The sequence below is a fragment of the Elephas maximus genome, chromosome 2 (assembly GCF_024166365.1).
Source record: "Elephas maximus indicus isolate mEleMax1 chromosome 2, mEleMax1 primary haplotype, whole genome shotgun sequence".
Lineage (NCBI taxonomy): Eukaryota > Metazoa > Chordata > Mammalia > Proboscidea > Elephantidae > Elephas > Elephas maximus.
Genome location: NC_064820.1, coordinates 189,553,992 through 189,622,589, shown reverse-complemented (window position 1 = coordinate 189,622,589; position 68,598 = coordinate 189,553,992). Strand labels below are relative to the sequence as shown.

The window sequence follows — 68,598 nt, the reverse complement described above, 5'->3', positions numbered from 1 at the left end:
ACATGCATAAACCTTGAAAACACTATGCTGAGTGAAATAAGTCAGACACAAAAAGACAAACATTGTATGACCCCACTTACATGAAGTATCTAGAACATGCAAGTACATAGAGTCCAAAGTTTATTAGTGGCTACCAGGGTTGGGAGTGAGGGAGGGGGAAAGGGAGACACAATGCTTAAAGGACACTGAGCTTCAGTTAAGGGTGATGGAAAATTTCAAGAGTAGTTAATGGGGATGGTTGAGCAACATGATGATAATTAAAGTCACTGAACTGTACCTGTGAAGATGGTAGAAATGGTAAATGTTTTCCTACCTATATATTTAAAAACTAGTGCCATTTACCACCATATAAAAAGGAAAAACATTAATTAGGAACTACTTAGGTTGCACATTTCCAATATACTTTTACGTTTATAATCTCAATTTTAAAATTACCACAACCCTGTGAGATAGGAAGGGCAAATGTTTGTGTTCCATTTGACATATTCGGAAATTTAGGCAAATAGAGATTAAGTTGATGGCAGAGCCCAAATCTCTTGACTCTCATTCCTGGGTTCCTGTATGAAATTAAACTGGATTAGTCTTTTGGGATAAGTGTAAAAAGATATGCAACTGGATTCTCTATATAAAAGATAGCTCGATAACTTATGTTAAAATAGTACAGGAGTAGATAAAACAAAGTTCTAATTCCCTTGTTGAGAATTTCCCTTCTAACTGCTTTGTGAGATGGATTAGAATGTTTTGTCAGGATTTAACGAATATGCAAACCCAGAAAAGGTACATTCTGATATTCTTTTAAATGGATACTTTCTCCTAGGACTACTTTACATTCTGAAAATGTACTTTATTATTACAGTCTAAGGTTTGTGGCTTTAAATGCCACGGAATCAGAGTCTAACTTTTATTGGTGAGATTTCTGGTTATAACTTTCCACTGTCATTCTCTCTCATTTGTTTTGTTCTGTAGATACGATTTGATTTATGAATGAGGGTTTTTTGATTCTTCAAGATACATTTTGGCAAATTGGTTCAATAACTTGTTATTGAAAAGCAAAATCCATCAGGGACATATTTGCCTACTTCCTCTAAAAAAACAAACAAACAAAAAACACCTCTCTAGAGACCGGCTGGTTATTCATCAGTCCTGCCACCTTTCTGTATGTTTTAAGGCAATGTCTACATTGGTTTTTTTTTTTTTTTTTTTTGTTTAATATGTCTATAAAAGCATTAAACCTAAAAATCCAGCTTCGATACTTCTAAAATTCAGAAATTAGTGTTTTAACCCAAAAGGTAATATGTATAATTTATTTTATTTTTTCTATTTTTTTAAATTGAACTTTAGATGAAGGTTTACAGAACAAACTAGTTTCTCATCAAACAGTATACACATTGTTGTATGACACTGGTTAACAACCTCACGACACGTCAACACTCTCCCTTCTCAAACCTGGGTTCCCTATTACCAGCTGTCTTCTTCCCTCCTACCTTCCAGTCCCTGCCCAAGGGCTGGTGTGCCCCTTTAGTCTTGTTTTGTTCCATGGGACTGTTCAATCTTTGGCTGAAGGGTGAACCTCAGGAGTGGCCTCATTACTGAGCTGAAAGGGTGTCCAGGGGCCATACTCTCAGGGTTTCTCCAATCTCTCTCAGGCCAGCAAGTCTGGTCTTTCTTTTTGAGTTAGAATTTTGTTCTACATTTTTCTCTAGCTCTGTCTGGGACCCTCTATTGTGATTCCTGTCAGAGCTGTCAGTGGTGGCAGCCGGGCACCATCTCATTTTACTGGACTCAGTCTGGTGAGGCTGTGGTAGATGTGGTCCATTAGTCCTTTGGACTAATCTTTCTCTTGTATGTTTTGTTTTCTTCATTATTCCTTGCTCCTGAAGAGGTGAGACCAGTGGAGTATCCTAGATGGCCACTCACACACTTTTAAGATCCCAGACGCTACTCACCAAAGTAGAGTGTAGAACATATTCTTCACAAACTCTGTTGTGACAGCTGAGCTAGATGTTCCCTGAGACCAAGGTCCCCACAGCCCTCAGCCCAGCAATTCGGTCTTTCAGGGAGTTTGGATGTGTCTATGGAGCTACCATGGCCCTGCCCTGTACAGGTTGTGCTGGCTTCCCCAGTATTGTGTACTGTCTTACCCTTCACCAAATTTACCACTTATCTGTTAAGTGTTTTTCCATCCCCACCCCTCCCCTCCCTCTTGACCATCAAATACTGTGTGTTTTTTTGTATGTAAACCTTTTCATGAGTTTTTACAGTAGTGGTCTCATGCAATATTTGTCCTTTTGTGACCGACTTATTTCACTCAGAATAATGTCCTCCAGATGAATCCAAGTTATGAGATGCTTCACAGGTTCATCTTTGTTCTTTGTTGTTGTTGTTAGGCGCCATCGAGTTGATTCTGACTCATAGCGACCCTAAGCACAACAGAACGAAACACTGCCCGGTCCTGTGCCATCCTTACAATTGTTGTTATGCTTGAGCTCACTGTTGCAGCTACTGTGTCAATCCACCTCATTGAGGGTCTTCCTCTTTTCCGCTGACCCTGTACTCTGCCAAGCATGATGTCCTTCTCCAGGGACTGATTCCTCCTCACAACACGTCCAAAGTATGTAAGACGCAGTCTCGCCATCCTTGCCTCTAAGGAGCATTCTGGCCACACTTCTTCCAAGACAGATTTGTTCATTCTTTTGGCAGTCCATGGTATATTCAATATTCTTCGCCAACACCACATTTCAAAGGCGTCAACTCTTCTTCAGTCTCCCTTATTCATTGTCCAGCTTTCACATGCATATGATGTGATTGAAAATACCATGGCTTGGGTCAGGCACACCTCAGTCTTCAAGGTGTCATCTTTGCTCTTCAACACTTTGAAGAGGTCTTTTGCAGCACATTTGCCCAATGCAATGCGTCTTTTGATTTCTTGACTGCTGCTTCCATGGATGTTGATTGTGGATCCAAGTAAAATGAAATCCTTGACAACGTCAATCTTTTCTGCGTTTATCATGATGTTGCTCATTGGTCCAGTTGTGAGGATTTTTGTTTTCTTTATGTTGAGGTGCAATCCATACTGAAGGCTGTGGTCTTTGATCTTCGTTAGTAACTGCTTCAAGTCCTTTTCACTTTCAGCAAGTAAGATTGTGTCATCTGCATAACACAGGTTGTTAATGAGTCTTCTTCCAATCTTGATGCCCCGTTCTTCTTCATACGGTCCAGCTTCTCGTATTATTTGTTCAGCATACAGATTGAACAGATATGGTGAAAGGATACAACCCTGATGCACACATTTCCTGACTTTAAACCACTTAATATCCCCTTGTTCTGTCCGAACAACTGGCTCTTGATCTGTGTAAATGTTCTTATGAGCACAATTAAGTGTTCTGGAATTCCCACTCTTTGCAATGTTATCCACAGTTTGTTATGACCCACACAGTCGAATGCCTCTGTTATGATCCTTTTTATTTCACTTGGGTTTGTTGTAATGCCCCCCATTCCATTCCTTATTTGGGTTATTTGTCTTCCCTCCTGTTTTTCTTTTGTCAGTTTGGCCAGTGGTGTGTCAATTTTGTTGATCCTTTCAAAGAACCCACTTTTGGTTTAGTTGATTCTTTCTATTGTTTTTCTATTCCCTATTTCATTTATTTCTGCTCTGATCTTTATTATTTCCTGTCTTCTGGTGGCTGTGGGCTTCTTTTGCTGTTCTGTTTCTATGTTTTCAAGTTGTGTAACTAATGTTTTGATTTTGTCCCTTTCTTCTTTTTTGATGTGTGCATCTAGTGCTATAAACTGATCTCTGAGGACTGCCTTTGCTGTGTCCCAAAGGTTTTGGTATGATGTGTTTTCATTCTCATTTTATTCTAGGGACTTTTTGATATCACCTTTGATTTCTATTACTCAGTGGTTTTTAAGCAGGGTATTATTCAGCTTCCATGTAATTGATTTTTTTTTTTTCTTTGCTCTTCCTGTTGTTAATTTCTACTTTGATGGCATTGTGGTCAGAGAAGATACTTTGTATTATCTCAATGTTTTGGATTTTGTTGAGGGTTGCTCTGTGGCCTAAGATGTGGTCTATTCTAGAAAACGTTCCATGTGCATTGGAAAAGAATGTGTACTTTGCAGCTGTTTGGTGGAGTGTTCCATGTATGTCTGTGAGATCAAGTCGGCTAATTGTGCTCTTTAGCCCTTCTGTATCTTTGTTGAGTTTCTTTCTAGATGTTTTGACCTTTACTGAGAGTGGTGTGTTGAAGTCTCCTACTATTATTGTGGAACTGTCAATTTCTGTGTTCAGTGCTGTTAGAGTTTGTTTTATGTATTTTGGAGCCCTGTCATTGAGTGTGCAGATGTTTATTATGGTTAAGTCTTCATAAGGGATCGTCCCTGTAATCATTATATAGTGCCATTCTTTGCCTTTTATGGTCAATTTTGTTTTAAAGTCTATCTCATCTGAGATTAGTATTGCCACTTCTGCTATTTTTTGGTAGCTATTTGCTTGATATATTTTTTCCATCCTTTGACCTTTAATAAATTTATGTCTTTGTTTTTAAGGTGTGTCTTGTAGATAACATATTGATGGATTCGGCTTTTTTTTTAAATCCGTTCTGTCACTCCGTGTCTCTTTATGGGTGCATTTAGGTCATTTACATTCAGTGTAATTATTGATAGGTGTGAGTTTATTGCTGTCATTTTGTAATGTTTTTTCTGCGGTGCTAACATTTTCTTTGTTCCTCTTACTCTCCTGTGCTGAGTTCCTTTTGTTTGTGGATTTCTTCTTCATTTCTTTTTTTTTTTTGTAGATTTCGTTTTTATGTTTTTTTTTTATTTTATTTTGATGAGTAGATTTGTTACCTTCCTTTGCGCTTACCTTGAAATTTACCCTTATCTTCCTAGGTTTGAACCAGGCTATTATTACTTGATAACGCCTTGCCTTCCTCTCCATTAGAAAGTTCTATACCTAAACCATTTATTCCCTCTTTTATTGTTCTGACATTGTTAGTATTTACAGATTAACCTCTCTTGTTCTCTGTTGCAATGGTTTTGGTTTTGGATAGTCCTTGAGAGTTCATTTCCTAGGTTGATATCTGGCTGGTACAATCTTGCATCCTAGATTCAGGCTGTGGTCTGATGTTGTTTGTTCTTAGGTCGAAGGACTCCCTTTGATAATTCTCATTGGCTTGGTTTGGTTTTTACAAATTCCCTTGATTTCCGTTTATCTGGAAATGTCCTAATTTCACCATCATATTGGAATGAAAGTTTTGCAGAATATATCATTCTTCATTGGCAATTTTTTTCTTTCAAGGTTTTATGTATGTCATTCCATTGCCTTCTTGCCTGCGTGGTTTCTGCTGAATAATCAGGGCTTAGTCTTATTGTTTCCCCTCTGAATGTGACTTTCTGTTTTTATCTAGGTGCTCGCAAGATTTTTCCTTCGCCTTTCATTTCAGTGAGTGTGATTTTGTCCCTTCTTTTTTGATGTGTGCATCTAGTGCTATAAATTGAGCTCTGAGGACTGCCTTTGCTGTGTCCCAAAGGTTTTGGTATGATGTGTTTTCATTCTCCTTTTGTTCTAGGGACTTTTTGATTCCACCTTTGCTTTCTATTACCCAGTGGTTTTTAAGCAGGGTGTTATTCCGCTTCCATGTAAATGATTGCCTTGGTGTTTTTCTTTTGGGGTCTGTCCTATATGGAGTTCATTGAGCTTCTTGGATGGTCGGCTTTTCATCATTCATGATATTAGAGAAGTTTTCTGTCAGCAATTCTTCAATGGTCCTGTCTGTATTTTCCATTTTCTCTACCTGTTCTGGAACTCAGATCACTTGCAAATTTTTGCTTTTGACTGTATCCCACGTAATTCTCAGGGTTTCTTCATATTTTCCTTGTTCTTTTTTCTGATTTTTCCTTAAACAGAGTTGTATTCAAGTGTTTTCAGTTTCGCTGATTCTGTCTTCCATTTTTTTCAAACCTGCTCCTCAGCCCTCCTATGACACTGTCCATTTCTGAAATCTTGTTTTTTATCTTTTGGATTTCTGACTGTTGTTTTTGAATGATTTCTAGTTGTGAATTTATTTTGGCATTTTGTTACTGTATTATTTTCCTGAACTGTTCAATTTTTTTTGTCTGTATTTTCCATGAATTTGCCTTTTTCATAAATTTGTCTATTTTTTCCTCATTTTTGTCTGCTTTTTGCTTTAAGTCTTGGATTGCTCTGAATATCAGAGATTTGATTTCCCTATCAGGTATTTCTAGTGCCTTTTCTTCTACTGGAAAGTCATCTGGTATTTTATTTTGGACACCTACTGGAACCATCATGTCCTTTATTAAAACATGTTGTGATATTGTCTGCTGTCTTCGAGACATTCAGTAGTTATTGTCTTCATTTCTTGATAGTAGATTTGTTTGTTTCATCCTGCTTTTTTTGTTTTATTTGGTTATGTCTGAGCAGGAAGGCTGTTCATTCTTTGTTGTTTGCTCATCTGTAGTCACAGTACTTTTCACCTCCTTGTCCAATGGACAGGCCAGTCATTTACCTATGGTGCAGCAGGGCAGATCCAGTTGAAGGGGACAGGCTGGAATGGGTTGTTTGTGGCATGTACTAGGGCCAACAGGGTGACAGGAATCAGTGCTGAGCAGGTTCCAGTAGGCCATTCCTGTGCTGCTCGGGGCTGTGATGCTCAGTGCACGGTGCATGTAGGCACCAGGTATTCAGCAGACAGGAAAAAAAGGTAAGCGTAGAGAGATGAGACTTGAGAAATGGAGAAAGACAGAAAGGGGAAAAGAGAGAGAAAAGAAAAAAAAAAGGAAGAAAGAAAGAGGAGAAAAAAAAAAAAAAAAAAAGAAATGCCTGCAGGGATCCCACCTACGTGGCTGCACAGATTCGGGGAGTGGCTCCTAAGCCATGCAGTGCAGCCTGGCTAGAAGGGGCTCCCAAGCTGTGAAAAGAAAAAGAAAGCAAACAAAGCCAAACAAAACAGAACAAAGCAAAACAAGGAAAAAAAAAAAAAGCCCCAGGGATCCCACGAGCGAGCGTGGTGTCGGGGGCTGGGGGAATGATTTCCCAGCTGAGCATGGCTTCGCAGCCTTTCAGGAAGAAGCAAAGATGGCATATGGGGCCAGGTGTTCCAGAGAGAGGAGGGGGAGGTGGTAGGAGGCACAGAAGAAACCAAAAGAGATGGAAAGAACCAATGCCAGCTCAGGGGCCTGGCCAGTGTGGGCAGGGTGAATCCAAGCAGCCTGAGGTCAAAGCATTTGCCTCCCAGCCAAAAGACTGCAGCTGGCAGGAAGCAGAGGAGGCTAAGGGGGGAGGGGGAAGAAGGGAGGTGGGAAAGCGTGTATATCACTTGCTTGTTACCGGGGTGCTCTGTCTCCTGCTGGGAACTTCAGGAAGCTGCTTTCTCCTACTCCCTGTCTGCCAATCTCTGACGTTAGTGGGGCAAATCCACGCAGCATGGACATTGCACTTCCCGGCCAGCCGAGCCACTGCAGCCAGTCAGGAGGTAGCACAGCAGGGTGGGAAAGCTTGTATCGCTGGTTACTGGGTGCTCTGTCTCCTGCTGGGAATTCTGCAAAGCTGCTTTCCTGTGCTCCCTGTCTGCCGATCCCTGACAGGAGTCCAAGATGGTGGATCTGTGCTGCCTTAGCTGATGGAGTCTTCACCAGGTTATCTCTCCTCACTGTCCTCTGTCAGTTTCTTATTCCATTTCGTGCTTGGCTGAGTTCTTTATCTTTTCATTTGACACTTCAGATTGCAAGAATGACATTTGTCTCTGTTTTACTTAGTTTTTGAGGTCTTTGCTGAGGAGGGAAAGTGTGGTGCTTCTGTCTATGGTCAGAAGTCCAGTATAATGTAATTTAGACTCTCTACCACGTGTCTGTCAATTTGTCATTCTATGTTGTCTCATGTGTTGCTGCCATGCTGGAAGCAATGCCACTGGTATTTCAAATACCAACAAGCTCACCCGTGGTGGATGGTTTTCAGCAGAGCTACCAGGCTAAGACAGACCAGGAAGAAAGGCCTGGTGATCCACTGCCAAAAGGCATCCTAAGAAAACTCTATGGATCACAATAGAACATTCTCTGATTTAGTGCTAGAAGATGAGCCTCCCAGGTTGGAAGGAACTCAAAATACACAGTTACTGCAATAATGGACTCAAGCACACCAACAATTGTGAGGATGATGCAGGACAGGGCAATGTTTTGTTTTCTTGTATGTGGGATTGCCATGAGTCGGAGCTGACTTGATGCTAACAAAAATAACCACAACAATTCAGACTCTGGCTAAACTTGTAAGGCCTCAGCCTTCAGTGCGGATGTAGAATAAGTTGGCAGGCCAGGCAGAAAGAGGCTGTAAGAATGAGAAAGGTGTTGGAGTTGGGAGATGCCCTATGATGTTCTCATATTTCTCAGCTGAGCCCTCTCCCTTTGTTACTCTAATGAGAGTTCTTAATGAGACTTTGGGACCATACCCTGCACCTCCTTGAGAACTGCCTGTGAAGCATCATTCAAACCAGTGGACCCCTCTATCTATTGCAAAAGCCAAAATCTCTGGCTACATGCTGTATCCCCATACATCTCCCTGACTCTTCAACCACATGTTTATCAGTGGATGACTTTGTGTCACTTTTAGGCCCTATCAGAAATAGAATTTGTCCTGTTCCTTCTTTGCACCAAACTGTAAGATACAATGAGACAAAGAGAAAATTTTGCTTACTGTAGGCTCTATACATTATTTGTATTCAATAGTCATATTCACTTGGACTTTTGCCTTCCGTGTGGCAGACACACTATGTTATTATTCTTCTCAGAAAATGCAGTTTTCATGCAGCCGTTCTCTTTTCCACAAAGGCATTTGGCATCTGTCTTCCCATCTGGCCACACATCAAAAACATTTGGAGAGATTTGAGAAATACAGATCTTGAGTCCACAGGTCTGGGGTGAGGCCCATGGATCTTGTCTATAAAGCTCCAACAGTGAGTCATATGCTCAACCAGATATGGGAGTCACTGCTCCAAGACATGGATTCCAGGGGTCCCAAGACCACCCTCAGGTTTGATGATTTGCTAAGCGGACTCGCAGGACTAGGCATATAGTCATACTCATGGCTATGATATATTACAGTAAAAAGGGACGAATTATCCAATTAGCAATGTAAACATGGACCTGCTTGTGCTTACTTACTAATGTAGTGAACAATTTCACATCGTTTCACCACATCAAAGATCCTACTTCTTGGTATGGCTAGTATCTGTCTCTCTCCCAACCTCACAGCACCTTCCTATAGAATCAAAGCTTCTTTTCAAATTTACAGTCCCTGATAGAGGCAGATGACTTAGTAAGCAAGGTGTCTTAGGCTAGGTTCTCTAGAGAAGCAAAACCAGTAAAGCGTGTGTATATATAGAGAGATTTATATCAAGGAAATGGCCATCATGATCGTACAGGCTGAAAGGTCCCAAGTCTGTGTATCAGGACGGAGGCTCCTCTCAATTCACATAGCCACAGGGGCTGGCGAACCCAAGATTGGAAGGTCAGAGAGCAGGCTCCTGCTCTCAGGCTGTGAAGACTGACGAATTCCAAGATCTGCAGTTAAGTTGGTAGCTCAAGTCCCAAGAGCTGGAGGTCAGATGAACAGGAGGCAGTGCAGGATCCAGAATAAGCAAAGAAGCCAGAAAGTCTGCTTATATTTGGATGCAGGCCACATCCCCAAGGAAACTCTCTTTCAACTAATTGTCCACTCACAGCAGATTCAATCATGGGAATGATCACATATAAACACCGAGAACATGGCCCAGCCAAGGTGACACACAATCTTAACCATCACACAAGCTAAGCATGGGTTTACTTGTGCTCACTTATTAATCTTTAGTTAAACCCATGCTTACCTTGCTTATTGGATAATCCACCCCTGACAGCAAAAGAATGCAAAGCAAAATCAGCAAAGGGAAAAGGCTCATGGGGCAAGCTTGGAGGAAACCAGGTGTAAGCTTCCAAGAGTCCTCTCCCCATGGAGTCACATAGGATGTGCTTAATTCCTCCAACATGGCATTGTGACAACATGTGTGAAGTGTTGTCTACCAGGGAAGCAGATTAGAAACTCAGTGTACAGCATTTGTGTTGGGGAGCTGGTTATATAGGCACACTATGCCTAACATGTACCAAAATTCCACATTCCCAGGAGGAAAGCAAGTGTTCAGCATAAATCACATTGTTTGTGTGAATACTTTAGGCATAGTAAGCAACTCTTATTAGTCAGAAATCTAAGTTCCCAGGTGCCAGCCAAGGGACCAACCTTGCAAGCAGACCTTTCTAAGGGTAGTGGTCTCAGGCCTGCTGTTTTCTGCACAGCATGTTAACTGTGTTTCTCTTTTGGGCAGGAGGAGAAAATTCCAGATGAAAATGGAGATTCAGGTGATGAAGTATGAAATCCTGTTCCTTGAGGATTTTAGCAATATAATCACCTGCCCTGACTTGATGAGAAAGTGCATGGGCTACCTCAGTCTCCAAGACCTTTCTAGTCCTTGGCTCTAGTCTGCGTTTAGGGCACAATAGATAGCTGGCTTGTAGACGCAGATGTCCTCAGAGATCACAGAGACACTGAACCAAGATCCACTGCCCATTCACTTTTCATGTTTTGTTCTACCTTCCTGTTTTCCAAATGGGATTGCTTCTTCTCTAGCTTCTGGAAAGGCATAATTATATATAATGAGATAGGATGGTCAAGCCCTATTCCACATCCAAGTCATTGAAGGCTGCGAATCATACAACTTCCCTTCAAGTCTCTGAAAAGAAACCAAAATTTTGGAGTTCAACTGCATGAGCAACCAAGAATATTCCTCAGCATACATTTTATGCTAGCAATGCTTTTATGACACTTGAATTTTCTGCAGCGAGAGGCGGCTCCCTGAATCTACAGTGTCCCAAAATTACCTGGTACAATACAGCCATCTGCTTTCAGGCAGGTAGATGGCAGAACCAAAGGAGAGATGATTGTTTGCTGCCAAGGGAAATTTCCAGATGGAGACTAGAAGCTTACCTGAGCATTTGATTATTTAACTACATTTCGTTATGCAACATGTACATTTTCTTCCTTCTAAATAATTAGGCTTTCTCTTAAGTTCATTTATGTCTGCTTACTTTTATTCAGTTCATTTACTCAAGTGAATAGTGGACCTGCATGTTCCTTGTACAAAATCCTTCTCAAACTTAATAATGACAGTCATTATCACTTAGCCTTGATTTTCAAGGTGCAAAAGCTTCTTCTTATTGGTCCCGCTTTCCATTATTTTAATCACTTCTGTTATTTTTCTCAGACTCTTTTACTATGTCTGTATACTCTTCTTAAAAGTGTGGTACCCAAAATGGACTCAATGTTTTTCAGCTCAAATATACTGCAGTCTGACACATATATATATATTCACTCCAAAACCTACGAAAATCATGTGTATTTAATATATTCATTTTTAATTATCCAAAACACACATGAAGTGTGTACTTAATTGTTCTTTCACTCATTTTAAATATCATTGGTACAGAACATAAATTACGCTGACCATATATAGGAGTATAATTCCTTTATCTGTTAAGAGTCAATTTAAAGAATATATATGTCTTAAGGGAGCAAGGAGTTTTGGTGTAAACATATTATAGAGTGATAAGTCTTTACTACAAGGCCAGCTGCTGAGAAGAGCTGCTCTGTATATATAAGTGTACTGCACAGCATTGAAGAAAGACTGTGTCTCAAGCCTGGATGTCAAATTCCCCCTAATTACAGATCATCACTATACTTTCCTGGCACTGAAAACCCATACAGTACTTTTTCTCCTATTGGTACTCCATTGCCCACTCATTTGGAGCTTGTGGCCTACTATGATCTCACGCTCTTTTCTGCTATGCTCATTTCTCCATTTCTCTTTCATTTGAAATTAACCCTTTATCATGTTATTAAATATGTTCCTATATTGATAAGACTGCTTATTCTCAATATCAAAATAATTTAAAATTATATATCTATGACTTAGAATATTCCCAACCACACCTAGTTTCATGTCTTTGGGAAATTTGAAGAGGCTATTCTTGATATTTTCATCCAATAAATCAGTATGTTGAATAATCCTGGGATTGACTTAGGTAGGATACATGGGGCAGATCTAAAATATTAGGATGTATTTTACTGAGAACCTGCATAAAATGCAGAGTGATACAAAGCTAAAGAAGAAACTGTTTCCAAAGTGTATTCTCAGACTATAAAACTATCATGCAACAACAAAACAGAATTTCAGAATAATAAAGAAGACTTAGAAGGGGATGTGCGGTAGTTTCTTAGAATTGCATCTTTCAGCATCACCAGGCCCAGCTGTTTAATTGCAAGGGAAGTGCTGTGGGGTCAATTAAAAAATTGACTGTGTCACTAGTATTTATCTTCCTTGGTAGGAAATAGTGGGGCGGGGGCAGGGAGGGGAGGGAGAGTGTGTGTGCGCTGTCTGGGATGGCGGAACATGAAGGTGGCAGAGTATGAACCCATTGTGCACTATGATGTATCCTTTTTCCAGATAGACTCTTACAACATTCATTCTAGAGATGACCAATTGATTTGCTAATTTGGTGTATTTATTTCACAGTTTCACGTCTTTACAGTTTTGTTCACATAATGCTTGAACAGGATTTAAAAGCAAAAATATTTCCTTTTAAATTTTCTCTTTTTTAGGTCATAAATACAATTAAACTTACAGTCACATTCCACCTCTTTTAATTCCCCCATTCCCATTAAAAACATTTTATTGTTAAATACCCAGCTGATCAAATTCATAGAAACTGAATGATGAGAACTATCGTAATGGGAAAAAGAGTAAGAGCCTGTAGATATACGGGGTTACTAACACCTCTTCTGCATTGGACCTTACCATTTTCTTGGCCTGTTGAAAGAGAAATAATCTTCCAAAGCCATGGTTTACCTGAAAGGAGGGGTAAGGCATGCATTTATTAGAAAAGGAAGCTAAAGAATTAGAGATGGCAAGGTTCTTTAAAACGATTGAGGCTGAACCGGAAGCCTTTATCCTGGTGCAGTTGCAAAGCATCAGTTATACAACTGTTCGCTTAGCTTGGCCAATAAGCAGGGGAAGGTACACACTGGTGCTTCTTATGTTAAGATCAGGCTGGCTGAACTTGGAGAAGATGCCTTATTTGCAGTCTGAAAGTAGATTCTGTAACATGTCCCATTGTTACTCAGAAAGTTCAGAACTCAGGGCCAACATCCTCTTGCTCACGCAATGATGAGCCACTCAGAGGAGTCCAGCTAGAAGGCTGGCATCTGAGCAAAGCTGAATTTACTGAGCTAAGCCATTCGCTCCTGGGGAATGAAGCTGGTTATCTAACAAGCATCATTCCTGGTCATTACAGCACAGGAATTGAAGCTCCTCTTGGAAGGATGCAAGGGATCTGCTGTTGGGGAAAAGAGTTGCTCAGGGTCAGTGCAGTAGAATTGACAGGGAACTCTCTGAATCTCTGAATGTGTCAGCTTACTGTTTTTAGCACCTCACTAGTATGCAATGGCACTAGAAAAAAGTATGTGAATAAAGGCAGCTGGAAAATGGACTCAGTTCTGCAAGTCTTTATGTCAGGTTAGATTATATGATACTAACAAAAAATGGTTTTGTAAAGCCTTTCTACATTGAATTACCACATTATTAGTTACAACATCACTACTAACTAAGCAGAAGCCTTTTTTGATTTTTTCTTTTAATTACTACCTCCTTCTCAAAAAAGTTATTGCTATAGGTTCACAAATACTAATTACTACAATATTGTAGCTAAAACACCAGAACATTTGACAGAATCAGCAACTGTAAAACAACCAGCAACAACGAAAACAACGTTATTCGAAGAATCACTGAAATTGGGTAATAGTGACAGCTCTGACTGGAAGGCATTAGAAGGTTCGAAAGTAAATGAGCATAGAGTTGTAGCCTTGTAGTTATATCGGTACGTGTAAGCTGGGCTTATGAAAAATGTTTCTGCTGTCATAACTAACTACAAGGATATTTTTATAAAAACCAAATTTCTGCTAGAACACTGCACACAAATTTTATAGACAGTCAGTTTGGTGTCACTGCCTCTGACAGTGTCACCTGGTGTGGTTCACACCCGCACACCCCCGTAGTGATGCCACTGAGATTACTGATCCACTAAATTTTTCTTTGTTTACATTTGATTTCTTGGCGGCAGGACTTTTTGGAATTTGGGGACAATTCTGCTTTGGTATTAAATAATATATTGAAAAATCACCTTGGTGTTGAGTTATCAGTAACTGTGCAGTGAATTCCAGTAAACTGACATAGGCTCACATTTCATTTTAATAAAAAACAAAAACTAGAAGATGTTACTGTCTAAATAGGCAGCAGTGCATTTTATAAGCACTGAAGAAATTTAGTAAATACCATGTATTGTTAATTTAGAAACAACCCCTAACACTTGAGGGTTACCTAATGCATGTAATGGTCTTCTTCTCATTTTTTATATGAGAGGTAAATGCAGACCAAAATTCCTGTGTGGCACAAATGGTGAAGCACTCAATTACCAGCTGAAAAGCTGGCATTTCAAGCCCAGGCAGAGAAGCCTTGGAAGAAAGTCCTGGCCATCTGCTTCTAAAAGGTCACAACCTTGAAAACCCTATGGAGTGTAGTTCTACTCTGCACACACGGGGTCACTGTGTGTTGAAATCAACTCCACAGCAACTAACAACGACAAAAATGCAGACCAGGGAGCCATTGACCACATAGTCAACCCTGAGTGGGCTTATCGTCTTGGGATCTGCAGGGATGTCCTTCAAAAACTTAAAAGAGTAATGGGCTGATGTTTCTTTCTCAAAACCCTGTAATGGTAGGACTTCTACATAGCTTAGAATAATGGTTTGAGGTCAATTCTTTTCAGAGAAATAAATATTATTTTAGTGACTTGCAGCACCATTGAGTTAGGGTGCCTATTTGGATTAGGGTAACATTAACATCATTACCTTGTTCTGTTGAAGACCAGCAGCATGCAAAAAATTCAAGATTAGAGTCTCAAAAATACAGGTAGTATGCCCAATAAAATACATTGGCCAGCATAAAAATCAAAGGAAACAAAAGCTTGGAATACCGATCAACATTGCTGGGGTTTTGAATTGTGAAACAGTCGATAATCTTGCCCATTTTATCTCTGAAGACAAACTTGAACTTGTCACTGGTTTTCATTGTCAGGTCGCTATAGTTGACTTTATCACTGGAGATTTCAATGTTGGCAAAGCTGATCTTCCGTTTAAAGCTGGAGATGGAGCTGTTGATGACGTTAGTAATATTGACTTCTTCCACTTCCTTAGCTGTCCCCTAGTTTAAAGACAATGCAATTAGCTCCAAGGACTTAATTCGGCAAAATAAATCAGTGGATAATGAACTAATAAAAAGTTTAGAGACCTAAGTACTGAATAATTAGGTTTAATAGGGTGTGGCATTTAGTGTCTTGGAAACTGGCTGGTAAGCCAGGCTTGGCAGTCCTGTTATCCTGCCTGTAGGTACCCTTCTCTAGGTCCAAGGCAGTGGTGGTTCAGTGGTAGAATTCTTGCCTTCCATGCGGGAGACCCAGGTTCAATTTCTGGCCAATGTGCCTCATATACAGCCACAACCCATCTGTCAGTGAAGGCTTGCAAGTTGTTATGAAGGTTTCAGCAGGGCTTCTAGACTAAGAGCAGGAAGAAAGGCCTGGCGATCTACTTTCAAAAAACAAAACAAAACAAAACAAATCCATTGCCATGGAGTTGATTCTGACTCATAGTAACACTATAGGATAGAGTAGAACTTACCCCATAGGGTTTCTGAGGCAATAAATCTTTATGGAAGTAGACTGCCACATCTTTCTTCCATTGAGTCTCTGGTGGGTTTGAACTGCTGACCTTTCACTTAGCAGCTGAGCACTTAACCACTGTGTTACCAGGGCTCTTTTCAAAAAGCAACCAATGAAAAAACCCCATGGATCACAATGGTCCTAATCACCAACCAATCAAGAGGATGATGCAAGATCTGATGTTTTGTTCTGTTGTGTATGGGGTCACTGAGTTGGAGGCCGGCTGGCAATAACGACATCTCTAGGCCATCAACATGTAAACTGGAAAGAACAACCATTGCCCACTCTACACATGCAGAGCATATAATGGCCAAATGCTCAGACTCTGAAGTTAGCAGACCTGGCTCCAAATCCCATTCGGGCCTCTCACTATTGTAAAAGTTTAGACACATTAATCCTTTCAAGAATAGATTTCCTTGCCTGGAAAATGTTGATGATACTAATACCTACCTTATGAGGCTGATGGGCAGATTAAGTGTCATAAACTATGTAAAGCATTTAGTAGGTGTTTGATGAATTCTATTCTGTTCCAGGGAGAATGATAGGGTAATTGATGATGAGAGATAACAGAAATTAGGAGCGTTTTAAGATCTTGCCACACAAACCGAAACAGTGATGCCCCTTGTAATTCCAGGGCATCGTCATTCTCCAATATGGTGCTCTAACACAGCATGTGGGATGTTTAGAGAAGTCAGAGAGAGTGGGGTTTGCATCCTTGGACAGGCTATCAACTAGGTGTGGGGTATTGGATAAGCTTCCTCCTCTCTTTGAGTGGCATTCCTCAATAGTAAAACTGGGATAATAATGTTATCTATCTCAAAAAGAAGGAAACCCTGGTGGCGTAGTGGTTAAGTGCTACGGTTGCTAATCAAAGGGCTGGCAGTTCAAATCTGCCAGGCACTCCTTGTAAACTCTATGGGGCAGTTCTACCCTGTCCTATAGGGTTCCTATGAGTCAGAATCAACTCGACAGCACTGGGTCTGGGTTTTATCTCGAAAAGAAAGACCAGACTTGCTAGCCTGAGTGAGAATGGAGAAACGCTGAGAGTATGGCCCCTGGACACCCTTTCAGCTCAGTAATGAGGTCACTCCTGAGGTTCACCCTTCAGCCAAAGACTGAACAGTCCCATGGAACAAAACAAGACTAAAGGGGCGCACCAGCCCTGGGGCTGAGACTGAAAGGCAGGAGGGAACAGAAAAGCTGGTAATAGGGAACCCAGTGTTTAGAAGGGAGAGTGTTGACATGTCAGGGGGTTGTTAGCCAATGTCATAGAACAATGTGTGTACTGTTTGATGAGAAACTAGCTTGTTCCATAAAACTTCATCTAAAGTGAAATAAAAAAAAAAAAGAAAAGCTGAAAAAATTTTTTATCTATCTGTTAGGGATGCTGGTGGACTAAATAAGATGTTGATAAGGTGTTTAGGACACAACAAGTGCTCCATAATGCAGCTATTGTCACACACAAAGCTCTATAGGTTCTACAGAGCTCTATAGCACTATTAGGTTTTTCTGGGGGATATCAGGAATTCTCAAGCCCTTTTGGTCAATCTAGAAAATTCATATATATTTTTTGTAATCAACCATTGTTCCTTCAAAGCCCATAGGGAGTAAGATAAATGGAATTCATATTCTTCTTTGGTCAGTACATGATGATCAGTTACAGCTGACATGGCTATCAAAAGTTGTTCACAATAGTCAAGCATGAGGAAAAGGCCACTGGGTCTTTGGAATACTCCGGTTCCTCATTTTCTCTCTTTAGACTCTCTGGAGTTCTAGTACTTTGCTAAAAGTAGGTGCCTCTTCTGTGTCTTTTTTTTTTTTTTTCTTCTTCTTCTTCTGTGTTGGATCCCTACCATACTCTTGGCTTTTTAGCATGAGCTTTAGTTGCCTCTCAAATTGGGCTTCCAAAGAGTCCCACGGACCTTTGGACCTGTAAAGAGTAATGGTGAAGAGAGAGCATGGCCTGTTGCCCATTACCCACTGCAAGTGGAATAACAGGCTTTCGAATAAACCAGATTTAGCTCTACATCTTACTGTCTGCGTCCTCTGGGGTAAGTCACCCTCCTGCTCCTCAGATTCCAAAACTATGAAATAGAGATAACAATCTTACTGAGTTTTTATGACTATTTTAAATGATATAATATTTGCAAAGGGCTTGTTACTGTGTCCTGAGGGACACAGTAAATGCTCAAAAATAATATTTTTTAATGATTATTCTGATTTCTGGATCAGGGTGTTCCACTGATAAACCGTCTTTCCCAATTAGCAGAAAAATGTGCTAATCAAGAAATTTGTTGCAATCCAATTTTTTTAGAGTAGCTAAAGCAAATGGAAGAAATGATGAAATAAAAGAGCTGAACAGAAGATTTAAAACGGCAGCTCGAGAAGACAAAGTAAAGTATTATAATGAAATGTCCAAAGACCTGCAGTTAGAAAACCAAAAGGGAAGAACATGCTTGACATTTCTCAAGCTGAAAAAACTGAAGAAAAAATTCAAGCCTCAAGTTGCAATATTGAAGGATTCTATGGGCAAAATATTGAAGGACGCAGGGAGCATCAAAAGAAAGTGGACCCAGAGTAACTGTATCAAAAAGAATTTCAGGAGGTAGCATATGATCAAGAACTGATGGTATTGAAAGAAATCCAAGATGCACTGAAGGCGCTGGCAAAAAACAAGACTCCAGGAATTGATGGAATATCAGTTGAGATGTTTCAACAAACAGAGACAGTGCTCTCAACAAACAGAGACAGTGCTCACTTGTCTATGCCAAAAAATTTGGAAGACAACTACCTGTCCAACCAAGTGGAAGAGATCTGTATTTGTGCCCATTCCAAAGAAAGGTGATCCGACAGAATGCTGAAATTATCAAATGGTATCATCAATATCACACACAAGTAAAATTTTGATGAAGATCATTCAAAAACAGTTGCAGCAGTACATCAACAGGGAACTACCAGAAACTCAAGTTGGATTCAGAAGAGGACATGGAATGAATGGTATCATTGCTGATATCAGATGGATCTTGGTTAAAAACAAAGAACCCTAGAAAAATGTTTACCTGTGTTTTATTAACTATGCAAAGGCATTTGACTGTGTGGGTCATAAAAAATTATGAATGTCATTGCAAAGGATAGGAATTATAGAAACTTAATTGTGCTCTTGTGGCAACTGTACATAGACCAAGAGGAAGTCATTCGAACAGAACAAAGGGACACTTTATGGTTTAAAATCATGAATGGTGTGCATTAGGGTTGTATCCTTCCACCATACTTATTCAATTTGTATGCTGCGCAAATAATCTGAGAAGCTGGACTATATGAAGAAGAATGTGGCATCAGCATTGGAGGAAGGCTTATTAACAAGGTGCAATATACAGATGATACAACCTTGCTTGCTGAAAGTGAAGAGGACTCGAAGCACTTACTAATGAAGATCAAAGACTACAGCTTTCGGTACGGATTATACCTCAACATAAAGAAAACAAAAATTCTCACAACTGGACCAATTAAGCAACATCATGACAAATGGAGAAAATACTGAAGGTGTCAAGGATTTCATTTTACCTCAGTCCACAATCAACGTCCATGGAAGCAGCAGTCAAGAAATCAAATGACACATGTCACTGGGCAAATCTGCTGCAAAAGACTTCTTTAAAGTGTTAAAAAGCAAAGATGTCACTTTTGAGGACTAAGGTGCTTCTGCCCCAAGCCACAGTATTTTCAATTGCCTCATATGCATGTGAAAGACTGAAGAAGAATTGATGCATTTGAATTATGGTGTTGAAGAAAATTGAATACACCGTGGACTGCCAGAAGAATGAACAAATCTGTCTTGGTAGACATATAGCCGGAATGCTCCTTAGAAGTGAGGATGGGAGGACTTCATCTCACTTACTCTGGGCATGTTATCAGGACGGATCAGTCCCTGGAGAAGAATATCATGCTTGGTAGAGTAGGTCAGTGAAAAAGGGAAAAACCCTCAGTGAGGGGGACTGACACAGTGGCTGCAACAATGGGCTCAAACACAGCGACAATTGTGAGGCTGCAGCAGGACCACGCAGTGTTTCGTTCTGTTGTATGTAGGGTCACTATGAGTGAGAATCAACTCCACTGCACCTAATAAGAACAGCAACGATTTTTTTCAGATGTTTTTCAGTAAACCATTACCTGTAAGATTTAAAAATACAAGAATGCAAAAAGGATTCAATAGTAAATATATATTAATCTGAAACTTGTAAACAGCTGATCATATTTGGTTTGTTTTTGGGTTTTTCTTGGGTGCTTGTTTTTGTGGTTGTGATTTTATGTTGCATACTTGTAACAGTGATTTTCTGTTGGAAAATTAAACATATTAACATGTCATTGTATTTGGTGAAAAGAGCAGATGCTTTCTAGGGATGTCATGACTTCAGATATCCCCTCCATTCAAACAAGGTTGAGCATAACTGGAGCAAAGTAGATCATTGGAGGGCAGAACCAAGTCCAGCTCATCTTTATAGAACAGCACATGGGACAAGTGACTGACAAATTCCATAGGGCCCTCAAAATTCTTACCCTATCTTTGGCTGCCATCTGTTGTAAGGAGCTGTAGTGGGCAACTGCATATTCCAGTAGGGCCCCAAACACGAAGCTGAAGCAGATCCCCAGGTACACATCGATGGCCTTTATGAAGCAGTTGGTGTTGGGAAGAGAAGTGCGGGACCCGATCATCAGTGTGGTCATTGACAACACAGTGGTCACACCTGGGAAAACAAGCAGATGTTCCCACATTACTGGTCACTTAACCTTCCACTCACGAATTGGCAGGACAAGACTGAAAAACAGAACATATCTCATTTTGAGAGATCTGTGACCTTCTGGAACAGGGTTTATTTGCTCATTATTTACAATTATGAATTATGTGGTTTTCTAGATGTTTTGTCTTCTGTCTTCTCCTTGGAGAGGGGATGTTCAGTATACAAAATAACTGACAATAGGCCATCTAATCACATTTCTCCTTTTTGTGTCACTGTAAAACATAAGTTTAAAAATGCGCTACTCCTAAAATAGTCTCTCTCTCTCTCTCTTTGTCCTCTCTCTCCACTTCTGCATCTCTCTCTTTCTGTCTCTGTCTCTCTCTGTATCTTTCCCCCCGCTTCCTTTTCTCCTTTTTGCTTTCTCTCCCTCACTCCTCTCCCCCCACAAAGAATCTCTCAAGATACCAACTTCTGGAATTAACCTGTGAATATCAATGAGCAATAGTAGAAGAAATAAATAAATAAGGACCTGCTAACCCAGTTCTTAGCTACCTCCTGTTGGAGTGGCTTACCAATGCAGGTTCTTGCAGGAACTGAATCCAGGGAGATCCAAAACGAAACCCAGGATAACACCACCAGAAAAGTGGAGGGAACATAGGTTTCCAAAATGAAATACAGGACATTCCTTCGAAGCTCAAATTGCAAGACTAATCGTGTGTAATTTCCTGATAAGGTAAACAAGATATGCAAATCATGTCTGCTCACACAGCAGATGTTTAGCTTAGCTACAGCCGCATTATGCCCTCTGCAAAACCTAGGTAATCGGATATTCCAGTTAATCAAGAAGTGTCATTATGGTTTCAAGAAAAGGAATTGCTGTTGCTGAGAATGGATTTATAGGGGTTTTAATGCCCCCTCACTTATAATCTTCTTCTTATGCTTCTCTTTATTCTAGAACGCCTACAGCGTTATAACTGCTGGTTTCCTGGATGTCCACCTCTCTAGGCTGTGAGCTTCTTGGGGGCAGACCCTGAATCTTTCAGTTCTGCAGACACAAAGAAGTTGTTCAATAAATACCTGCTGAATGAAGATAGCTGTGGTTGTCCATTTTACAAGAATGCTATAAAATAGGTCTGATGTCAAAATGCTAGTGCATCTAATTTAATTTTTGATGATTTCAGATTGTACCTTAGAATCCTACGGGGTTATTCTTAGGAAATGATTCAATATATACTAGACACAAGGAATGTAAGTAATAGGGAATTATCATTAATGGAATTCTGTGTGGCAAATAGGCTACTACAGCACCAAACATATACCCATGGGTTAGAGTACCAAGCTGTGCCTCTATCAAAGGGAGGGGAGCAAAGGGCAGAGAGAACATTACTGGCCAGCGGTAGGCCAGATAGAAGGGTGTAGAGATAGTTCTCTGGCTCAGATTGGAGTTGGGGAAGATAGGGTAGTGGAAGGGAGCACCTCCCACCCCCAATTAAATCCTGAAATTTCGAATGATACTGTTAAATAGCTAAAACAACAGAAGCATTACTGGGGAGATAATAAAAAAAAAATAAGCTAGGCTAAAACAGAATCTAGGGGCCCCATTGTTGTGTGCTGTCAGTCAATTCACGCTTACAGCGACCCTATATGACAGAGTACAACTGCCACATAGGGTTTACTAGGATGTAATCTTTACAGGAGCAGGTCGTTACTCTCATGGAGGCGCTGGAGGCTTTGAACCGAAGGCTTTTTGGTTAGCAGCAGAGGGCTTAACAATTGCACCACCAGGACTCTTTAGGGGCCCATAGATATTTCTTTATCTATGGATACATGGTTTTTATGATGTGATGTGGTATTTATGATATCTATTTTTTTTTTATGATAGTACTTTATAGGTGCTGTAATTGAGGCACGAGGAGTTTAAGCAATTTGTGAAAGGACCCTTAGCTAATGGCAGAAGCAAGATTAAAAAACAGGCCTTTGGCCCTCTTGTCTGGGGACTATCCCCTTGATTTGAAAGTCTGTGTTTCAAAAAACACTTAGAATTAATATCTGACTAAATAATGACCCTGTTTTGTATCCGAAGTAGGTGTGTGCTACCTAGAATTAAATAATCCTGAAAACGGGAGCCATTTTTGCATGAACTAAAAATGGGAATCTAGGTAAAGTATGACAACTATAACCCCAGTTTATGAACATTTTTTAAAAAAATGTATTACATCATCCATTGTAAACATAATATATGCTATTTACTTAAGTTTTAGAAAATAGGAAAATCAGGAACAATCCTCTTTCTTTCCAGTCGTTTCTCTATGCATGGTGTTCAGTTCCTAATTTTTATGGAGTCATGATCTCGCTGTACAGATAACTTTGCCAGAATGCTCCTTTGGAGCGAGGATGGCGAGGTTTTATCTTGCTTACTTTGGACACATCATCAGGAAAGACCAATTGCTAGAAAAGGACATCATGTTTGGTAAAGAACAGGGTCAGCAAAAATGAGGGAAACCCTCCATGAGGCGGACTGATAGACACAACAGCCGCAGCAATGTGTTCAAACACGCCAGTGACTGTGAGGATGGCTCAGGACCGGACACTTTGTTCTGTTATACATAATGTCACCACGAGTTGGCGCCAACTCAGTGGCAACTAACAACAACCAAAACCAGAACCAAACCCCGTGCCATCGAGTAGATTCCGACTCATAGCGTCCCTATAGGACAGAGTGGAACTGCCCCATAGAGTTGCCGAAGAGCACTTGGCGAATTCAAACTGCCAACCCTTTGGTTAGCAGCCGTAGCACTTAACCACGACACCACCAGGATTTCAAACAACAACAGGCTCCATTAAAACAGTTTTTTTCAGGGTGCAAATATTTGTGAAAACAAGCGTTCTTAATATGATTATAAGGCATTGAGAAGAAAATGCCACTGCTGATTTATAAAATCACATGTTGTTTTTTTTTGACAACATCTATTTAAAAATTCCTAGACTATGAGATCCAGCCCTTTCAGTAAAGTGAATAAGTAATTCCTTCCTGCCAGCATAGAATAAATAGGTTGTTTGTGCTCTTGTTGGGTACAGCTGATGTCTTCACCTATGAACTTTGTTCTCTCTCTTTTTTTTTTTTTTTGTCAGTGGCAGAGAACCAGTTCTCCAGTTAGAAACATCAACAGATTTTATGCATCGGGGAGCTGCGGAATTTGAGCAATCATGACAACATATTTGGAGGTAATGGTGCACGGCTGCAGAGATGGCCCAGAGGTCTGCTCTTCAAAGAACTATTTCAATCCTGGCTGTGGAACAGGTCCAAGTGCTGAGCCCAAACGCGACTCGTCCATCCCCGCCCTGCTGAGCAGTCCCTGAACCCGCAAGGAATGAAGTGGAGAAGGGATGGTATTTACGACTCAGAGTGCTACCCTCCACTTTGGTTTGGTTATTTCCATTCTGTACAATTTGTCCTAAGTTACCTGTCTCCTGCTGTGACCAGGTGACTAAGGTGAAATACCGCTGTATGGTGTACTGAGCAAGCCGCAGGTTTTCCAGCCCACGCACAGAGTCATTCCCTCTCAGCCACCTGAACTCCACGTCGTTCCCATCGTACCCCCCTGCAAATAAAAGGGTGTCACGGTCAGTGCAAAGTCATCTCAGACTGAGTTGGTCTGGAAAAAGCTACGATCTGGGGACAGCGTGAGCTCTGTCTTGATGGGGATATGTCCAAAATGGGTATGCTTCTCAAGTATAATTGCAGTGTCTATTTAGAATGAGTCTCTGGGTGGTGCAAATGGTTAAGCGCTTGGCCGCTAACCGGAAGGTTGGTGGTTCAAGTCCACCCAGAGGCACCTTGGAAGAAAATCCTGGTGATCTACTTCAGAAAAAAATCAGTCATTGAAAACCCAGTGGAGCACAGTTCTATTCAGACACACATGGGGTTGCCCTGAGTCAGAGCCAACTCCAGGGCAACTGGTTTATTTAGAATGAAGCAAACTGCCAGGACTATTTGCCTGTGGCTAAAAACAGGTCTTATGTTAAGCACTGTATAGACCTGGTGGATGACAAGTCTCTATGAGTGGCCTTCCGCATTATTTAAATGATATTTATTGAACACATAAAGGCCTATGCTAGATACTACCCTGCAGGACCATCTAACAGCTCTGACAGTGCTCTTAGGGACTTCAGAACTGGTCTGTTCATATTTCCACACTGGCATAGATGCCAAAAAAGTTACTGCACCCACTTTATTAATGTCTGTGAAACATATGCTTTTTAATAAATTTCAATTCGATCTTGTATAGCTGATAATAATAACAACAAAAAACAAACCAAACCCATTGCCGTCAAGTTGATTCTGACTCATGGTGGCCCACGTAGGGCAGAGTAGAACTGCCACACAGGGTTTCCAAAGAGCAGTTGGTGGATTCGAACTGCCAGCCTTTTGGTTAGCAGCTGAGCTCTTAACCACTGTGCCCCAGCACTCCATATAAACATTCATGTTACGATGTTGACACATTCTGTTTGGGATGTTGTCACAAACTTGAAAGGTAGACATTTCTGTATTTTTTTCAGTTCTAAAATGGACTTTTTTTTTTTCACTTCTCTGAATGGGGATGGGCCTTACAAATGATTTACATGTTTGAAGTAGAGCTTACTTTTTTTTTTCCTAAGAAGTTATTAATCAATGATGTGCCCTAGAATTCAAGAATTACATGCTTAACCCATTTTATAGGTGAAAATGCTCAGATGCAAAGAAGTTAAGTAACTTGCTCAAGATAACAAGGAAAATATGTTACTGAGTATTATACCTCAGTAAAGTCTAGTCCCAGAGCCTAGGGGTGATCACGGTGGTAATTTCAACAGTATCTATCATTACTGAACAATTACATTTCTACGTGCTTTATAACAGTACCATCTCATTTAATCCTCAAAATATCTCTTTGGGAAGATATATGAATGGTTAATAAGCACAGAAATATATGCTCACTATCATTAGTCATTAGGGAAAAGCACCTTAAAACCACAGTGAGATACCCCTTCACCCCTGTTAAAATGGCTATGATAAAAAAAGACAGAGATTACCAAATGGTGAGCATGTGGAAAAACTGGAAGGGTCAGACATTGCTGGTGGGAATGCAAAATGGTACTACTACTTTGGAAAAGAGTTTGCAGTTTCTTAAAAACTTCAATATAAGTTTACCATGTAACCTGGCATTCTACTCCTACGAATCTGCCCAGGGAAAATAAAATCATATTCCACACAAAGACTTGTGCACAAATGTTCATTGCAACATTATACATAATAGCCAAAAGGTGGAAACAAGCCAAATGTCCATTAACTGGTGAATGGATAGATAAAATGTGATAGATAAATATTCACACAAAGGAATACTACTCAGCAATAAAAAGAATGAGGTATTGATACATGCTACAGAATGGATAAGCCTCAGAAACATTACGCTAAGTGAAAGAGGCCAGTCACCAAGGGCCACATATTGTATGATTTCATTGATGTGGAATGTCCAGAATAGGCAAATGTGTAGAGACAGAAAGTAGATTAGTGGTTGCCTGGGGCTGGTGGTTGGAATGGAGAGTGTTTGTCAATGTGCACGAGGGAATTTTTTGGTGGGTGATGGAAACGTTCTATCACTGGATTGTAGTAATGGTAATGGTGGCATAGCTCTGTAAATTTACTAAAATTTTACTGAAATTGTACACTTGAAATGAGTGAAATTTACAGTATATAAATTATACCCATTAAAACTGTTTTAAAAACCACTCTTTTTGTTAGTTACTATTATTTTTTCCACTTCACTGATGAGGAAACTGAGGTCTAGAGAAGTTAATTACTTACCCAAAGTCACAGTTTGTGATGGGAAAACCCCAGTGATTCCAGCACCCATGACCTTAGACATGGAACCATACAGCTTTCATTTTCAAAGGCAGCTAGGAAATGGGATTCCAGTGTTGGGACTAATGCTTTGTTAAGTCTTAGCTTCTGGAAGCCAGTATCTAGCAGGGTTGTCTCTCCTTCCATGGCATAGAGAAGTATACTTATGAGCCCTTAGGGGATTTCCAGGTAAGAGTGTCCATGGGCTTTTCCTTGGAAACACCCAACATGTACTGAAGCTAGGTGTCCAAATAGGTCTAGGATCCCAAAGAAATTAAAAAAAAAAAGTTATAAAAGTGAGTGGAATCCTTAGGTGGTGCAATGGTTAGTGTGCTTGACTGCCAATGGAGAGGTTAGAGATTTGAGTCTACCAGAGAGGTGTCTCAGAAGAAACACCTGGCAATCTCCTGAAAAATCAGCCACTGAAAACCCTTTGGAGCACAGTAAGGCTCAAGCAATTCTCTTTCAAGTACTCTGACATGCAATGGGTTGCCACAAGTCACAGTCGGCTCAACAGCAACTGGTTTTTATAACAGTGAGCAGGAAAGTCCCTGCTTGGGCACTTGGGTTTTATGACCAGTAAACAGTCACAACCATCGCATTATCACTGCTCTGTCCCTGGATGGATATGAACAAGTGTGCGAAGGTATCAAATCTTTTGTAGGGATGGGGCTAGAAAAACACCAAACCCCTTGGTGAGGTTTCTGTACCCAAATAACTGCTAATAAACGTTCGGCAAAAGCATCCTCTCTGCTCACAGGGGACGGGATTTGTGCAAGCAGAGCACTGAAGTTTCCAGGAGAATCTCCCTCCTGGGATTTGAAACGAGCACAGCCATGACACATGAAGGGCAATTACCTTTTCCATGTGGCACTGAAAATGAGTTCTCTTTTTGATAACCTCAAGTTTTATTCTGCTGCCCAATAGCCGTATTGCTTCATGAAGGTTTTGCACGCATTTAATCAATAAGATAATTAACCTGTCTCTCTGAGTCTCTAATTAAACATCTACCTCTGAAAAATGATTGCTGTCTCATAATGATTGTGGTTCTCGGATGTTGGAGCACTTGCGTCCTTATTATTGTAAGGAGGCCCCACTGGTCTCCAGCTCTTAACCGGTTTTTGTCCCCCTGTATGCCTGGTGCCTTAATAAATCCTGTCTGTAGCATTGTTTTCCCAGGACACCTATCGCAGGATGGCTTACTTAGGAACAATGGAGGCTACTCAACAACGCCCCGGAATTCATTTGACACACATCAATGGAAAATAAATCCTCATTCTTCATCATGAGCGAATCCCCAGATGACAAGATAAATGCTCATTTGCTGGCATTACTATATCAAGCTTTATATTTATCAGCCAACGTCTTCTAAAAGATGGAAGCAGCTGTGTGATAAATGTCCATGGCTGCTTTGTGTATTGGCAGTTTCTCACTTCTGCTGTGTTCTTTCTTGTTTCCATGCCATAGCAGATTCTGAGCCCCACCCCTTGGCTTCTTGGTCAACTCCTAGTAATCCCCCATGTCTCATTTAAGTGACACTTCCCCTAGAAAGCCTCTGACTCCCCCAGGCTCCCCTAGTAGCATTACTTTTAATTGTTATAATTTCTTCTATTATAATTACTTAAAGTTCTGTCCCCTCCATTAGACTGTAGACTGCTTGAGAACTGGAACGTTGTTTTTATCTTTGAATCCCAAACATCTACCACCATGTCTAACACATAATAGTCCTTTAATTGCTGAATGGATAAATGGAAGTATTGCAATGAGGATAGACAGTCGGGGGAACTCAATTAGTCATTCACACTAGCTGGCGACGATAGTGAGTGCAAATGGTTAACATGCTTGGCTGCTAGCAAAAGGTTGGAGGTTTGAGTCCACTCAAAGACACCTTGGAAGAATGGCTTGATGATCTACTTCTGCAAAATCAACCATTGAAAACCCTGTGGAGCACAGTTCTACTCTGATACACATGGGATTGCCATGAATTGACCCAAGGGCAACTGGTACTGGTATGTAGAACTGAGGTGTTGGGATAAGGCAAAAGACTTTCCTTGAAGAAATGATTTTTAAGACACAGAAAAGGAAATACACTGTTCTTGGCCCTACATAATGGAAAGTAACTGGTAGAAGAATATGTTTGGGACCGCTGATAATCACACCGTAATTCGATTTAACTTTCTAGCAGAGTGGAGGGAATCCCAAATAAGCATCATGTGGTTACTAAATTTGGGGAAAAATGATGATAATAAATGGACACTGGAAAAACTGGAAAGGAGTTATTAAAAGCTTTTTATTATCCCCATATTACTGTTTAAAAGCCCTGTATGGCCCACTCAGGAAAAATGTATAGTTCAGGTCACAAATCAGCCCAGGGGAACAAAATCCCTGTGTGACTCTCCAGCCCAGGGGAAGGGCTGTTAGAGGCAGGGCCCGAGACTTGGAACTCAACGCCCCTGTGTTCAAGTATCAGTGTTGCTGCTTACTGTGTCCCTTTGGGAAAGGTCGAAATCAAAGTGAATCCCAATTTCTTTATCTGTAAGGGGTCCCTGTGTAGTGCAAATGGTTAACACAGTCACTGCCAACTAAAAGATTTAAGATTCAAGTCCATAAGAGGCACCTTAGCAGAAAGGCCTAGTGATCTACTTCTGGAAGGTCACAGCCTTGAAAACCCTACGGAGCACAACTCTACTCTGACACACTTGGGGTTGCTGTGAGTCAGAATCGACTCAATGGCAATGGGTTTACAATGGAAAAAACAATATCTAGCTCATAGGACTGTTTGATAGGCACCTAGTACAGTGCCTGGCTTGTAGTAAGCAACGGATAAATGGAGGATATAGTATTAGAAAAAGAATATCTTTTATTACTGTGTATTAATGTTATATTATTATTTTTAATGAAAACTCGTTTGGTCAAGGAGACCAAAGAAAGAGTAGATTCAGGTCCTATAATACATTTTGTCATCTCTTCCTAGAAGTCTTTCCCTACTAGTGTCTCTACTTCTGCAATGGATAGTGAAGCTTTTCTAGTAAACACAGAGCATTCTCTTTGAGCTGAAAGGGTAGCCCTAGAGCTAAAGGGGTAGCCCTGAGTGTATTTGCTGACAAATGAAAAGGGGTATTGATAATAGGTCCATGACCTCTTCATCAACTTCTACAGCCACCTATGGCTGATTTGATCCATGGTAGGGTGAGGGTGGAGCCCTTGTGGCGCAGCGGTTAAGAGCTTGGCTGCAAAACCAAAAAGTGGGCGGTTTGAATCCACAAGCCGCTCCTTAGACACCCAATGGGGGAGTTCTACTCTGTCCTATAGGGTCACTATGAGTCAGAATTGACAGCAGCAGTGTTTCTTTTGGGGGGGGGGGTGCTGATTGTAGTCATACAGTGATTCATGAGGAACTCACCTGAAATCATAGACCCTCTGACGATTAATAGCCATGGCATAAATAAAATGTTAAAAGTTTAGGTATTAGGTGCTAGTCTAGACCAGTTTCCACCAAAACGTTTTCTATAAAACAGTCGTCTGCAAAATATTCAGTGAAACAAAACTTCATGGTTAAATAAGTTTGGGAAATGTTACCACTCCCTCTTGGAATTACACATGTAATTAGCTTACTAAAGGTGCTTAAAAACTCTGTGGTTAAGAGCTCTGCCGCTAACCAAAAGGTTGGCAGATTGAATACACCAGCCTCTCCTTGGAAACCCTATAGGGCAGTTCTAATCTGTCCTACAGGGTGGCTATGAGTCGGAATCAACTTGATTGCCACAGTTTAGGTCATACAGCCTCTGTTGCAACTACTCAGCTCTGCTATTGTAGCATGAAAGCAGCCATACACATTAGGTAAATGACTGGGCATGGATGTGTTCCAATATATCTTTACTTATAGAAACAAGTGGTGGGCTGGAGTTGGGCCAGGGTGGGCAGTAGTTTGCTGACTGCTGGCCTAGACTGTTAACTACATTAAAATATTTCCTTTGGCTGTCAGGGATAATACTCTTAGGTGGAAATATTTGGTAACAGTTGACAATGGTGCTCCTTGAAGATGTAATGTTAGAAGGTTTTTCTTTGCACAGTCTCTAAATCTCTTTGCAAGTATGGCCAGTAGGGCTGAACCCATTGTGAATAAACACAGAGAAAAGAAACGACACGATCCGTAAGACATTCCTCATGAATACACAGATCTAAGCCACCCAGGAAAATCATCCCAGGGGCCTCTAGGATATATACTCACAGCTTTCCAGCTGCAACTTGCATGTCTGTGTGTCCATGGGGTATTTAGACAGATCCATGTTACATCCAACAGTCGTTGTGATTCTAAGAAAGGAAAAATGGGTTCAAAAGTGTGTTATGAGGATGCTATAGAAAGTATTGGACTGCTAAGCAACATCATGATAAATGGAGAAAAAATTGAAGTCAAAGTTTTCATTCTACTTGGATCAACAATTAACATCCATGGAAGAAGCAGTCATGAAATCAAGCGATGCATTGTACTAGGCAAATCTGCTGCAAAGACCTCTTTAAAGTATTAAAAAGCAAAGATGTCACTTTGATGACTAAGGTGCACCTGTCCCAAGCCATCGTCTTTTCAATTGCCTCATATGAATATGAAAGCTGGACAATAAAAAAGGAAGACAGAAGATGATTTGATGTATTCAAATTGTGGTGCTGGCAAAAAAGAAGAACAAATCAGTTTTAGAAGAAATACAACTAGAATGCTCCTTAGAAGCAACGATGCTAAGGCTTTGGCTTGCTTACTTTGGGCATGTCATCAGGAAAGACCAACTGGTAGAGAAGGACATGATGTTTGGTAAAGTGCAGGGTCTGTGAAAACGAGGAAAACCCCCCATGAATGGATTGACCCAATGGGTTCAAACATATTAAAGCTCATGGAGATGGCTCAGGAATGGGCAACGTTTCACTGTTATACATGGTGTGGCAATGAGTCAGAGCCAATTGGATGGCAACTAACAACAACAACAGTAACATAGAGAGTATGTGTTTCTATGGGTCACTCAAAAAGGAATTTCATTTTGACTCCTACAGTGAACATGTGATTTGGAGCCCGCATTCAAAGCATACCTGAAGTTCTCTGTGTTCAACAACACCCGAGAGACTCGGTGTAACTGGAGTCCAGGGTGAAGAAAGCTGGAATGTTTGCAATTCAGAGGCCAAACTTCAGATAACATCACAGAGGAGAATCACGCATTGGCTTGTTTGAGATGCGTTCACATCTAGTTTTCAAATTTAATCTTCTTGAGAAACCCATGAGGAGCTAGAACAGCTATTGCTGTCACTATTGTCACCGTTTGACAACAGATGTAGGGGCCTGCTAGGTACTTGTGGGGAGGGGGAGTGGAAGTGATTATGGCATGGTGCCCATCTTGAGAAAACTTACACTCCCTTAAGGGAGACAGAGAATAACAATCACTGCCGTTTGCTGAGTGCTTATCACAAGCCAGTCCCTGGGCTAAGTGCTTCACATGCTTTATACCTTTGAAATTTTATAACAGCTCTATCTGGTAGGAAATATGATTACTCTCATTCTGCTGCTGAGGAAACTGAGGCTCAGAGACTCAAGTAACTTGCCTAAGTCACAGAGCTGCTAAGGCACAGAGCAGAAACTTGCCCTTAAATCTGTCTGACTCTAGAGCCAAGCTATTAACCATCAGCTTCTATTTTTCATCCTACATAAGACAGATTGTTGTGTGCTGAAATACAGACAGATGTGCGTGCACACATGCACACACACACACACACGCTGTGGGAATGTACGGAAGGGGGGCATTAATGTCAATCAGAGTAGGGGGTCAAGGGGGAGGTCTAGTTAAGCTTCTTGAAAAAGAAGTTGTCATTTTGGCTGGCTTTTGTAAAGTTCAGGGCAGCTGAGGAGAGTCTGGTGAACAATCCAGAAATTCAGTTTATTGGTTAGCTTGGCCTTTGCTTTGAAACTTCAGTCTCTAAGTGTCTTATTTGGGATTAAAGATAAACCCTGTGAGTATTGGTCCCTGGCCTTCTCCCAAAGCCTCTGGGAGCACTGGATTTGCACAGCCCTTGGTGGTGGGGATGGTCCTCTGCCTGTGGGCTGCCCCATGTGGCACCTAGAGCATCTTCCTCTTCCAGCCAACCAGTGGCTTGATGAACAATTAGGTGGAAGGAACTTTTGGCCTCAGGGATTTGGAGAGGGGACAAAGGGAGCCTAAGGCTGCAGGTGGTAGTGGCTTTGCTCTGTCTATACAAAAATGATAAACATGTAGGGGTGCATTCTGGCGATACCCCAGCTCTGCTGAGCCCCAGGATAGGATAGCTTCTTGCATGCAGCCCTCCATTTACTCTCGCTGTTTGCTTACTTCTCCCTTGTTAACTCCCTTTTATCTTCTAAGACTCAGCTCAGAGTCCTGTGAAAGCATCCTCTAACATCACCTCAAACCACCAACCTGTTCCCAACTCAGGCCGCAACCACCCTGGAGTTCCTTTGTTTACACTTCTGTGTCATTGCAGACAGGACAGTATCTTATTCAGCTCTACATCGTCACGGGTCAGCATAAGGCTGGACATACAGGAATTGTTCATAGATGCTTGTTGGACTAACCTGAACCGAGAGAGGGCTTTCGTTTTGGGGGGACGAGGATCTAAAAAGGCAGGAGCATGAGTAGTGTGAGACATCAGAGTGGCAATTAAAGTGCTGGTCAGAACCACCCAACATGCACCTATGCCTCCTCTTCCAGCCACTTACCCTCTAACCCTGAGGTCACAGATGTTTGATTACCTGAGAGCGTACAGGACCGTGCCATTGGAAAAGAGGCGAATGAGTCTGTTTCCCACAGTGACTTCATGTAGGAAGGAGGTCTTGGATTCCACGATGTAAGTGTCAGGGACCCAGAGAAACTCTACAAGGCGTGCGTCCAGAGTGAAGCTCTTGTTGCCTTCAAACACCAGCCGCTGATCCGTCCAGCGCTGTCGGAGGTATATGGTGGCTGTGTAGTCCTGAGGGATAGAAATGGGTGGGATGAGAAGGATTCCAAAAATGCAAGGAAAGTGCCAAGTCTTACTCGCCTCCCTGCCTCTGGTTAGATCAAGAATATATACTACAGTGGACATCGGTGAAAAAAGTTATGTTTTCAGGTGGTGGCCTGTAGCAATAAGAGAACTATGATTTATTCTAGATGATAACTTCCACTGACAAAGGGGAACGCCATAGGACCATGTCCACAGTCTTAAATTATTTGGCCTGAAAGCTCATATTGCCTCCAGATGACAAAGACCCCAATAAATTTTTGAAGATTTGGTGGGCTAAGTGTTTGGTTGTTCAGGGTTTGCCCAGAATGACAGTGGGCCTTCTTAGCAAACTGCCTTTAGTTTTATCTTGTTTTTAACTTGCTTTCTTAAGTGAGCAGACCATTGGAAGCAGTTATGTGACTGTCAGTTTTCATCAGCTTGTCTCTCACTCTGTGATGGACCATGTGATATCCAGGCTTCCTCACTATACCTTCATTTTGTTCCCCAATTTTTATGCCTCGCCAAATGTACCCACTTTATTCCCTGGTTTCTCTCTCTTTGGCCTTTGAACCCACTTTCTTCCTGCTATTCAGAAAATCTGTTTTACAAGAATTTTCCACTGTCTTAGTTTTTGGGATAAGTCTCTAGCTTCCACCATTCAGAATGGAGGAGGGCTGTAAGTCTTTTCTGTTTTGAGTGGCCAGAAAGTTATGCGGTGCAGAAAACAACTCTGCCTTTTTTTGATGGTTGTTGAGATCATACACAGCAAAACAAACACTAATTCAATAATTTTTACATGGCAATTTGGCCCTATGTTCTGGGTTTCTGAGAGCCCTGAATACAGAGGCTCACCTGGAGACCCAAAGCTGACTAAGATTCATGAGGTGTTACATAATTTATCAGGACCAAGCAGTGAGGCCAATAAAAGCCATGAGCCCTGAGGCTCAGACGGAGCTTCCTGGTTGGTAAGAGTGAACATCTGCTCTTGAATGGGTAGCGCATCTCCTTGAGATATGGAAGATTTGCACTGAGACCCCTCCCAGACCTTGCCCTATGCATCTCTTCATTTGTATCCTTTTTTGTTATATTAAAGCTATTATCACAGGTATGGGGTTTCCCATGAGCTCTGTGAGTCATTACAGTGAATTGTAGACCCAAAGGAGTATTGGGGTTGGCTGGATTGAAGTGGACAGAGTCATGTGGACTCCTGAGTTTGTGGCTAGTACCCTGGGATGGAGAGGTGGAGGAAAATCCCAAATTTGGGGCTGCCTGGTCTGAAATGGAGGGACTCATTTGGACTACTGAGCTTGTAATTGAGACCTACTGACCTAGCCCTAGATGGCTAGGGTTGACAGAGAGAAGGGGCCAGCTGGTCTGAAGTGGAGGGAGTCATGTGGATTCCTGAGCTTATAGCCAGTACCTGCTGACCCAGCCCCAGGTGGCTAGTGATGAGAGATAAGGGCTGTGTGGGTAGCTGGGGTCTGAACTGAACAGGGAAAAGAAGCTGAGATTCCCATAGGATGCAGCTGGCATGTGGAGTGGAATTTGTTGTCCATCACACAAGTTGGCATCAGAGTTGGGTGATCTTAGTCTCCCTGGACTGGTTTGCACAAACGTGTATCCCCACTAAACACAAGAACAGTGACTCCTTGGGTGGAATGTGAAGTGATGACACTTACCATGTTACTCTCTGAAATACTAGAAATGCTTGCAATGTCGAGAGTCAGTGCTATCTGAACTGGTTCCCCTAAGAAGGAAGAAAAAAGCAGGAAAGACTTACCCAGAAGGACAAACATAAGATTTCCTAACACTACATCAGTGCATTAAAAAATCAAGCTATTAATTACAAAAGTAATGCTTGTGGACAATGTCAAACAATCTAGAAGGATATAAAGTGAAAACTTAATTTCTACCCTCCTCCTCTTAGGAGTAACCATTGTGTAAAGTGTGGCTCCTTTTTCTATTAAAAAAAAAAAAAGCCCAAATATACAGGTATTTTAATACATACAAGGGACCAAGCTGCATATCATTGGTGCAGTTTAAAGAAAGCAGCGGTGAGGTGTTTGCTACTTCTGACCTGGAAGAGTTTCCTGTGGTGCTTGCAAAGGACTGATTACTTAGAGATTTAACAGGTTTGGACTGATCCTATACAGAGTTCCTTTTCTTTTTCCTCTCTAGGTTTACAAGATGGCATTCAAGGTTGCTCATGATTGCACCCTGTCTACCACCTGACACTTCTTCCCTCTTGGTTTACTCTCCAGCAACTATTCTGAATTCCAGAAGTTTCTCTACTCAGTCCAGGGTACAGACTCTGTTAAAAATCCTGGAGGCTCGGCAGTCTTGGTTGTTTGCAGAAGTTAAGCTAGACGGGAGTTTGCTCTTCCTTAGACTGCTGATGTGGAAGGAGAGCCCGGCAGCCAGAGAGATTTGTGCTTAGATCTCGGGCCTGTCACGTCCCAGCTCTGTGATCTTGGAAAAGTTACTGTATCTTTCAGAACTACTGTCTTCTCATTTGCAAGTGGGGATAACATTAATGACACATAGGGTCGTGGTGAGGTTGCCATTGGGCATGTAACAACTTCTTTGCAGAGTGGAGGCAAGAAGGACTGTATGTGAGCCAGGAATCCAGGAAAAAACAGCTGCTGGGGAGTCAATTCCCATCCATGGCGACCCCGTGTGTGTCAGAGCAGAATTTTTCAGACGTAGATCACCAGGCCTTTCTTTTGAGAAAGGTGAACTTCTAGGTGAACTTCAACCTCTAGTCTTTTGGTTAGAGTCGAGTGTGTTAACCATTTTACATCACCCAGAGAAGGTGCCGATAAATAAAGTCATCTGCACAAAGTTTCCAGCATGTGTCTGTCTGGCATGTAATACATGCTCAATAAATGGCATTTCCTCTCTCTTACATAGTCCTGGTTACTTTTGGAAAGGGAACCACTGTCCTCGCCAGATTAATAGACACAATAGCATTCACTTGCGATAAATGGCTGGTGGTGCCTGGGACAATGTTTTCACCAGGAAAAGGAGAGGTGGAATTCAAAGGAAGCTTAAAAACATTTAATTGGTAGGAATCAGACAAAGCTACCTGATTAATCTAAGGACACCAAGCCATGGAACACAGGTAAGACATTTGGAAATGAAGTTTTAGAGCCAATGCAATTAAAAAATAATTAAGCATTAATACTTTGTGGAAAGGGGAAGGTCTTTGATGGCAGCCATTGGAGAATGTTGTAAGAGTGTGGCGCTAAGTGGTTTTCTGATCCTAAAGGCAGCATGGTGCGAAGCCTGGGTTCAGAGAGAGCTGCTTGAATCCCATGCTCTGTGACCTTCGGCATGTTGCTAAACCTCTCTGTGCTGCAGTTTTCTCACCGGCCAGATAGTGCTACTAGTGCCTACCATCGAAAGTTGTGCTGCAAAGTTACAGCATCTGTTTTGAGTGCCTGGAACACAGAGGACAGTCGGTCAGCATTCATCGTCCTCCCAGAGGAATTCGGAGAATGGAATGGAAACCACACAAGAGCTCCGGTCCCATTGTGTTTTTGTAAGTTTGTTTCTAGATGGTCTAGCCCAAACCTTGCCTCAGTTGGCTTTTCAATGGACCAGAGATTGTGCTTTCTTCCCCTTGAGCTATAGAATTTAGCCGTGCCACCAGAGGGCAGCTTTCTCCTAGGAAAGAGGTCAAAGCCACTTCCTGGGCAGTGTGCACAGTTGTCTGCTTGCAAACCTTTGCTTGGTCCAGCTCAGCCCTTGAAAAATCCTCAGGAAGTACTGTCTCTTAAGGACCTCAGGGTCCTAGAGCCTGAATGGACGGACATTATAGACAGCTATGGCCTCTCTGTGGGCCTCCAGGCTACCACACAAAGGGAAGTCCCTTTAAGAGGCAGTGCCAGGAGGTTCATAACAAGGGGGTGGTGGCGGGGGGGGGGTGGGGGTGGGGAAGATGCTGTTCCCTCCCCTCTTTTTGTCTGAGGAGCTCTTGCCCCATTCTTATCCCTGAAGGTTCTGGGCCTCACATTCCTTAAGTCCACTCTGGTTCCATGTTCTCAGGATGTGCACTTTGCTCAAGACTCCTGCTTCTTGCTGGCCAGGAGCAGATGAATGAGAAGTCATGCCCCGGTCTAATTGTTTGGGATTCAGGAGGCAAGAGGAATTGTTGAGTGGACTTAACCAAGGTATGCAAGCTCACATGCTTGTCTTTAGTGTTGGATAGGGCCTAGGAAAGCCAGAGGAAATTCAACTCTCTCTAGGTCCCTTAACATGTTGCTATTGTCAGCTGCCATTGAGTTGGCCCCCGACTCATGGCAACTCCACGCGTAATGAAACAAAGTCCTGCCCAGTCCTGTGCCATCTCCGTGACTGGTTGCGAATCAGACTGTTGTGACCCTAGGATCTTTGTTGGCTGAGTTTTTGGAAGTAGATTGCCAGGCCTTTCTTCCTAGCCCATCTTAGTCCAGAAGCTCCATTGAAACCTGTTTAGCATCCTAGCAACACGAAAGCCTACAGATGGGTAGTGGCTGGGGTTGAGGTGCACGGGCTGGAAGTCAAACCTGGGTCTCCCATATAGAAGGTGACAATTCTGCCACTGAACCACCAGTGCCCTTCCCCTTAACATAAGGATCTCAAGTCCTAATTGTGTGGCCATGAAAATGCACCTCTCAGATCTCTGACTGAGGGGAGTGTGACTGACTAACAGAGGACTCCAGCTGCTGAGCTCTGAAATCTATCATCACGTTCTGTCACCTCAAATATGGTGTATGGGTTTTGGCCTACTAGTTGGTGTATGGTCCAACTAGTGACTGAACAGAGCAGGGATACTGGGGCATGCCGGTTCCTGGGAGGCAGAGATGGGAGACTCCTCTGATGGGCAACTCTGGCTCAAGGACTCCCCGGCAGCCTTTCCAAACACACTTAGAACTGTGCTGCAGTCAAAGACACTTCCACCCAACCCTTCTTCCTTACCTCTCTCCTTTCCCTGGAGTCAGACCTGCACCACAGTCTGATGGCTCTCCCAGCTTTCCTCTCCTCCTGCCCCATTTTTCCTCACAGATATTGCCCCAATAAATGTCTCGCACAGGTAACCTTCTTTTGGCATCTGCTCCGCAGAGGACCTAGACTAACACACTAATCATAGATCTGATCAGAGAATTTTATTATCTGAAAGGAGAAGCAGGAAGGGAAAGGAATTAAAATAGAACGCGCTCCAATGACGTAGCAGGCACTGTGCTGCATGCTTACACTTTACCTCCTTCAGTACTCTCTGGGAGGTAGATGGTGTCTTTCCATTTTACGGAAAGCAAAACTGAGCCTCAGAAAAGCTGAGGCACTTACCAAGCAGTGGCGCTAGAAGTCAAATTCAGGTTTGTTCAAATCCAAAGTTTTTTTCTGCTCCACACAGTGAGAATTTAGAGACCACCTTGGTTCAAACTTCTATTTTATAAATAAAGTGACTGACACTCTGTGAAGAGGTATGTAGCTGGTCTCATTGTCTTCCTCTTTCCCTCATTCTTTCAACAAATAATTATTGAAAACCTGCTATGTGACAAGCACTGAGCTGCTGGTGAGGCTAATGAGGTAAATAAGCAAGATTCCTTTAAGGGGTTGCAGCCTAGAGCTGAAGCAGATATAAAACCAGCTATAGGTACTTTTTTTTATAGGTACAGGATAACAAGGAAATGGCTATAGCTTAGAAATACGTTCAAAATAAAGTGTGAAGAACGGGGACGGAGCCTGGAGAAACCAGGGAAGGCGTCTCAGAGGTGGTAGCCTTTGATCTGAGACAGGAAGGAAAAATGGACATTTTCCAGGTAGTTCAGTTGGAAGAAGCAATTCCAGGCAGACAAACAGCCTCTGCAAGGCAGAGACGCCAGGAGCGTTCTGGGCACACTCATGGAGCAGAGTGGGAGGTGCAGGAAGAAGAGACTGGCAGACAGCTAGAGCTGGGCCATGAAGTGCCTGGCGTGTCCTGCAAAGGACTCTGGACTCTATTCTGAGTCTGCTGGGTTGCATGCAAGTGTTCTGGGCAGGCAAATGACCCAAGATGGGGGCCATTCAAGTGGCAGTGTGGGGGATTAGCCTGGAGAGGGTAGGCTAGAGGCAGGAAGACCAGGTAGGGTGGTCCTGGTGAGACTTGGTGAGCCCCTTGAATAAACATTGGAAGCGGGGGCGGAAGGAAGGAAGACTGTGCGTGAGAGGCTGTTAGGAGGCTCTTGTAAGTCCCTGAGTGGGGAAGAGTATGTCCTTATCTTGCAGCTGGAGAGGCAAAGTGCTTTCTCCAAGGTGGCATGAAGAATCACTGGCAACTTTCCTCATCCATCACTGCCAATCCTTAAGCAGGCTGCAGAGGAGAAAAGCAAGTCAGCTACAACCTCCTAGAACCCTCCACTGGCTATTGTCTCTGTTCCTGTCCTTTAGAATGGATGTCTTGGACGAAAAGGATGACCTACCGCCAAAATTAGGCCTGAGGAATTTGTTATATCCTGCTGTGAGGTTGTCAAAGCCAGGCAGGGAAAGCTTGTCACTTCTGCCGACCTCGATGTTAAACTGATTCCCCTGGACACACATCCTGGAAGAGAGAATGGGTTTTGGTACGCACACTTGTTCATGCATGCAGAAACACGGATACGTAGGAACATGTGTTTGCACGTGTGTGTGTGTGTGTGTGTGGGTGGGTGGGTGGGTGTCTTGTGCCCTTGTACCAGTGTGACTTTCCCAAAGAGAAATTTCAAATTTTAATCAGAATTCGGGAGTCCTCCAAGTGTCTTCTCAACAAACACAAGGGATTCATCCATCTATGACTGTTTGGGAAGCTTGAGTTTTCTAGATAGAATAAATTTGTTGTTGTTGGTAGCTGTTATTGAGTTGGCCCCCAACTCATGGTGACCCCATGCACAATGGAATCAGACCATTGTGACCCATAGGGTTTTCACTGGCTGCTTTTCAGAAGTAGATGACCAGGCCTTTCTTCCTAGTCCATCTTAGTTTGGAAGCTTCACCAAAACCCATTCAGCATCATAGCAACACAGAAGCCCCCGCTGACAGATGGGTGGTGGTTGTGCATGAGGGGCGTTGGCCGGGAATCGAATCCAGGTCTCCTGCATGGAAGGTGAGAATTCTACCACTGAACCACCACGGCCCTCTAGATAGAATAAACCGGAGGACGTTTTATGTTTCTCTTGCTGCAGGGAGGTGAATGACGAGGTTTTCCCTTACCACTGGTGAGCAGAAAGGGCTGCCACTGCTCCCACCACATACCTATACGCAAAGTGATTCCGACCAAGGCCATGGGGTGGGTGGGTGGGGGAGCAGGTAGCAAAGTTCACCTTTGAGTGCAGAGACTTAGGCACATGAAGATTAAGCAGAGGTTGTAGTTCATGTTGAGGAGCTCCTCACCCAGGGCAGGGTCAAAGTAGGAATCACCTGGGAAAAGAGATGGGGCAAGGTGGGAGGCAGAACACCCAAAAGGCTCACCTAAGTCCAGGCCAGCCTCTCTCCCCTGTGAATCACCAGTCATACCACTTACTCAACATGTGTGAGGAACAGTCTCTTTCCATATCTTTTAGTTACAGATTCTGGTCCATGCATCTAGAAATGACTCCATTTTTGAGGATTACATTTTAAATCCACCCTAAATAAAGACTGAGACTTCATTTAGAGAGTGGCTCACCAGCCCCAGGAATGCAAATAGTCCTTTCTGTGCTGTGCATCTGGGAAGCCCCACAACTGTCCTTGCCTTGTCCTTGTCCTGAACTTGCCTTATCTTTGTCCTGACTTTACCCTGTCCTTGTCCTGACTTTACCAGGAAGGACACCCCAACTGTACACTCATCTCAATCGAGCCAGCCATTCTTTTATTTATCCTAGGATCTATGCCTGTTGAGCAGGTCACATAGACAGGAAATGAAAACTTCCTGAGAACCTTCCATGGGCCAAGTAATGTGTCGGATACTTTACCACCGATGTTCGTACTTGATCCTCACAATAGCCTAGTGATGTGGCAGGATAATCCCTGAATTACAGATGAGGACACAGAGGCTCGTGGAAACTACACCACGCTAGTGGATGCCAGAGGGGACTCTAACCCAGGGCTGACTGCATTGTCATCCAGTGATCTCTTCCTTCAGGAATGATGGCTTTGTCGGCCTGAGGACACTCGCGGTTCTCACAAACCTCCCAGACCAGATACCCAGGTGCTCTGGAGCCATTTAGCTGATATGGGTGAGCATGGTATGTGCGTGAGGACCTTCAGGTAGGCATGGCCTGGGGCCTGGTCTCCTCAGGTTTGGGAGCTGCTATCGGATGTTGCTCTGAGAGAGCAGTTGGGCAGTGAGGCAGGCAAGTCTGTGACCTGTCATGCTGGTGACAATGAAATGGGGATTCTCAGGCATGGGCTCAGACAGTCCCAGGGTGGATCATCCCCTCTTCTGTGGTAACCTCTGTGAATCACGCAACTTTCTAGAATGTAGTCATTCTGGAAGAGTCCTGGTGGTACAGTGGTTAAAGTGCACAGCTGCCAACCAAAAGGTCAGCAGTTCAAACCCACCAGCTGCCCGACGAGAGAAAGATGTAGCAGTCTCCTTCCATAGAGATTACAGCTTTGTAAACCCTATCGGGCAACTCTACCCTGTCCTATAGGGTCACCACGAGTTGGAATTGACTCGACAGCAGTGGGTCTGAATGCCATTCTGGGATTCAGGGTGTGATTCAGCAATTAATGAACTAATATTATTTTAATAGCAAAACCAATACATGCTCACTGTAAAAGTAAAAACAAGGCAGAAGTGTATAAAGATGAAAGTCTAAGTTCCTCCCTCACTTCTCTCCAGTCTCACAGCTCAGAGAGAACCACTGTTAACAGTTGGTTTTTCCACACATATACACGTTTATCTCTGCCTAAACAACAACAACAAAAGAAATTAAAAAGCAAAATTGAGGTGATACCGAGCATATTTCTCTGCCCTTTACTTTTTTCACTTCACAGTAATTATGTTGTTAGGTGCCGTTGAGTTGGCTCCAACTCATAGTGACCCTGTGTGCCACAAAACGAAACACTGCCCGGTCCTGCACCATCCTCACAATCGTTATGCTTGAGCTCATTGTTGAAGCCACTCCGTCAGTCCATATCATTGAGGGCCTTCCTCTTTTCAGCTGACCTTGTACTTTACCAAGCATGATGTCCTTCTCCAGGGACTGATCCCTCCTGACAACATGTCCAAAATATGCAAGATGTAATAATAACAATGGTAACAAAAACAACTGCAAACACTTATTGAGCGCTTAATGCATGCATAATGCATGCTTGCACTGTGTGAAAAAAAAGCACCTCGCAAATCCTCATACCAACTCTTCGAAGTAGCCACTATCATTCTTCTCATTTTATAAGTGGGGAAACTGAGGCTTAGAGAGTTTAATGTTCCCAAGGTGATAGGGCAGGTGAGGGACAGAATTGAATCCAAGCATGCAGACCAAAGCACTCTCAATCATTGTACCATACTGTTTCCCCACAACACCCACCCCTTTCTATACCAGTTCACATAGACCTGTCACATTATTTTCAATGGCCATAAAATATTTCATAATATAAATGTACCACCATTTATATAACAGATGTCCTGTGGAGGTCCCTGGGTGGCACAAATTGTTTGCGCTTGACTACTGACCTAAAGATTGGCAGTTTAAACCCAACCAATGAAACTTCAGAAGCATGGCCTGGTGATCTGCTTTCGTAAAGGTTACAGACAAGAAAACCCCATGGAACACAGTTCTATTCAATGCGCGTGAGGTTGCCATGAGTCTGAATTGACTCAACAGCGATGGGCTTGGGTTTTTTTGGTTTTATTTATGGGCACTAGGTTATTTCTGCAGCTTTTACTGTTACAAAATCAGTAACGAGCATCTTTGCACGTATGAAAGCACCTCTCATTCTGCACTCTGTCCTATATCTCTACCTCAGTTTTTTCCTTCTCACTCATCACAGATTTCAGGTATAAAATCAACTTTATTGATCCACCAATGATCATATTCACATCATCTTCTTTTAGTCTATCTGTCCAGTCCCTGTGCTTCCCCCTGTCCCCAGCATCAAGTTTAAGAGGGTCCATAAAGTAGCTCCCATGCCCTCCATCCCTTCATCCAATTTGCCCAAGGTTTAACGAGCTCTTTCTTTGGACCAGACACTTTTAGCTCACCACCAGAGCTCCTATGGAGGAGCAGGGAGGTGTGTAAGCAGTGAGGTGATATTCCCTGTGACTGTCATGTAACAGGGGCAGAGGCAAAAGAATACCTCTAAGGAAGTGAGCAGTCAACTCCACTGGGGGAGGCTGGAGCTGCCCAGGAGAGACGTCATAGAGAAGGCCAGTTGATTCTTGAAGGAAATGTTGCACTTACTATGTGGACAAGGGAGGGCAGTGGGCCCCCCAGACGTTGGGCAAAGGTGTGGAAGCTCCCCCACAGCCACTCTCCTACCCACCGATGCTCAGCCTCATCCCCCCAGCCCGCAGCCTTCTGTGACATCATCCTTCCTGCCCCGTAGGGCTGAGGTACTTCTTTTCTCATTTGGGGATATTTCTGAACTCTTTCTCCTCCTGTAGGAAACCGCCCTCGATCAAGTAATTTAGGGAAACCTCTAGTCTTCAGTTCCAAGGCGACTATCAGATAGCGCTTTCCCTGAGGCCAATCCTACCTTAAAAAGCAAAACAATAAAACAAAGCCAGTTGCCGTGAAGTCAGCTCTGACTCATGGCAACCCTGTGCTCCACCAGGGTTTCAGTGGCTGGTTTTTCAGGAGAAGATCACCAGGAGTTTCTTCCAGGGTGTCTCTGGGTGAACTCAAACCTCTAACCTTTTAGCAGACGAGCATGTTAACCATTTGCACCACCCAGGTACTCAACCCTATATTAGGAAAAGAGAATGTTTGGGCCTTGGGCAAAGAGTCTCATGCTAGGAGAAGACTTGCCCAGGCCAGAGCCAGAAATGTGATCTCACCCCACCAGGCTGACCTGGTTAGGCTTCTGAGCATGTCTCACTTTATAATGGAGGAAAAAGAAATAGGGAAAGCAACCAACAGCCTCTGAATACCTGCTGTGTGCTGGGTATCAGGTTTGGTGCTTAATCTTGTTTAATTCTTGGCCATCTTGCCCAGTAGGTGTTAACTTTTATAGGTGAAGCTCAGATTGGTGAAGGGATCTGGCTGAGGTCACACAGCAATTAGATAATGGTTTGAATCCAGGTTTTCCAGGTCCCTATTCTCTGCGCTGCATCTGGGAGGAGTGCTCCAGGTTCCCAAGCTGGATTCCACTTGGTGCTGGTCCCTCTTACAATAAGCCCATCTCTGGGGCAGAGTGTTGCATCCACAGCACATCCCAGGTGGCTGTGCAGTGAATGCCAGCACCCCACGTGGCAGAGGAGCCAACCATTAAGTGACAATTTGTGTATTTGCTAGCCCGAAGGGAGGTTCAGGCAATGGGTTATATGATACAGTTGTAGGGAATGGCATTTAGCAGAGCAGTGCACTGAGCCACCAGAGGGGAGTGACCTGAGCGTTGTCTCCTGCAGTGGCAACACTCTAGCCTCTGGCTGAATCCATCTAACCTTCAGCACTGTAGGGAGCATGGTATTCACGGCGAGATCCCAGGCCCAGGGGGCTCCTGAGTAGGAAGCAGCCTCCGAGCTCTTAGCCTACCCGGGGTAACTCCAGAGGGGATCTCTGGTCAAAATCCTCCTCTACTTGTACAGAGGAGCTTAGCTTTTGATTTGGACATACTTAACTTCTCTGAGCCTCAGTTTTCCCATCTGACAAATGGGAATAGAAAGTCCTCATACATTAGTTTTCATTCCCCTCCATGTCTTTCTTGGGGTCCTCAGTGATTTCACTGTGAGTGTGAGAATCCAAAGCTCAAGCTCCTTATATTGTACCCCATGCTGCCACCCAGGGTGTGAGCTGCCATAGTGCCATTTTGGAGCACTTAGACAGGCATAGGGTCAGAGATAAGACATTAGGGAGCCTGGTGGCACAGTGGTTAACAGATTGGCTGCTAATCAAAAGCTCAGCAGTTCAAATCCACCAGTTGCTCCTTGAAAACCCTGTGGGGAAGCTCTACTCTCTGGAATCAACTTGACAGCAATTTTTTTTTTTTTTTAAGGTGGCTGATAGCATGATAGCACCCTTTTCTGGACTGGCTCTGAGAAGCAAAAGTAATTTCAGTATGTGCAAGTTTCTACTCTCCTTCCCAGAATCTCCATCATATTAATACCATGAGCCCCGTCACCCTCTAGCCTCCTTCCTAATCATTTCCCTGTCCTCAGCCACTTCAGCCTAGACAGAAATCATTTACTGGGAAACAGGAGTAGAGCCTGAATTAGGCTGAGGTGAGAAAAGGCAGTATAGCCGTGGGTCTTCCTTAAGAACAACCACAGAAGGTAAAGTTGGCTGGGGGAGTGCCCTGTGCCTGTGAGTCTTGCCTGGTTGCCGCAACAGGCAGGAACAATGCTAGCGTCTGACAGAACCGGCTCTAATCTTGGCTCTGCCAAGATCGTGTTACTTCTCCCTGAGGCTCAGTTTCCTTTGCTGTAAAATGGGATAATAGTCAATAGACTGTATCTGTGCCTGACAACAATTAGTCCTCAGCAGATTTTGGGCCCTGCCCCCTTCCCTCAGTCTCACCAGGGCTTGTATCTGGATCTCCTTCCTTCCCATCACCCAAACCCCAGGAGGGACCAGCAGTTCCCTTACCAGGCAGCTGCCAAGGGCTCTCTTAGGGCAAGTCTTTCAGGCTTTCAGGCCGGGCTTTCAGGCAGGGCATGGTTTCCTGGGCACCCAGGATTCTCCCCATCCTTAGCCCTGACCCCTCTGGATGTGGGCTTAGAGCCACTCTCCGAAGGAGTGGCAGTCTTTGTGGGGAAGAAGGAGCTGTTGAACTGAGTTGGGCTGAGACAGAGATGGGTGGGGCCTCCTGCAGCTCCTCCCCTGGGTTGGGCTCTGATCTGATCCGTCAGTCTGTAGGAATCACCCAGCTCCTTATGGGTATTGGCTACCACAGATTTGATTCTGAGTTCACCTCTCTGCTGTGCTCCCAGACCCCAGCTAGACAAGACTCCTGAGATGAAAGTCCCAGGAGGGTGAAGTGAAGTGAGTGACCCCACCCACCAGGGCAGGAAGATTAGCTTCAGGTTCTGAATTTGGAGAGCAGCCCTCCATCTAGTGAAATGGAATGGGAGCAAGCTGTGTGACTCTGGAAAGGCCACCTCACGGAGTCCTCAGCTTCCCATTTGTACATTGAGAGCTTGACCATTTCTAAAGCTCTGAATCAGTGGCTTCACTAGAGTTAGTGTCACCCAGTGCAGCAACTCGTGGTGTCACCCCCATCCCTCACGGGCCTCCTCCCATACCAGACCATACAGAATCCTTAGTGATGTTTTCGGTACTAATGTTACTTGTAAATTGTAATTCCTGTACATTATTCCTTCTTTTCCTTTAATTACTACTTCATTCTCAAAATGTTATTGACGTAGGTTGACAAATACTAATTACCACAGTATTATACCTAAAACATCAGAAGAATTGACAAAATCAGCGGGAAGCAATGAGAAGAACAGGGCATGCTTGTAGTGTCTGCAGACGAGATCACGTGATTTGAAGAGTCATTGTAATTAATATTGACAGTTCTGACCAGAGGGCATTAGAAGGTTCAAAAAGTAAATTGGCATGGAGTTTTAGCCTTGCAGATATATTGATAAACATGTAAGATAGGCTTTTGAAAAATGTTTTTGTTTTTACAACTAACTACAGGGATATTTTTCTAAAAAATAAATTTCTGCTGCAATGCTGCACAGAAATTTTATACACAGTCATTTTGGTGTCATCTCTCTGACAGTGCCACCCAGTGCGGTGACGCCACTGGTCTGAATCCTGGTTGTGCATTTTAAGAGCTTCTTTAGGACCAGTGAGAAGGTCAGCTTATGAATAAAGAGACTTGTAGATCCCAGGATTTTGTGCTTTTTAGAGTGGGGAGTTTCAAAAAGAGACATAGAAGCCAGGAGAATGGAAGGTAGAGGCTCAGCAGGCCAACTGAAGAAGAGGTGGAAGAGACTTGGAGAAACGTGGCTAGATTTCTGGGTCTGTTCTTCCTTCCCCATCCCTATCACTTACACTACCAGTGTCAGTTGCCATTGAGTTGATTCTGACTCATGGTGGCCCCATGTGTGTCAGAGTAGAACTGTGCTCCATAGGGTTTTCAGTGGCTAATTTTTCAGAAGTAGATTGACAGGCTTTTCTTCTGAGGTGCCTCTGGGTGGGCTTGAATTTCCAACCTTTTGCTTAGTAGCCAAGCATATTAACCATTTGCACCACTTAGGGGCTTCCATTAATCTCGCCTTTACAAGCATACCAGAGATGCAGGCCTCCTTCCTCAGTGGCAGTCAAACCTCCTAAAAGGAGGGCTGTGACAGTGCTCTGTGATCCCAGGGTCCTCCTCACCATAGCCAGTGGCCCTGAAACTCAATCTTGGCCCCAGTCCTGTGGGAAGGCACAAGGAATTCTCTCTTGCACCCCGAGGGAGCTGGGAGCCTGTGAGGAAGTCAATTGGAGGGGCCAGGTGAGAGATGGGGCTGTGGAGAAGAGGGGGCATCTCCGTCCTACCTGACATCATCTCCAAGCTCCTGCCCCGGCCCCTGCCAGTCCTGGGGACCAGGAGAGAGGTACGAGAGGGAGTGAATGGGGCTGTAGGAAGTAAAAGAAAATGGGGAGGAAGGGAGGAGCTGGGTGTACAATGCACCATAGATACCTCTGGCCCCAAACCAACTTCCTAAGTGCACCTCTGGACCGTGGCCAGCCATGCAAACATCTCTGTGCTGGTTGGTAGGGAGTGGGCGCCTGAAGAGAAAGCTCTTTCATTTCTCTGCGAGGCCTCACTTTCACCTGGGAACCTTGAAGGTGACTGGAACTGGCAAGGCTGAGGAGCCAGTTTCGGGTTCTCAGTGAATGGAATGTGGTTTGGAGCTTTTCTCAGAATATCCAAGATGTTCTTGCACAAAACAAAGGCTCAAGAGTAACAAAGACAGTTCAGAACTGGGAGGTGGGGGTGGAAGGAGGGCTATTCTCTGACTCAGGAGGCAGTGAGACTTAAATAAAAGGACAAGGCTGGATAGCTGAATGGTGTTGGGCAAGTTACCTAATCTCTTTGGATCTCAGTTTTCTTATCCGACAAATGGGAATGATGAGTCCTCAGAGTGTTTGTTGCTGCAACACTTCTGTGGATTGTATGAAAGTACGTGGCGCACGGTAGGTACCCAATAATCTATTGTTCTTTTTCTCCTAATGTTGTTAGGTTATTCTTATGCTTGTAACTATCTATCTATCTATCTATCTATCTATCTATCTATCTATCTATCTATCTATCTATCTATCTATCTATCTATCTATCTATCTATCTATCTATCTATCTATCTATCTATCTATCTATCTATCTATCTATCTATCTATCTATCTATCTATCTATCTATCTATCTATCTATCTATCTATCTATCTATCTATCTATCTATCTATCTATCTATCTATCTATCTATCTATCTATCTATCTATCTATCTATCTATCTATCTATCTATCTATCTAATCTACCTACCTACCTACCTACCTACCTACCTACCTACCTACCTACCTACCTACCTACCTACCTACCTACCTACCTACCTACCTACCTACCTACCTACCTACCTACCTACCTACCTACCTACCTACCTACCTACCTACCTACCTACCTACCTACCTACCTACCTACCTACCTACCTACCTACCTACCTACCTACCTACCTACCTACCTACCTACCTATCTATCTATCTATCTATCTATCTATCTATCTATCTATCTATCTATCTATCTATCTATCTATCTATCTATCTATCTATCTATCTATCTATCTATCTATCTATCTATCTATCTATCATCTCAATGAGGTGGATTGACACAGTAGCTGCAACAATGAGCTCAAGTATAACAACGATTCTAAGGATGGCTCAGGACCGGTCAGTGTTTTGTTCTGTTGTGCATAGGGTTACTATGAGTCGGCACCTAACAACAACATCTATCCATCCATCCACCCATCCATCCGTCCATCCGTCCATCCATCCATCCATCCGTCCATCCATCCGTCCATCCATCTGTCCATCCATCTGTCCATCCATCATCTCTCTCTCTATCTCTCTGTCTCTCTCTCTCTCTCTCTCTCCCTGTCTATCTATCTATCTATCTATCATCTACCTGTCTACCTACCTACCTACCTACCTATCTATCTTGGATAATGAAAAAGGAAAAGACAGAAGAAGAATTGATGCATTTGAACATAGTCTTGGCAAAGAATATCGAATATAGAATAGACCATGGACTGACAAAAGAATGAACAAATCAGTTTTAGAAGAAATAAAATCAGAACAATTCCTAGAAATGAGGATGGTGAGACTTTGACTCATTTATTTTGGATACATTGTCAGGAAAGATCAATCGCTAGGAGAGGACACCATGTTTGGTCAAGTAGAGGGCCAACAGAAATGAGGGAAACCCTCCACAAGATGAATTGACACAATAGCTACTACGATGGACTCAAACACATCAATGATCATGGAGAGGGTACAGGACTAGACAGTGTTTCGTTCTGCTATACATAAGGTCGCCATGATTTGACAGCAACTAACAGCAATATTTTCTGTCTACCTACCTATCTACCTACCTACCTACCTATTATTCTCTATTTAATCTTTCCTTCAGATTGTTAGCACTTTCATTGCAGGGATTTGTATTATACTTCTACATAGGCACTCAGTAAATATGTTAATAGATTGATTACACTCAGGGTGAGGGCAAGCCAGCCCTCAGTTTAATAAAGCTTAGAGGATAAGGGTCTTAGCTCCTAGATTCAAACAATGCTTCTGTCTAGTGCCAGCTTCTTCTTAGATTTCCTTTGGATCAACTGAAGAAACGGCCAGAGTAGGGAATTTCCAGTGAAACCAGATCCTTCCCCAGTAGTCCCAGGCAGCCTTGTTCCTTGGCTCCAGAGCCCCCAGTGGCTCTATGCCATCCAAGCTGGCCAGGTTCCAAGTGTGACCTCTAGTCTCAGGGTGCCTGAGGTCAGTGGTATTTCAGGATGTTCAGCTATGCAGACATACTGCCCAAGGGTTACTCATTCCAGTCTCTACCTCCCACACGTGGGTACACACCCTTCTAGGCTGTGTCCCAGAAAAACAAAGGCCAGAGTGAGTGGGTGTGCCTTGCCTTGTGCCTCAGTCACCATACATACAGGATGCTAACAAGTCACAAGGATGCTGGGCATTTATGGGGTGCCTTGCCACATCCAGAGGCTTTTCATGTGCATGTGCCTTATCTTATTTCAGTCCCATAGTAACCCTGTGAAATAGGTGGGGCTTGTTCCTTTACTCTCATTTTGCAGATGAGGAGGGTGTGCCCAGAGTGACAGGGCTCCTAAGGGTAGAGCCAGCACTGACCCAGGTCTTAGGATTTTGAGCCAGCTGTTTACTCACACATCTGCTCAGTGATTATGGGGAGAACAGAGTTCAAGTAAAACAGAGTACAGGGACACCCTCTGAATCTCCCCGTTACCTGGAAGTCCATAGTGGGACAAGCCTATCCAGCAGCCATGCTTCCCAGGAAGCGCTGCCTGTTGGAACTGGTGCCTGGATATTCCAGCTACTTGCTCTGCCTATCTGGAAACCCTAGCAGGCAAACTCAACTCCCATGTTTTCTCTCTTCCCTGTCTCTACACCCGATTGACCCCATCCAGATACACCTCTCATTGTGTTGCATCTGCCAGTGACAAGCTCAACATCTCCTCACCTTTGAAAGTGGGGTCTCCGAAGGCAGGCATGCATACACCAGGCCCTGTGCAAGGCCAGGCCCCGGGGTAAGGGGAGAAAGTATTAGAACCTCTATACCTTCAAATAATGGGAAAGACATCACACTCTACTAGTATTTACTAGGGGCAGTGGTGGTTCAGTGGTAGAATTCTCACCTTTAATGTGGAAGAAAACCAAACAACCAAACTCATTGCTGTCAAGTTGATTCTGATTCATAGCGACCCTATAGGACGGTGTAGAGCTGCTCCATGGGGTTCCCAAGGAGCTGCTGGTGGATTCGAACTGCCAATATTTTGGCTAGTAGCAGAAGGCTTAACCACTGCACCAGCAGGGCTCCTTATGTGGAAGACCCAGGTTCAATTCCTGGCAAATGTACCTCACGCCCAGCCACCATCCATCTGCCAGCGGAGGCTTGTGCATTGCTATCATGCTGAACGGGTTTCAGGAGAGCTGACAGATTAAGACAGACTAGGGAGAAAGGCCTGGTGATTGGCTCCTGAAAATCAGCCAGTGTCAACCCTGTGGATTGCAGCAGTAGAAACAATAACTAATCACGGGGGTGGCACAGAACCAGGCAGCATTTTGTTCCATTGGGCATGTGGTCACCAAGAGTAGGGGCCTACCTGATGGCATCTAACGACAACAGCAGTGGATGCTGGCCTCTCACTGATCTGTTGGTCAGACAGTCCAAGGTCACATACCGACTGGCAGTGCCACGTTAGCCTGAGAACCGTGGAGAGGGGTGGCTTCACCCTCGCTTTCAGAGTAACTTGACCTTGTGCAGTCCACCTTAAACGGGCCAGGTTAAGTGGATTTATGATTTGTTCTAATTGAATTAGCCCTAAAAAATGGACAAGTGCCTTAATAAAAAGGAGTCTTGCAAAAGGAGATTCTTGAGAGACGATAACAGTACTAATACAAATAGAAGCAAGTATCAAGGAACTGGTAGCAATAACCTAGTTAACCATCTTCCTGAATGAAAAGTTTGAGTGGTTTTTGGACTTGCAAGAATAATTGATGGATATTAGAAAGGATGGAAATTTACTAGCTGAATTTAACAACAGCCTTTGCATAAGTGGTAGGTGAGACTGAAAAATTAATACAATCACTTAGTGTTTTTTCCATTTGGTTCTCTGCACCTTAGCGAGGTATCTTTTCCGATTCTGAAAGCTATTAGAACCAAGTGTCAAAATAATTTGAACTTAATACCAGGCCTTTCAAATATTGTTGTACAAAATGTTAATATGAAGATATACAAACATAAACATGTCAACTACATTGCACTCGCTAAAGATACCATTTTTCATAATAATTTCTTTCAGCAAAAAGATTTGTTGTGTGATTAGCAAAATAAAACCTTCGAAAAATCTGTTATCTCATCCACTTAAATGCCTATTTCTGTGTACGTTTTATAATATAAATAACCCGTAACCAGTTGCCACCAAGTTGACTCCAACTCACAGCTCTCTCATGTATGTCAGAGTAGAATTGTGCTCCGTAGGGTTTCAACGGTTGATTTTTCAGAAGTAAATCACTAGGCCTTTTCTTTTGAGGCACCTCTGAGTGGACTTGAACCTCCAACATTTTGGTTAGCAGCTGAGTGTGTTAAATGTTTGCACACCCACAGAATCCATTATACACACACACACACATGCTCACACAAACATATATACATATACATATGTACAATATTAGGACATAAGACATATATATGGTTTCTAAGTAAATAAATGGTCCATAAATATATCAAGGTTATAGGATCACAAGTGAGGAAACAGTTGGACTAGGATATTGATAACTCTCCTGCCTGTTCTTTCTGCCTCCAGTTATAGTCCCCTCCTGTCTACCCTGCACATATGACCAGACTGATCTTCACAAAACCCAGAGGGGACAAGTAACTTCTCCGATTTCGACTTGATTGCGGCCCCTTCTCCTAGAAAGGGTGGCATCCCTAACTGTCTTCAGGAGCTGGGCTGGTATGACAGGGGTGTGTGTAAGGTATGGTTGGAGTGGAGAGAACCTGAGAGTGCTTTGCCTAAAAACATTCCAATTCAAACCAATTTCAAGCCTAGACAGGTAAAACAAAACACCTCTTGCCCTGGCTCCCATTTATGGGTGCCAATTGTCACCTCTGAAAAGGTCAAGGCTACACTCGTTACTTTGGCAAACACTGTCCCTTTCTCCAGACAGGTCTCTTGCTATTTTCTCCCTAACAATTTTTGCATTGTGGTCATTTCTAATTCTTGCTGATTCCTTTCCTGTAATATTTACTTTTCCTGGCTAAACATTAGTCAAATGAAGAGTGGCTCTGATATCGTCCTCTCTGTGGGGCTCCTGGCTTCCAGAGTTCACGTTCCCCTCCTTACCCTGCCGTCACACTTTTCCCTTATCGGTCTTTATTGTACTCAACCCGTCATTCACCTCCCTGTTCTCCATCACCAAGCCGAGTGCTCTGTGAGGTCAGGTACCAATACCAGTACCAGGGCCGTCGAGTCAACTCTGACTCATGATGACCCCATATGTGTCAGACTAGAACTGTGCTCCATAGCATTTTCAATGGCTGATTTTTCAGAAGTAGATTACCAAGTCTTTCTTCTGAGGCACTTCTGGGTGGACTTGAACCTCCGACCTTTCAACTAGCAGCTGAGTGCATTAATCGTATGCAACACTCAGGGACTTATTAATTGGTGCATCCCCAATACCAAAGTCAGTGCCTCGGTCACATAGTGGGTTCCTCAAAAGTCTATGAGCTAGATTAGTCCAAAGGAATAATGAACCACATCTACCATGGCCTCCACCAGACAGTCCAGTACAACGAGATGGTGCCTGGCTACCACCACTGACTGCTCTGACAGGGTTCACAATAGAGGATCCCGGATAGAGCTGCAGAAAACTGTAGAACAAAATTCTAACTCAAAAAGAAATACCAGACTTGCTGGCCTGACAGAGACTGGAGAAACCCTGAAAGTATGGCCCCCAGACACCCTTTCAGCTCAGTAATGAAGTCATTCCTGAGGTTCCCCCTCAGCCAAAGATTGGACGGGCCCATAAAACAAAACAAGACTAAAGGGGCACACCAGCCCTGGGGCAAGGACTAGAAAGCTGGTAATAGGGAACCCAAGGTCAGAAGGGAGAGTGTTGACATGTCGTGGGGTGGTTAACAAATGTCATAAAACAGTATGTGTACTGTTTAATGAGAACCTAGTTTGTTCTGTAAAACTTTATCTAAAGTACAATTAAAAAAAAAGTCTATGAGCTAATGGGTAAATATATTCAATGGCGCCTGCACGTCTGGGTAACAGCAGTGTAATATTTGTGTTAGTATTTGCTTCCTATTGCTAATAATAATAAATACATACTATCTTTTTTAACCCCCTCCTTCACATTCTGAAATCTCTCTCAGCTCAAAAACATAAACTTTCAGACCCTATGTGCTTAAAGGACTGGAGAAAAAAGAAGTGCCAGGTGGTGAAAGCCTCTTTCTCGGCCATGTCTCTGCAGAGGACACAAAGCCTGCAGGGAAGGCAGTGGTTGCCCAAATGGGTCAGAATCAACAGGGGTGCATATTAGAAATGCACATTCCTGGGCTTGTGCTCAGATCTACTGAATCGGAATCTCTAGTGGTGAGGCCTGGGAATCTGAATTTGAATAAGCCCTGCAGGTGATTAATATATGTTCTAAAGTTTGAAGACTACTGCGTAAGGTAGAATTCCCACTTCATTCATTCACTGATGCAGTTACTAAGGATTATTGAATATCTACCCATTCCATGCCAGGCACAGTGTTATGTGCATTGGATATTGCTGACTCAATCACGTCTGGTCCTTCGCTTTTTGAAGCTTAGAGTTTAGAAGTGGAGACAAACGATAAATAAACCAAAGCAAAACAAACCCATTGGTGCTGAGTCAGTTCTGACGCATAGCAGCCCTATAAATAAGTAAAAAAAAAAAAAAAAAAGTTATTTACGTGAAACTTCTGATTAGAGTTCTGAAGGAAGTAAATGGGAAATAACAATATGTCCCTGGGTGGCGCAAATGGTTTGTGCGTAACTACTAACCAAAAGGTTGATGGTTCAAAACCACCCAGAGGTTCCGAGGAAGAAAGGCCTGGCAATCTAATTCTGTAAAGATTACAGCCAAGAAAACCTTATGGAGCAGTTCTACTCTGTTACACATGGGATCGCCATGAGTCAGAATTGACTCACTGGCAACAAGTATGGTATGGTACAGGTATAACAACAGAAAGAGTGGCCAGCTTCGATGGAGTGGCCTTTGCCACTTTAAAGGTGACATTTAAGTTGATTCCTGAAGGATGGGAAGGGGTTGGTTGGTCTTGTGTCCAGGAGGGCAGGGGAGGCAGGGCTGGGCTGGGAGGAAGAACTCTGCAGGTTCAGGGAACAACTGGCGGTCCAAGGAAATGAGTTCTGTCTGAAGAAGGAGCAGAGGGCTGGCTTCCATGCCTCCTCAGGAGCCTTCCCATTTCAAACTCTCAGAAACTCTAATTTCTACAGCAGCACAAACCCAAGTTAGACTTTGAACCCTGCACATCTCCTTGAGTCCAGTCAGATTCCCACGGTATGACAATCCCTGAGGCCAGGGGAGGTGAAGGAGGACTCCCCCTACTCTCCCACCAACCCTGGCCTCTCTCTAACCTTTGTGGCTTTGCTCTTTTCTCCCCCCCCACCCATTTGTGGCTTTGTTCTTGTTCTCTCACTCAGTCTTCTCTCAGCTGCTAAGTCACCGACACCTGTAGAAGACTCTGTTCCAGAAGCTGAGGGTATTAAAGACCTCAGAGATCACCAGGAGCCACAAACACAGTCGCTGGAACATTGGCCACAGGGCGGGGGAAGAAAAGGTGAGTTGGACTGACCAGGAAATAGGCTGAGCCCCTGATGAGGGCAGACCATTCACACCCCTTACTGTGCCCTGGGAAGCTGCTCCAAGGAAGGGGCAGCCTGGATGAAAGGTTTGCTGCAGACAGTGAGGTGTGCCAGGCAGGAGAGCTTCAAACCAAAACCAAACCAAACCCATTGCCGTTGAGTTGATTCTGCCTCATAGCGACCCTATAGTCCTGGTGCCTATTTACTGTAAAGAACTTGGGCCTAGCACTCCCAGCCCTTGCCATATCCCCTTCACTCAAGAAAAGCCTCCGTATCATTGCCACAGGGTCAGGCTATACACATTAGCTTTATTTACCCAATGACCCCCTTGTCAGTTTTGAGGTGTCCTTGAATCCAAATACTGCTCTGCATTTCCCACAATGTTGCTTGTTTCATGGCCCAGCTGCGTCTCTCGTGGATCTATTGCCCCTGACTCCCTGGCATCTTCTCCAGGAGTCAGGAGGTAGTGCTGGGTGAGGGAGATTGAGGGTCTGTCTACCACAAGGGGGTCAACATTCTCTGTGGTGAGGCCTGAGAACTCTGGGCTCTGGGGATCTTTTGAAAGCTCTCAGCCATTAAAAACTCTATGAAAACCTGGGATTGCCATGAGTCGGAATCGACTTGGTGGCAACTGGTAGGGAGTTAAAACAGCAAAGTGTCATGATCAAATCTGTGTTTTAGAAAGACCACTCTGGCAGCTATTTGGTGGAAATATTGGAGTTGGAGAAACCATTCATGGCAGTGGTCCAGGCATGTGCTGATGTGGGACTGAGCTAAGTGTGGCCTTGGGTTAGTCACTTCCTCCATCTGTCTCTCATATGTGAAAGGAAGGGGGTTAAATTAGATGATCTCTAAGGCCTGTCTGCTTTGCCCAAGGTCTTGGGCAGGGCTTGTTTTCCCCGGGGCGTGGAGATGCTGATGAGGGCTCCATCTGTGGCCAGAGGGCTGCCTTGAGGAGCTAGAAGACACATTTCCACCGCTGATTGCTCTTCAGGGTATATGCAAATCTCAGGCAGTCAGCTAATTTTAGGGTATTGATTTCCACTTTTGGATGTTTCTTGTCTCAGGTCTGGTGTGTAACACAAGCTGGGCAATGCATTCTTTCTTATGTTTTTCTACTCTTTCTCTCTGTCCCTGCAAATTGAAAGCAGCTCTGACCAAATGTAAAGCTGCCAAATGTTGAGAGAAAAAACATCCAACATCCCATTTCTGAATATATGGCATCACTTTTAACTGTCCATTGAATATCTTGTGAGCAATGTCTGGTGTGCTAAGTCCCACACCTGTCCTCAGTGGCCCTTTCCTAGCTGGACTCAATTCATGTGGAACAGTTAGGGCAGAGGCCTCAACTATCAACCTGACTGAGAAGGCTTTTGTCCATTTCCAGGAAACCTGCAATGATTCCTCATTAATGTATGAGTCCAGTCATCCCGCCATGTTTCACCTTCAAGGTCTTCTATAGGTGGAAATAGCATCATTGAGTGATGGCTTTTGGATTGCTAATTAGTCTTCCTCCAGTTCTGATGCTGTGTTCTTCTTATATAGCCCACTTTCTTGGATTATTTGCTCAGCATACAGATTGAATTATGAATATACTTGAATTATGATGTTGGCAAAGAATATTGAATATACTATGGGCTGCCAAAAGAATGATCAAATCTGTCTTGGAAGATGTACAGCCAGAATTGCTTCTTAGAAATGAGAAAGGCAAGACTTTGTTTCACGTACTTTGGACATGTCATCAGGAGACACCAGTCTCTGGAGAAGGATATTGTGCTTGGTAAAGTAGAGGGTCAGGGAAAAAGGAAGACTCTCAATGAAATTGACTGACACAGTGGCTGCATCAATGGGCTCAAACATAGCAATGATTGTGAGGATGGCACAGTTTTGTTCTGTTATTCATGGAGTCTCTATGAGTTGGAACCGACTCGATGGCACCTAACAACAACAACATACAGATTGAATAAGTATGGTGAAAGAACACAACCCTGATGCATACCTCTTCTAATTTTAATACACACCATATCCCCTTGTTCTGTTCGAACTACTGCCTCTTGGTCTATGTATAGGTTCCGCCTGGGCACAATTAAGTGTTCTAGGATTCCTATTCTTTGCAATGTTATCCACAATTTGTTATGATACTCACAGTCAAATGCTTTTGTATAGTCAATAAAACACAGGTAAACATCTTCCTGGTGTTCTCTGTTTTCAGCCAAGATCCATCTGAAGATGTCACTTTGAGGACTAAGGCGCATTTGCCCCAAGTCATGGTATTTAAATTACCTCATATGCATGCAAAAGCTGGACAATGAATAAAGAAGACCAAAGAAGAATTGATGCCTTTGAATGAAGGTGTTGGTGAAGAATGTTGAATACACCATGTACTGCCAGAAGAAATAAACAGATTTGTTGTGGGAGAAGTACAGCTAGAATGCTCTTTAGAAGCACGAATGGAGAGACTTTGACTTGGTTACTTTGGATATGATATCAGGAGAGACCAGTCCCTGGAGAAGGACATCATGCTTGGTAAAGAAGAGGGTTAGTGAAAGAGAGGAAGACCCTTAATGAGATGGATTGACACAGTTAAGACAGAGGTCCCCAGGCTGTGGAAAATTCTACTGCCACAAGCAGGTTGCTAGGCCTGTCCTGCAACTTTGCATTAGAATCCTAGCTCCTTTGCTTGGCCTGTCCCGTAAAAATCCTGGCGATGCATGAAGTTTTATATAAATCCCATTTCATCTATATAGTATGATTAAGAGTGTTGCTGATGTAACTTGTATGAACACTCTACTTGTAAACCTCTTAAAAGTAACCTTTTCTGTTGCCCTTGCTGAGCAGTCTTGGCAGCAGCAGCTCCGACCGACTCCTTTCCTTGCACAATGAAGTAAAGTTGCCTTTCTGCTTTCCCATCTTGGCCTCTCATTTGTTGGCCAATACGAGTCATGCTGAACAGAACCTGAGTTTCCACCTGGTAACACAGTGGCTGCAACAATGGGCTCAAACTTAGCAGCAATTGTGAGGATGGTGCGGGACTGAGCAATGTTTCATTCCATTATACATAAGGTTGCTATGAGCTGGAACTGTTCGACAGCACCTAACAACAAAATGGCTTTTGGAGAGAGCACCAGGCTTAGAGTCATAGACGCTGGACTCCCAGCACAGCTCTAGTGTTCTGGACTTTATTTTCCTTCTCTATAACATGGGACAAATGGCACACACTCTATTGGCTTTACAGCAGTGCTTTGAAGAACAAAGGTACTAATATATGGAAAAGACTGCCAACCATGAAGCATCTACAAGTGTGAGGTGCATGAGACCAAAGCTGTTTCTGTTGCCTGGCATTCGTCATGCTTTTTTTTGTAAATCTGTATTCTGACTTTTCTGATGTGCGACCTTGTCCCCCTCAAGCCATGTAGTTTGCATAGACTTGACCCCATCTCCAACGTCAGGGGTGGACCCTAACTGGTACATACCAAAAAGCATATCCCATCCCCTTGGTCACAGGGATTGGTTTAGGATGGACACAAGAAGAGATATTTGCAATGGCCTTCTAAGAAAGAGAAGACCTTCTTTCTCTTCCTGTAGAATGGGGGCATGTGAAAATGGAAAATCTGTAACTTCAACAGTTCTTTTGCTATCAAAAGGGAAGAGCCTGGACTTGCTCAGGGGTGATGCAACAACTGCACATGGGGCCTGAGGACGAAGCCAATATCACTACAGGTCAAGGAATGAGACAGAGAGCACTATTCAACTACTGGAACGAGCCTTGCCTGAAGGAAGCTATTAGATCTTCCTCTAGACTTTTCAGTTGTTGTCATTGTTGTTAGGTGCCATCGAGTCAGTTCTGACTCATAGCAGCCCTATGTACAACAGAACGAAACACTACCCGGTCCTGCGCCATCCTTACAATCGTTGTTATGCTTGAGCCCATTGTTGCAGCCACTGTGTTATTCCGTCTCATTGAGGACCTTCCTCTTTTCTGCTGACCCTGTACTTTACCAAGCATGATGTCCTTCTCCAGGGACTGATCCCTCCTGACAACATGTCCACACTATGTAAGATGCAGTTTCACCATCCTTGCTTCTAAGGAGCATTCTGGTTGTACTTCTTCCAAGACAGATTTGTTTGTTCTTTTGGCAGTCCATGGTATATTCAATATTCTTCGCCAACACCACAATTCAAAGGCATCAATTCTTCTTCTGTCTTTCTTATTCATTATTCAGCTTTCATACTCATATGATGCAATTGAAAATATCATGGTTTAGTCTTCAAGGTGACAACTTTGCTTTTCAACACTTTAAAGAGGTAATTTGCAGCAGATTTGCCCAATGCATTGCACCTTTTGACTTCTTGACTGCTGCTTCCGTAGGTGTTGATTGTGGATCCAAGTAAAATTAAATCCTTGCATTTTACTGCTGCATCTGTCTGTTGAAACATCTCAAATGATATTCTGTCAATTCCTGGAGCCTTGTTCTTCACCAATGCCTTCAGTGCAGCCTGGACTTTGACCTTCAGCACCATCAGTTCCTGATCATATGGTACCTCTTGAAATGCTTGAACATCGACTAATTCTTTTTGGTATAATGACTCTGTGTATTCTTTCTGTCTTCTTTTGATGCTTCCTGCATCGTTTAATATTTTCCCCATAGAATCCTTCACTATTGCACCTCGAGGCTTTAATTTTTTCTTCGGTTCTTTCAGCTTGAGAAACACTGAGTGTGTTCTTCCCTTTTGGTTTTCTATCTCCAGCTTTTTGCACACGTCATTATGATACTTCACTTTGTCTTCTTGAGCAGCCCTTTGAAATCTTCAGTTCTTTTACTCCATCATTTCTACCTTTTGCATTAGGTGCTAGACATTTGAGAGCAAGTTTCAGAGTCTCCTCTGACATCCATCTTGGTCTTTTCTTTCTTGCCTGTGTATTCAATGACCTCTTGGTTTCATCATGTATGATGGCCTTGATGTCATTCCACAACTCATCTGGTCTTTAGCATTCAATGCATCAAATCTATTTGTGAGGTGGTCTCTAAATTCAAGTGGTATATACTCAAGGTCATATTTTGGCTTTTGTGGACTTGCTCTTATTTTCTTTAGTTTCAACTTGAACTTGCATATGAGCAGCTGATGGTCTGTTCCACAGTCAGCCCCTGACCTTTTTCTGACTGATGATATTGAGCTTTTCCATTGTCTCTTTCCACAGATACAGTTGATTTGATTCCTGTGTATTTCATCTGGTGAGGTCCACGTGTATAGTTGCCATTTATGTTGGTGAAAGAGGGTATTTGCAATGAATGGTCTTGCAAAATTCTATCATTTGATCTCTGGCATTGTTTCTATCACCGGGGCCATATTTTCCAAATACCGATCCTTCTTCTTTGTTTCCAACTTTTGGATTCCAATCACCAGTGATTATCAATGCATCCTGACTGCATGTTTGACCAATTTCAGACTGCAGAAGCTGATAAAAATCTTTAATTTCTTCATCTTTGGCCTTAACGGTTGGTGTGTAAATTTGAATAACAGTTGTATTAAGTGGTCTTCCTTGTAGGCGTATGGATATTACCCTACCAGTGACAGCATTGTACTTCAGGATAGATCTTGAAATGTTCTTTTTAACAATGAATGCAACACCATTCCTCTTCAAGTTGTCGTCCCCGGCACAGTAGACCATATGATTGTCTGATTCAAAATGGCCAATACCAGTCTTTTTCAGCTCACTGATGCCTAGGGTATCAGTGCTTATGTGTTCCATTTCATTTTTGACAATTTCCAATTTTCCTAGATTCATATTTTGTACATTCCAAGTTCCACTTATTAATGGATGTTTGCAGCTGTTTCTTCTCATTTTGAGTCGTGCCACATCAGCACATGAAGGTCCCGAAAGCTTTACTCCATCCACATCATTAAGGTTGACTCTACTTTGAGGAGGCAGCTCTCCCCAGTTGTCTTTTGAGTGCCTTCCAACCTGGGGGGCTCATCTTTCTGCACTATATCAGACAATGTTCTGCTGCTATTCATAAGGTTTTCACTGGCTGATTCTTCTCAGAAGTAGGTAGCTGGGTCCTTCTTCCTTAGTCTGGAAGCTTGGCTCAAACCTGTCCTCCAGGGGTGACCCTGCTGGTATCTGAATACCAGTGGCATAACTTCCAGTTTCTTTTCAGTTAGATCAGCAATAATGCCATTTCTTGTTTAATCTACTTTGAGTCAGGTGTTATGCACTTACATGACATTATCTCCCACGACTCCACTAACACTGTCTTGTAGAACTGTCCTCATTGGTCCCAACACATGGTGCTCCTTTAGCTGGGATGAACTTTTTCTTCTCCTCTTTTTAACCAAGTCTCAGACTCAGCATTACAGTATTTTAGAACTAGAAAGGACCTCCCAGGTATTTTATTCAAGAGCTTTTGAACTATTTAGTAAAATACTTTTTCCCCAAAAGATAAATCTTACTCAAGAGCCTAACATGTAAGGCAGGAGACAGGGAGCTGGCTCTGGTTGAAGCAGGATGAGGACCGAGGTATAAGGAAAAGCATAAACCTGGTCTCTTCCTGAGGAGTCTTCATGTATCCATGGGGCTGTGAGGGACAGGCTTTGGAAACCACTGATCAACTGGATTTACTCTTCAGAGGTTGACCTACTTACTCAAGGTAATATAGCCCATGGGACTCATTTACACCCAGGGCTCTTTTCTCTGAACCATGTTGTTGTGTCATTAGCTGCTGTTCGGACAGCCTCTGACTCATGGCGACCCCATGTACAATGGAATGAAATGCTGCCAGCCTCCTTGCCATCCCCATGATTGGTTGGGTTTGGACCATTGTGATCCACAGGGTTTTCATTGGCTGATTTTTGGAAGTAGATTGCCAGGCCTTTCTTCTTAGCCTATCTTAGTGTGGAAGCTTCACTGATACCTGTTCAGCATGATAGCAACATGTAAGCCTCCACTGACAGATGGGTGGTGGCTGCACATGAAGTGCATTGCTGGGAATTGAACCTGAGTCTCTCACATGGAAGGAGAGAATTCTACCAATGAACCAACACTGCCCTCAGTAGGTAGTTATGTAAATTTGTTGAACAAATCACAGCAACTCAGTGCCATTGGTATCTCAGGATTTTTATCTTAGGAAACAGGCCCAGAGAGGTGAAATGCCTTGCCCTAAGACACTCCTTGACTGCCAAGCCTGTCCCCCTTCCACCAGGCCAGGCCGGGTGCTGCACCAAAGTGGTCTGTGTGAGAGGTCTTCGGCCTCCGTGCTGCCCCTGCCCCTTCCCACAAGTGAGCTCCCTTAGCCCCATGGGTTGCTTCTCAGGGTCCTGCTTCACATCCCCCACTCCAGATTTCAAAGGTAGAGTCCTTTGGCTAAGGAGGCCTGCCCTTCTACAGCCTGAGAAAGAAGATAACTTTGTTAGGCGGCAGTGTGGTGAGGTTGTGCTGAATTTTCTTACATTCAAGAATACAGAGGTGAGAGACACTTGGCTTAGGATGGGGGACGTGAAGGTGGGTGAAGCAGGAAGACAATTTGGCAGAGGTGAGGCTTGCACCCACCCAAAAAACCAAACTCACTGCCGTCGAGTCAGTTTTGACTCATAGCGACCCCATAGGGTTTCGAAGGCTGTAAATCTCTACGGAAGAAGACTGCCATGTCTTTCTCCTGAGGAGCAGACGGTGGTTTCAAACCACCTTTCAGTTAGCAGTCAATTTCTTTAACCACTGTGCCAGCACGGTCCTTCAAGGCTTGCACAGAACAACTAATTCTGGAGATGACTTCCATGAAGTTAAATAAATTGACCAAGCCTGTTTTCGCCAGAAGCTCCTAGCTTGCTCCCACCAGCTCTTTTCCTGAATATTATAGAAACTTTACTCCAAGCAGAGCCCTAGAACCTGGGTTCTAATCTCTGCACTGTGCATTTATTCTGTAAACATTTGCTTCGCCAGCTCAGGTGTGGCCCTGGCCATGGCCTTACCAGACCTCTTCCTTACCTCGCCACATTCACCATCCTGTAGCTGCTACCTTCTCTCCAAAATGTAGTAGCACATACCTAGGGTTCTAACAAGCCGCTGAGGTCTCCAGCAAGGCCTTTCTCGTGTGGTCCCAAATTTCTCCTCATTTCTTCCCCCTCCATGCCATACTGCCACCACCCCCCAAACATACCAGGCTCGGTCATGCCTCTGCCTTTGCTTACTCCGTTCCATCTTCCTGGAATACCTGCCCTTCCTTTCCCCACTGACATTTCTGCTCCTCATTTTTCAGGAGACAAATTCAGTGCTGGGAGGCCTTCCCTTCTTGCTGCCCCTCCACAAACACAAACACATACACAGAGATACCCTGCACACACACATACCTTCCATGCACACACCTACACACACACAAACATACCTGTACACACATATACACAGACACACAGGTACATGCAAACATTGTTTATAGACATATCTGCACACACACATACATACTCTTTACAAACAGACACACGTGAACAACTTCTAGCCACCTGGCTCATTCTACATTTACCTGTTGGTTGATTGTCTCTCCCCACTAGAATGTAAGCTCCATGAGGGCAGGGACAATGTCTGATTTATTTATTGTTATATGCTTTCTCTGTATTTTGGATGGAAAGCCTTTCCCTAATTCAGGGGAGGCCAAGATCTACACTGAAAGAACAGAGCCTGGCACACAGTCAGCACTCAACAAAGGCTTGTTGATGAAGGAAACAGAATTGATAAAGGGACTCGACATTCATGTCCTGTGGGCAGAGCTACATGGGAGCAGATTAACACTCAGTGGTTGAGGGAGGAATCAGGATCAGGTAGGGCTGGCTTCATGGGCATGAGACCTGTACAGTCACATAGGGCCCCATGCTCAGAAGGGCCCTAAGGTTGATTTAATGTTTTGCTGCCACCATCTTGAGATGCTAAATAAATTTTGAACAAGGGACCCACATTTTCATTTTTTACTGGGCTCCATAAATCATGTAGCCATCCTGGAGCCAGGAGACCATTGGAGTGTTTTGTAGTATCCGGCTCTGATGGCCCAGGGCATCTGTCTCCACTACAGTTATGCCCATGCGAAGAGAGCCAGGTGGCCTGCCTTAAGTTCTGGCTTTAGGCACCCCTACACTGGATGGGCGGCACTGGGTTTTTTACACTGGATGGGCAGAGTTTCTGGGGAGCTACAGAATCTTTCCTCGCTCACGTGTTTCCACTCTTGCAAAGGGACACATTCTTTTCTTAGTTTTTTACAATATAAAAGCAATGTATGCATATTATAAAAACCCAAATGGCACATGAAATGAAGCAAAAACTAAAAATTCCCATTCTCCTTCAATCTCCAGTCCTACAACCCAGAGAACCATTGTTAACAATTCCTTGTTTTGCCTTCCAGAAAATGTGTTGCTGTGTGTGTGTGTGTGTGTGTGTGTGTGTACACCTGCTTTAATATGCCAGGAAGTTTTGGCAACGATGTATGTAAGTGTGTATATATATATATATATATATATATATATATATATTTCCACAATGGAATTGTAGCCTGCATTCTGTTCTGCCGTCTGCTATTTTCCATTTCATAATAGCTCTTGTCCATCCCTCTGCATCAGTACATATAGACCTACTTTTTTCTCTTTTTAAACTACTCTATAGTATTTCATTGACTGTACATACCACAGTTTATTTAACAAAGCCCCTACTGACGGACATTTAGATCGCTTCCTCTCCCATTATAAACAGTGCTGCAATGAACATCCTCATATGTACATGTGTTTTAATGTAAACGTGCAAGTATTTTCCCAAGATCAATTCCTAGAAGCAGACTTGCTCTGCCAGGTCCATACTTTCTTTAGATTGGTTGGTTGCAGCCTGGTCCTGGCACAGAGAACACTGTACCCATAAAGTGGATTTGCACAGATTCATTTATAGCTGCTACGTAAGACTTCAGGGATGACCTCTCTAGGTTTCCAGGAAAGCCTGTCCCCACATATCCTGCCTCCTCCATCGCTCTCAAGGCAGGGGCAGGGGCTTGCTGCTGCGGGAAGGTGGTATAGCTCCAACAGCCTCCTCTGTGTGAGAATTGCCAACAGACCTCTCTCAAGCAATAACCACCGCGATTTCATTCTTTTCAAAGTGACATGATAGCTATAGTTCTCATTTTGCAGTTGAGGAAACAGAGTGACAAGTGATTCTAAGATGAATCTTCTGTTAGAGGTGGGGATGCGTCATTTGAACTCAGCCCCCAGCTCTTATTCAGACACTTCCTACTACACCAAGGGGCCACCCAACCTAACTTGGCAGGAGCGTGCCCAGAGCAGACACCACTAGGACGTGCTGAATGACTCAGGGCAAGGGCCCTGGCAGAGCCGGGCTTCACCTGGCAGAGTCCCTCTTCCTTCCAGGCAGCCTCCTCATCCTTGTTTTGGAAACATTGTTCCTTGAAGGTCATTCGAAGAATGAGTCCCGAGAAGCTGGTTAGGGTTGAGAAAAGTCTGGGTGCCAAATGATCTGGGCAACTGCCACCCTGCCAAATATGCCTTTTCAGTGCAGTTTAATTCATTTTAATTCTGCAGACACTTTCTGAGGATCCATTGTGGGCGTGGTTGCAGTCTGTCTACACAGGATCCTGGCAATCTGGAGCAGCAGGAAGTAGCATGGCCTGTGATGTGTCTATACCCGGCTCTGCTGCTACCAGTCTCCCTGATATTAGGCAAGTTACTTGATTTCTATGAGCCTCAGTGTTTCCACGTGTAGCATGGGTGTATTAACTCCTATCTGGACATATGGAAGTACCTGGTGCAATCATTTTACCATGGCTACAACTATAAATTGTCTTGATGACAACTAACAACAGCTACTGCTACTATTACATGGAGTCTTGTTGAACTTACTGGAGTTCAATTACTCTTATTGGGCAAAGGAGAAGTATCCTTTACCCTAAGACCTGCCTCCTTTTTCAATCTTGACTTTGGCCTTCCCTAAATTGGAGGAAGAGGGGGTGGTGGTGTTCTGTATTAGGTTCCTAGGGCTGTTGAAACAAAATACCATAATTTGGGGCTGATAAGATGGGAAATTTGCCTCAGTTCTAGACGCTAGAAGTCCAAATCAATGTGTGTCAGAAGGGCTGTGCTCTCTCTGCCTTTAGGGAAAGATCCTTTCTTGTCTCTCAGCTTCTGGTAGCTTCAGGTGTTCTCGGCTTGAAGACGCTCCTTCACATGGCTGTCTTCCCTCTGTCTCTCTGTGACTCTTCTCTTTTCTAAGGACAACACTCATATTGGATTAGGGCCAACTTACTCCAGTTTGATCTCATGTTAGCTGATAACATCTTCAAAGACCCTGTTTCCAAAAAGGTTCACATTCATCGGTACAGGCTTTAGGACTGCAACATATCTTTTGGGGGGATACAACTTAATGCATAACTTAATCTATAACAACTTAATCCTCTCTGGTTGAAGTTCCTTAGTAGGGGATTTTAGCCAAAATGCAGAGAAAGAATTAATTCTTTACTTAGAGCATTCAAGGTCTGACCCCAGGGATTTTAAGGACAATTTATGAAGTTATTTCCAGGGATACTTGTTAGGGAAATTTTGACATAGTCACAGAGGCCAGGACAAGAAGGTGTTTGGCAGTGAGGGGATGTGAGGCCTCCACATTTTCTTGGCTCCGCTGGGCACCCACGCCTGAGTCCCTTTGGGTACCTGGGACTAGGAATGATATCCACTGGCATGGCAGCAGCCCCGAACAATCAGACTGGAGCCTCCCGTAACACCAGAGTTGGGTTCTGGGTGCCTCTGCTGTGCCAAGCAGTACCTTTAGCTGCTGGATGGTGAAGGTGGCACCAGGAGAGCAGAGGCCAGGTGACACTGGAGTGAGAGGGTGCTCAAGGCCATTGTGTTTCAATGTTTTAATACCTGATGTGGCTGCTTTTCTGTTCCTTGCCCATCTGTTGTTTCCCACTTCCCTTGGACCTCAGACTTGGATGACCTGATGGAAGCAGAAACCAGAAGACCAGGATCTGAGTTTCATCTCTATCTACCACCCCAGGGACCTTGAGTTCTGGACATGGTGGTGTCCACTAAGTCTGCCTCACGGAGCTGCTGTGATAGCAAATGAGGGAGTGCTTAGGAAGTGCCCCAGACCTTATGGGACAATTAGTTATGCAGGGGAAGGAGAGGGTCACTCTGCAAGGGTCATTCATTGCCTGGGGTGGGAATCCAAAAAGCCTTTGCTGGGGGAGGTGGCAAAGTGTAGAGCAGTGGTCCTCAGCCAGTGGATTTTGCCCCACAGAGGTATTTGGCAATATATAGAGACATTTTTGATTGTGGGTGGAGAAGCTGCCACTGGCATTTACTAGGTAGAGATTAGGGATACTGCTAAACTTCCTACAATGTACAG

The 68,598-nt window shown here is 43.3% G+C and overlaps 1 protein-coding gene across 4 annotated transcripts; it reads right to left on the bottom strand.

The window, feature by feature from the left end:
- Positions 1–12,591: 12,591 nt before the first annotated feature.
- On the bottom strand, positions 12,592–46,352 carry GABRP (gamma-aminobutyric acid type A receptor subunit pi). 4 transcript variants are annotated; one of them, XM_049874305.1, is made up of 11 exons: positions 46,203–46,352; positions 40,797–40,893; positions 39,921–40,039; positions 35,157–35,224; positions 33,248–33,465; positions 30,713–30,795; positions 24,068–24,205; positions 21,176–21,328; positions 20,422–20,609; positions 15,002–15,353; positions 12,592–13,431 (listed from the first exon to the last, which is right to left on the bottom strand). In XM_049874305.1, the coding sequence occupies exons 2-10, from the start codon at positions 40,847–40,849 to the stop codon at positions 15,051–15,053; spliced, it is 1,323 nt and encodes a 440-aa protein (XP_049730262.1). In that variant the 5' UTR covers positions 40,850–40,893; positions 46,203–46,352; the 3' UTR covers positions 12,592–13,431; positions 15,002–15,050. The 4 variants fall into 4 exon arrangements, with proteins under 4 accessions (XP_049730262.1, XP_049730259.1, XP_049730263.1 ...); XM_049874302.1 differs by having other exon boundaries at positions 12,592–15,353; XM_049874307.1 differs by lacking the exons at positions 12,592–13,431; positions 15,002–15,353 and adding an exon at positions 19,771–19,983.
- Between the last annotated feature and the right edge of the window lie 22,246 nt (positions 46,353–68,598).

Coding starts and splice junctions, on each gene's coding strand:
- GABRP (XM_049874302.1), bottom strand. CDS start 40,849: ATGAACTACAACCTCTGCTTAATCTTCATGTGCCTAAGTCTCTGCACT. Junction 30,796..33,247: donor ACGGTCCTGTACGCTCTCAG/GTAATCAAACAT, acceptor TTCCTTTCTTAG/AATCACAACGACTGTTGGAT. Junction 15,354..20,421: donor AGATGGCAGCCAAAGATAGG/GTAAGAATTTTG, acceptor TCTTTAAACTAG/GGGACAGCTAAGGAAGTGGA.